Source organism: Callospermophilus lateralis, chromosome 15, assembly GCF_048772815.1.
Source record: "Callospermophilus lateralis isolate mCalLat2 chromosome 15, mCalLat2.hap1, whole genome shotgun sequence".
NCBI lineage: Eukaryota > Metazoa > Chordata > Mammalia > Rodentia > Sciuridae > Callospermophilus > Callospermophilus lateralis.
Window position 1 is genome coordinate 20,111,124 of NC_135319.1, and position 72,089 is coordinate 20,183,212.

General features: G+C 44.2%; 1 protein-coding gene across 1 annotated transcript; it reads left to right on the forward strand.

Annotated features, from left to right (window-relative positions):
• Positions 1 to 9,437: 9,437 nt before the first annotated feature.
• On the forward strand, positions 9,438 to 47,181 carry Antxrl (ANTXR like). Its single transcript, XM_076835199.1, has 17 exons — positions 9,438 to 9,685; positions 24,289 to 24,360; positions 25,701 to 25,772; positions 27,731 to 27,812; positions 27,923 to 27,956; positions 28,898 to 28,977; positions 29,052 to 29,120; positions 29,485 to 29,565; positions 29,659 to 29,719; positions 33,021 to 33,123; positions 35,356 to 35,437; positions 42,248 to 42,388; positions 43,803 to 43,829; positions 44,933 to 45,037; positions 46,087 to 46,093; positions 46,296 to 46,388; positions 47,099 to 47,181. Exons 1-17 carry the CDS (start codon positions 9,438 to 9,440, stop codon positions 47,179 to 47,181), a joined length of 1,440 nt encoding a protein of 479 aa, XP_076691314.1.
• Positions 47,182 to 72,089: the final 24,908 nt, after the last annotated feature.

Below are 72,089 nucleotides of genomic sequence, written 5' to 3' on the forward strand. Positions count from 1 at the left end.
CAAGCTCTCAAACCCAAGCAGGGTGGGAAAAGCTCTGCCACATTAAAAGTGACTGCCTCACACCCAGCCCGGGAGGAAACTCAGTTACTGGCAAGGATGGTCTCCTACAATGGAAGGTTTCTATTTCATCATCAAATCTAAAGCTTAGTTTTGGTGGACACAAGATTCTTGGTTGGCATCCATTTTTTTCAGAAATTGGTATATGTTGTTCCATGATCTCCTGGCTTTGAGGTCCTGGGTTGGAAAAAGCTACTGATATGAATTAGTCTACCCCTATATGTGAGCCGATCCCTCTTCTCATGGCTATTAAGATTCTATCCTTATTCTGTATGCTAGGCATTTTCATTTTAATGTGCGTTGGTGTAGATCTGCCTTAATTTTGAACATTTGGCGTCCTGTAAGCCTCTTGTATTTGGTTTTCCAATTCACTCTTCATGATTGGGAAATTTTCTGATATTATCTCATTGAGGAGATTGTGCATTCCATTGGTTTGAAACTCTGTGCCTTCCTCTATCCCAATAACTCCTTCAATTTGGTCTTTTGATGCTGTCCCATAATTCTTAGATGTTCTGTTTATGGTTTCTTACTATCTTTACTGTGTGATCAATTTTATTTTCCAGATTGTATACTTTGTCTTCATTACCTGACGTTCTTTCTTGCATGTGATCTATTTGGTTGGTTATGCTTTCTATACATTTTTTAATTTATTTTATTTATTTTTTATTTATTTTATTTGTCTTTCATTTCAAGGATTCTTGACTGGTGTTTTTTCAGAGTCTCTATCTCTCTCAAAGTAATCTTTTGCTACCTGTATTTGCTCTCTTATCTCTTTGTTGGAGTGATCAAATTTTGCCTGTATTTGTTCATTTATGCCACTCTTTAATTTACAGATCATTTTAATTATGAACCTTCTGAACTCCTTCTCTGATATTTCATCAACTTTGCTATCCATGGGTTCTGTTATTATAGAGTCCTGGTTTGTTTGGGGCACTTTCCTCCCTTGTTTTTTCAGTTGTCTATGTGTCTTCCTTTCTTGTAGAATGGATCTATGTTATTACATTTTTTTACCCTATATTATTGTAGTATCTGTGCAGATTGTCTGTACCTCACCTTGATGTTGGGCTTCCAGACCCTGCTGGTGTCCCTCAATGTATGCTACTGCATATAAAGATGGTTGCAGCAATAGACAAGGTAACTCAAGACAGTTAAGGTGCCCCAAGATGGAAGCAATGTCTTTCAGAGATGGTGCTGAAAGGGTGGGCCTCACACTCTCTTTGGGATGTCTGCTCTGAGATACAGCTGTTTCTAGACTCTATTTTCAAAAAAAAAAAAAAAAAAAAATAAGGGGTATTATGTGGGGAAGGCTATAGTGATGACTGCAGTGTCCCAAAATGGAAGTGGATTAGGCTTAGGGTCCCAGGTCGGGGGGAGGTGAACTGCAACCTACCCTTGACCTAGGTCCTACACAAGTGGTTGTGGGCAGATCTAGGCCAAGGCTCCCTGTTTCCTCTGCAACAGGAATGCCTGTTAGCATCCCTTATAGAGATACCTGTGGAGTAACCAGGCCCTTATTGGCCTTGGTGACGTTATACCAGGTCCTGATTATTGTCCCTAGATAGAAGCGGCAATGTCCCACTTTATTGGTGACAACAGCATCAAACCTATAGGTACCTTGATGTTGGGCTACAGAGCCACACTTTGATGAATAACAAACCGCCTGGCAGGTGTGGTGTGCCTCTCCAGAGTGGGCATGGTGTGCAGAGGGGCTCTGTCCAGGGCAGCAGGCCACAGTGTGATCTTCACAATAAATCTTCATGGCACAAAGTGGTGTCATTTTTAACTGATAAGAAAGGAGAGCCACAAATAGGCTAGCCAAGTACTCAGGGAAGTCACACTAATAAGTCTTAGGTTCTGAGATAAGGCAGTGAAAAAATCACAAAATCCTACACATGGAAAATTGGTGTGTGGTGTGTGTGTGTGTGTGTGTGTGTGTGTGTGTGTGTGTGTTTATGATTAGGAATAGGTTAAGTTGTAGTTTAAAGCAGGGAATCCAAGACAGGCCCTAATTTACTATTCATGAATGACCCAGGATACCCCATGACTATGTTGGGAATGGGATCTGAGAGTTAGGGGTCAAGGAGTTTGATCTAGAAACATTCATTCTGAGAAATGGTTTTAGAAAAACCACAAACCTGTCTAAACTAAGCTCCTTCTGCAGATAGATGAAAATTAAGTATTTATATCCCGTAGTCCTGTTGGAATAAAATGATTGACGAATGTGAAGTGCCTAGTGTGGACCTCACAATGAGGCCCCTTTGTTGGTCTTTCCTGCCCCACCCAGGGATCACGGGGTAGGACAGATCCTATAGCATCAGTCACCTTCTGCACAAGATCTTTCTGTGGGCAGCTTCTGCCCTAGGCAGCACCCAAAGTGGCTGGAGATGCTGAGCCTCAATGGAATCATCAATGAGCAAGGGGCCTTGGGAATATCATTTTGGGAATGGAGGGGATACATTGACCCTTCAGGAGCATCCAGGCATGGATGATTTGTGAGGGTTTAGTCTGCATTGCTAGGATGAAGAGACAAGAACTAAGCTGCGTCCCTGCTGGCTCTCCCAACAGAGCATCCAACTCCCCACATCCCTGATTTCCCTCTGTAGGCTGGAAAGAGTGAGCTCCAAGTATCTCAAAGGTCTCACCATCTATGCTTCTTAGAGGAGAGTAGGTGTCCTGGCTTTCTGGATGATTCCAGCTTCCCGAGGCCTGGAGAACTGAGTTTCCCCTTCCCAAAGGGCAGAACCACAGCTCAATACTTGTTGATTTCCTCATCATGGATGTGAACCACAGGCTGGGTCAGAGGGCTGGAATGGTGCTCTGCCATCTCCAGCAGAGGAACCATGCCCACTGAAGCTCCATGCTCAGAGACACTTTCAAGAGACATTTTTCTAATGATAGAACTAAGTTTAATGCTTGCTCTTCAATTTTTATAACAGGCTTGTTGTCTGTTTAGAAATGCTCTGTAGTTTTTAAAGGAGAGGCAGCTATATGTCATTCCTGGGACACTTCAACTCTAGAGCTCTCAGATCCAAAAATCAAGAAGCAGTCTTCAGTCCATCTCTAATCTCTCAGTATCTCTATAGTCTCCTTGATATGTGAGGGCACCTTCTTGGAACTAATGTGTCTCATGAAGGAGCACTTCTATGAAAACCAACAATTTCTTTACCCTAGTTTAGCTGCTCTTTCTGACCATACCATTTAAGTAAAATTAAACTTATTATGAACTCTTTCTTTTTGAGTTTAGGCATGATGCTCATGTTCTGTACCATCTTTGCTTTCTATGTCAGTAAAAACATGCAAATTCAAAATAAATGAAATAAAAACAAAAGAATATTTTACTGTTTCAATTTTATTTCTTATGTAGAAGAAATTTCTATTACTGTGCTGTTTTCACACCTCAGAAATCTTTGCCAACCCCAGACATAGGTCCCCAGGACAGAATCATCCATAGTGCCCAGAGGTAGAGATTTAACTCTTCTTTCCTCAGCAGTAAAATGAGTACATGTGATCTTCTAGCAGGAGGAAATATTGGGTGTCAGGATGCTTATGATATTAAGATAATAATCCACATAAGAAAATAATTTATTCACAACTTAATGTATTTCAGAGGCTTAACAGACTTGATTTCAAAACAATGACATGAGGGAAGCTGTGTATCTAGAATCAAGTGCATTTTCAACTTGCCACCTTCCTTCTTGCTAAACCAGCACAACATACCAGCTTTCTGAGACCTTGGACACCATCAAATTTGAAGATAGATATCCTTCCCAAGTTCATGCTCCATCAATGACAGCTTCTATGCTTTAATAAGATGAAAGAGGACAGATTGGAAAAAGGAGACACAGATAAAATAATAAGGAGAAAGAGGTGGAAGTGGGGGAAACAAAGATAAAATACCAATAATGGGAAGGAAGAAGGAGGAAAAAAGTCAAGAAGAACTAATAATAATGAAGAGGAAGAGGAAGAAAAGGGGAAGAACATATAGACTCGCCCAAAATGTTTGCATGTCATTCAGAACCTCCCCAAGGGTCTCCTCTGTCACATGGATCAGGTAAAAATCACAGAGTAACTTCAAAGGATGTCCTCCAAACTCTATCTACTCTGACAAACTGCAAGTAGAAAACCCCTCAAATTAGAAATTGATGTGAGTCTAATGTGGCGTGTTTGCAGGGAGCACCTGATGCCTCCTAATGCTCATCTATTCCTTGTGTAGAGACTCTTGGTCCTTTTATCCCCCTAGAGATCAATATTAGACTTTTGTGTGTCTTCTATCTAGAAACTTCATCTAGATCTTCCTTGATACCTGTGGCCTCTCCCATGACCACTGTAGACACCTGTGGCCTCTCCCATGACCAGTCATGCCACCTACTGTCAATGTGTTGTCTGGTTCAGGAGCCCTGACTACTCATACAGTGCTCTTCCTTTCCCGAACAGCCACCACCCTAACCATCTTCAGGGTCTTTCTCTTAGCAGAGTGAAGGTGCTCCCTCCTCCTCACCCCAGACAAAACACCCTCTCTAGTCATGACTGGTACCAAGAACTGGCAGCTCATGCTTCTAGCACTGTTAGTGAAGAAAAGTAGATCTCAAGTCAATGGTCACAGCTCTGTTTGCCAAGTACCTGGGAAAAGACCTTGGGTTATACTTCAGACTGCTTGTTCAGAATCTCACCTCTGGCAGCAATAGTGTCATTGAAGAATAGAAGGACAATAGCATTCTTCCAGAGGTTTAGACTACTTAAGGAAAATTAATTTCAAAGCATTGAAGCTGAAGAATTACTTCTTTTTAAAATATATTGTGGTTACGTGTTTTAAGTAAATGTCGTCATCTACTGAATTTCTGAAAAAGAAATCTGTGGTAAGCAAAGCAGAAATGTGAATCTAAATCATTGAAAATCATCTCTTACACTGTCCCCTTGGGAATTCTGTCTCACTGGAGGTTGCTGGTTAGATAACATAAAGACTCTAGAACTTTTCAATTTAGAAAATAGTCTCTCAAATCAAAGTTCCCCGTACATACCTAGGAATATGTCCACGATTCTTTGAACTAACTGAGCAAAATTTTCATTAAACTCATTGCAAGTGACCTCTATCCTATTTAATTTCTGCTCAGTTTGTATAGTTTACTGATTGCTGAATTTCCCTAACTGTATTAAATGAAAAATTAAATTCGCTGAATTATTGTTAAAGTCACAATAAACTACAAGATAATGTTAAATTATTTCCAAAAAACAAAAGCATTATGCCTCAGCTGGTAAGGAACCTCTTCAAAAACAATCAACTTACCTACATGTTTGAGTGTGTTTTAATATATACAAGATATATATCATAAAATATCACAAAATTATCATGAAAAATAAAATTGTGTCTCTCTGACAAGATTAAAGTTTTAACAAGGAATGAAATATGGCCTCATATCCATTCCTTCTTTATTTCTCAAAAATTCAACAAACTTGCTTTTCTGGATTTCTTCACTTAGGATTTGATTGGACAATCTTTCATATTAACATGAAATATTTCCACATTGATCCTCCTACTGAATGTATACAAAATATTAATTTCAATTGCCACATTTATTGCTATGAAATATCTGAAGTCTAATTCAATAGTAATTATGTCACTTAATGTCTGTACATTGGTGGCACTGACAGGCATTTATTTTAAAAATTTTTTAGTGTTATTTTCTTCCTACTCATACCAAGGCTTCAAGTGCATAGCCCCAGACTCCCAGTGCCTTCCCACAACCCATCTGTGAACCCTGCTCCCTCAGGGCCCCATAACATGGTACTGCGCAGCTGTCCCAGGAGGCAGGAGTGGGTGCCAGTGTCTCCTAACTGTTCCTGTAAGGATCAGCTTACTGGTGCCCTGAGGGTGCCTAGAAGGCAAAAAGTTAAAACAAACACACAAAAAATTCTATCAACATTTTTTCTCCAAAACTGGGTTTCCTTGTTCCTTTTATCTTTATAACTCAGATTTATCATTTATACATTTTTCCCATGAGAGGCATTGGACAGATCTTTAGAAATAATTTAGCTTCATCTAGATCTTGGAAATAATCTGTTGACAAAAGGATCTTGGTCAGGTGTGGTGTTCTCTTCCTAGCACCCACACAAGTCCTGGCTGATAATGGGGAGCGTGCACCATGAGTAGAGGGATGCCTACCTGGATGGCTGGATGCAAGAAATATAGACCAGAAAGTCAACATAGGAGGGAGAAAAAAAGATTTGTGTGAAAATAAGTGACAGGAGAAAAGGAAAGAGAGGGGGAAAGAAGCGAGATGTATTCCTCTGCCCACACCCCTCTATTGGCTCTGACAGGCAGCACCCAAAGGCACATCTTACTTGGCTGCTCAGCCAACATTTTCAAGGACAGAAAGGAGACTCTGAGCACACAATTCTGCATTTGGCCCAGGAGCATTCTCTCAGGTTGGCCAGGACCTTCCTTTCTGGCTCTTCCCACCTCCAGGGTGGTGTTTCTGAGCAGCCCATTGGTCTGCAGTCTTTGCATCAGGACTGACTTGTGAGCAGAACTGGGCAGAGAGGGACCCCAGGATCTGGGAACCCAAAACTCCCCCTCAATGTGGTGCAGGGCTCCCTTGGCTGCTGATCTAGCTTGCCACAAGACACAATTCTTGTGACCCATGTCAGCCACCCCCAGCAGGCTGAAATCATTGTCAGAACCAGATATCAGTGGCACACTCAGGTGCATGTGAATTCAGTTCACAGCTGTGGGACCTGAAGACCACATATCTTTTCTCTTGACCAGTACACCTTGACCCTAGGCTCATAATACTATGGTGCCCCTGAGCACCATTGGCAACCACTTTGTGGTGCAGGCTGACCCCTACATGCCTCCCAAGGGCAGCAGCAGTTCTTTATCCTCCCACCCAGACTGAGAACAGCCAGGGGAGCTGGGTACAGGTCTTCACTGAGAGGTCGCACTATTTCTCAGCCTCTTCGCAGTCCCATTCCTGCCCCACAGTTGTGGTATGGAAGCACTTTGCCAGACTGGGGCAAGTTCCATAACCTAGGATAATCTGAAGATGTCCAGAGCATAAATGCCTAGGGCAGGTGGTATGGGGTCAGGATGGAAAATAATAATTTATTGCAAATTATTATTTTGTATTACTTTCTTGTTACTGTAACAATATAGCCTTAAGAGGACAATAAGGTTCATTTGGGATCACTGTTCTGGAAATTCCCATCTGTGATCAGGTGGCCCAAAGATATGTGTAGTATTGGGAAATGATAGTATCTGGTGGAATGGCTTATATCATGAGCCAGCAAAAGTAAGGAAAGTATGGGGGTCCCACAGTCCCCTAAAATGGTCTGTCCACAGTGATCTAGTGACTCCTACTAGACCCAATCACCTGGAGGTCCCACCATCTCTCAATAGGGCCATTTTATAGGCTAATCTTTTAACACTTGAACTTTTGGGGGACACTCATCCCAACACAAGCATTCTGCAATCAATTAAGAGTCTGTGCTCTATTTCAAAATTGTAAAGTGAAAAATAGCCACACACTGGTAGAAGATAACTGCAACAGTTGATAATTAGTTACAAGAATGCAGATGTTAATGACCAATATGAAAAGGATAAACGCCCCAGTCAGAGAAGGGACATGAATATGTGGATAAGCTTTGCAATAAAGGGGGAAACATGAATGACCAAGTGTCATGCAGTAGACCATCAGGAAGTAGGAAAGGCAAATTCAGTCCACAGTGAGATGTCTAATCAAAAGCACAATGGATGAAACCATGACAGCATCAAGGCTCATTACGTGTGAAAAGTAAGGGGACCCTGAGATGCTGTTGGGGGAGTATACCAGATTTCATCAACTCTAAAATATTATTTTTTCAAGATAGTTTGTTCTTTTAAAGTTAACACAAAAGGAATAAACAAAAAATCTCAGAACTCAATACTTTTATCACTTATTAATTTTATGTTATACACATTGAGGTCTCTTTTACAGCTATTAAGGAAGCGTTTTTAAGCATACAAAACCTTTATGAATATAAACTCAAAGAAAATAAAATTGATCAAGGTATTTCTAAAGCTGTTTCCCTTCACGATCTGCGGTTTCAGAATTCCTTTTCAATGCGAGCACTGCACCCCTGTTTCCCCACACTGTGCCTCACTCCAGGGTCCAAGTGCTGCGCTGCCTTAGGGTCAAAGCACTGGGTGTGTCCTTCCACCCACACGCCTCCTGTGAAGGAAGTCTGTGTGGCAGGGGTCTGTGTGGCTCCATCTGAACCTTGACAGGTCAGTGACTGCTTTGACCAGAATACAGTGGAAGTGACAGTATGTGACTTCTGAGGTGATGTCATAGAGGGAGCTACAATTTCTATCTTGCTCACTACAAATATTTTGAGCTCTGAGTTCAGACCTCTGGGCTACCATAAAAACAGTGCACCCACCTTGAAAGCTCGTGCCAAGAGGAAAATTGAGTCATAATCAAAGGCCACACTTAGGGTCTCTGGGGATGGTAGAGACCTGATTTGGAGTCACCCTACCCAGGTGTCATATAGGAGAGTGGGAAAGCCAATACTGACCTCCAGTCACCAGTCACCCAAATCTTTCCCTGATGCTCAAATCTCCCCATAAGGTACCTCTTGGGGACCCCTCTCTAATTTGCCATCCCCACCTGTCTGATTCACAGAAACTGTGAGCACAACAAAATTGTTCTTGTCACTGAGTTTATGTGCTTGTTACCAGGCAGTGGATAATGGGACTGACCTATTCTAAGAGGACTTAGGCAAGAGCACACAGTGTTCATCGCCTTCTAGATCCTGCCATCTCATGGCTGACTTCAGGGTTCACACAAATGGCCCCTCCATTTCCAACCCACTGGCCTCCCAGTTCCTGACTCCTCACCCACAGTGATGTCTTGATCTTCAGCTATCCTCTTTGGTTAACTAAATCCTGATTTCCTTTAGGTGACCCCTTAAGGACCAGCTGTAAGGAGATGGGTTGTGGGACAAGGAGATTTTTATCTTACACACCCTTCAAGGATCCAGTGACTGCTATTTGGTATGGTCTATATGAAGGGTATTGAGCAGAGTTCAGGTCACAAAGTCACCATGTCAACCTTCCTGTCAATCATAAGCACAGAAAATTCTGTCCCAGAGTGGGGGAAGGGCTGTGCAGGCAGCTGGTAGCAGAATACTCAGAGCTGCTGCTTCCCCAGTCCCTGTGCTCTGAGTAGGTACCTGGTAGAGTTCTGTAGTGATCATTGGTGATAGAGCAATGGTCCATAGGGGCTATGATCCCTGGGTACAGGTGGAGGTGGCAGAAAAGGAAGCCAGAGGTGGATAGTGCCCAGCGTACCTGTAAACCTGTACAGAGAGCTAAATGCAATTAAGTTCACAGGGACATCAAGAAAATGGTGATCCACAATTCCTGGCTGCCTTGCACTGCACTCTTTCTGCTACTGCTGCTTCTGCCACCATCCCTTTTGAGAGCAGGGAGCCTACAGCATCATGGCGCTGGCTGGAGAATATTTCACCATGTGGGCAAGGGCTCAAGAAGCTACCACCACCGCCAAAGTCCTGGTGGATGGCAACGATGGCCACAGAGGAAAACAAAAAATGAATGCCAGGGTGTGTTTGACCTCTACTTCATCTTGGACAAGTGAGTGGCCCTCTGGTTCTGTCCCCAGATACCCCAGGGGGGTTTGCTTTTAGGTTCCAGTCACTATGGTCAGAACATGGCCTTAAAAATTGCAGACTCTGGAAGAGGACAAGCAGGGTCGTCTGTGGTCAGACCCCAGGCATGATCCTCAGCATCTTACTTACTGCCTATAAGGAGGGTCCTGGATGGCTCTGCCCCTCCAGCAGATCTCACTGGCCCAGATCTTGCTCCTACGTGCCTCTCAGTCAGGTGATGGCTAGGATTCACCCTCAGCCATGTGTAGGGCTCACTGCTGATTATTCTGGAGAGAGTGCACTGTGGCTTCTGCTGGGCACTCTCCCAGTGCCACTATTCAGAATGTCCTGAGCTTTTCTGCCTCTCATGTTTGCTTCTTCCTTCCCCCATGTTACCATCCAAGGCACCTGCACTGACAAGAGCAGGTGACTCTATCTCAGTATTGTCCTGGGGAAGCTAGATGGTGCCTTAGGCACCTGTTGGCTGTCTAGAAAGGTAAGGGTGAGTGGTTGTTTGGTTCTGGAGAAGTGGTTTGGACCAGTCCTTTCAGAGAGTAGCTGTGATTCTTTGGGTTTCTCAGCTGCCCTGTGGTAAGTGCCTTATCCACTTCTCTAAGATTGTTGTGAGGATAGTGGGGGTTCGGCCCAGCCTTGAGTTGTATGGAAGGGCCATCGGCATAAGTGCTGGTGTTAAATAACCTTAATGAAGTACTTGCTTATGGCAGAGAAAGTACTAAAAATTGATACTCTAACAGTTTGAGGAGGCATGTCAATCCCCACATTTTAGGAGGGTTATATTGAGAATGGAAGTGGTTCAGTGATTTGCTTAAGGTCAACCATAGCTGCTTTGCTGCAGAACATCAGAAAATTAGAGATTCTCCCCTTACCTTTCTGCAAAAATATATGAATAAGGTAGGGTCCTAGAGAGGGCCAGAGAAATGGTTTCCCGAGTAAAGAAGGTCCTCACTTGCAACCTCAGGCATTGCCTCACACGGATCCCACAAGGCATCCTCAATGCCAGAAGACGTGCCCAGGTAATCAGGCCACACTTGGCTGGGGTTGGAACATGAGCTGAAGGGTCTGAACATTATCCAGATTGGGAAGCCAGGAAAGAAAGGAAGAAGCTTAAGTCCCCTGTGTATACCAGGTCAGCCTCCAGGATTGAGGAGATCTGCTGGATCTCCCTCAGTTCCTAATGTCTGAATTTCCAATTGTCACTCCTACAAGCCTCAACAGAATCCTGTCTGAGGAGGAGCCCCTGCTCGTCCATTTCCTACCCATGCTTTCAGAGGTGGCAGCCTTGATTCTGGTCACCGTGAGCCAGGGAGGAGTCCCTCAGCCTGAGGGAAATAGCACACCCTTTCCCCGTGAGCCATCTCTGTTGGAAGGGGCTTGGTACCTTGCAGGGCCAGCATGGTGACAAGGACTTGGAGGGTGAGGACATCTTTCTCCCAGGGCTACCTGGATGAGGACCTCATGTGTGGGGGCTCTGTGGCTCTTTGAGAAAAGCAGCCCAGCCATGGAGTCACTCATTACCTATGGAGTCCTGGGAAATCAGCCTCATCCTTTTGTGATTCAGAATCTCTCACTGTAACATGATTGTCTTTGTACCCCCCTTGCCAGGTGAGATGAGGATGAAGGGAAAGTTGGTCGACTAGATGCAACAACAGAGGATGAGTATGATGTGCATTTCCAGGCTAAGCAGAGACATAGCTAAAGTGCTCCCAGCGCTCTCAGGGCTCTTGATGGAGTCCTGGCTCCTTCAAGCTATAGCTCTCTTCCTACATCCCTCCTGCAAAGGCTGGGGGTGGGCTTCAGAGCACCTCTGCTGATCTAGCAGGGAAAAAGACCAGGGTTCAGGCCAAGCCAGGTTGTCTGAGACCCTTCACCGACAGGGAAAGCCTATTTTGATCATTCATTTCCCCCACCCCCATTAGTTAGCTTTCCATTGTAACAAAATACCTGAGATAATCAACTTAAATGAAGAAAAGTTTATTTTGGTTCATGTTTTCAGAGGTTCAGTCTCTTGGCCCTATTGCTTTGGGTCTGTGGCAGTGTAGCATATCATCAGGAGTGCACAGCACAAAGAACCCACTCACCTCATGCCAACCAGCAAGCAAAGGGCAAAATGGGGAGTGGCTGGGGTCCCAACATCCCTGTCCTTACACAGCCCCAGGGACCAAACTTTCTTCCCCTGGACCCCACATCCTCAATGGTCCACCACCTTCCAATAGCACCACAGAATGAGAAATAGCTCTTCAGCACATGGCCTTTGGGGGACATTCAAGATTTAGACTATAACACCTTGATTACCTCCACTCTATAATTTGCATCTATAATTGTCCCATTTTAGATATTGTATAAGTGGGTCTTTTGGCTTTTATGTCTAGCATATTTCACTAAGTACAATGTTTTCAAGGTTCCTGCAGTATAGCATCCATCAGAATGTCATCCATGGTTATGGCTGAATAATATCCCATTGTATGTTCATGTTGTTGACCCGTCATCTCAAGATGGATAATTGAGTTTTTTCTACACTTGGCTATTGTGAATAATGCTGAAATGAAAAATCGTATATGGGTCTATGTGAGTCTGATCTCACTTCTTTTGGGGATAGTCCAAGAGTCATATTGCTGGATCATATGGTGATTCTGCGTTTAGCCTTTTCAGGAAATGTCAAATTGTTTCCACCATGGTTGTATTATTTTACATTCCTTCCCCAAACCCACTGTCTTTGTTTTCTTTTGTTGTATTTATTTATTTGCTTTTTATAATAGCCTTTCCAATGGATATGGAATTATATATCTCATTGTGATTTTCCTTGGCATTTGTCTAATAAATATGTATATTATCTTTTTATGTGTTTCTTAGCTATTTATGTATCTCCTTCAGAGAAATGTCTATGCAAGTCTTTTGTTCATTTCTTTCTTGTTCTTTATTGATTGTTGTTTGCTTTTTATTGCTGAGTTGTGGGACTTTATATTTTCTGGATTCTTACCCCATATGAGTTATAGGATTTGCAAATATTCTCTTACAATTTGTGGGTTTTCTTTCTCATACTTTTTATTTTCTTTCTGAAATATGGTCATTTGTTGGTACATATTTATACAAGCACACTATACACAATATAAGGATGTAATTTGGCCAATATCACTAACCAGCACATGCCCCTCCCCGCCTCAACTCCTACCCATTGGACCATTTTCTCATCTGATCTCCCTTTGACTTTTATAAAATCTGTTCCCACCTTTCTCTTCCTTTCTCCTCTCTAGGTTCCTCATATTTCAGAAAACATATGACCCTTAACTTTCTGAGTTTGACTTATTTTACTTGGCACAACAGTCTCTAATTTCATCTATTTTCTTGCAAATGCCATAGTTTCATTTTCTTTATGGCTGAATAAAACTCCATTGGGTATATATGCCACGTTTTCTTAACCCATTCACCTAGGCTAGTTCAATAACTTGACTAATGTGTATTGTGCTGCCGTAAACATGGGCATGCATGCATCACTATGGCATGAGGACTCTAATTCTTCAAGATAAAATATAGAGGAAATGTATAGTTGGAACATATGGTGGTTCTTTGTATGTTCTAGATATTAATCTCTGTTAGAAGAGTAGCTAGCAAACATTTTCTCCAATTTTATATAGGTTCTGTCTTCACATTCTTATTTGATTTTCCATGGAGAAGCTTTTTAATTCGATGCCATCCCATTTATTAACTCTTGGCATTACTTCTTGAGTTTTGGGGGTCCCATTGAGAAAGTTGTTGCCTGTGCCTATAAGCTGGAATGTTGACCCCAAATTTTCTTCTAGGAGATGCATAGTTTCTGGTCTAATTCCTAGGACTTTGATCCATTTTGAATTGATTTTTGTGCAGGATGAGAGATAAGTGTCTAGTTTCATTCTACACATAATCAATTTACCCAGCACCATTTGTTATAAACGCTGTCTTTTGGCACCTTTGTGAAGGATCAGATGACTGCCAATGTGTAGGTTTGTCTCTGTGTCTTCTATTCTGTACCATCGGACTGTATGTCTGTTTTTATTTCAGTACCATTCAATTCCTGTTGTATAATTTCAGATCAGGTATATGATGCCTCCTGCTTCACTTTTCTTGCTTATTATTTCTTTGGCTATTCTGGGTCTCTTATTCTCCCAATGAATTTAAAAATTATTTTTCTAATTCTGTGAAGAATTTTATTGTTATTTTGATGGGACTTGCATTGAATCTATATATTGCTTTTGGTAGTATGGCCATTTTTTCAATATTAATTCTGCCTATCCAAGAAATGGGCTATCTTTAACAATTCTAAGGTCTCCTTCAATTCCTTTCTTCTGGTTTCTATAATTTTCACTGTAGATATCTTCTACCCCCTTCATTAAATTAATTAACAAGCATATATGCATATTTTTTGAGGTTATTGTGAATAGAATGGTTTTCCTGATTTCTTCCTTGGCTGAATTACTGTTGGAGTAGGAAAGCTGTCCTTTTATGGATGCTAATCTTCTATCCTGCTACATTGCTGAACTCATTTATAAGCTCTAAAAGTTTTCTAGTGGAGTTTTGAGGGTCTTCTAGATGGAGGATCATCTCTTTGGTAAGAAGAGATAGTTTAATTTCTTTTCCTATTTTTATCCTTTTGTTTTTCTTTTCTTGCCTGATCCCTCTGGATAATGTTTTATTGTATTATATTTAATAGGAGTGCTGAGAATAGACAGTTCATCTTGTTCCTGGTTTTTGAGGAAACAGTTTTAGTTTTTCTCCATTTAATATGTTGTTAGCTTTGAGTTTGTAATAAATCACCTTTATAATATTAAGGAAAGTTCTTTCAATCCCTAGCTTTACCATTAATGAGTGCTGAAGGCCTTTTCTGTGTTTTTTGAGATGATCATAAAATTCTTGTGCTTAATTCTGCTTAAGTGTTCAATTATATTTAATGTTTTGAATATGTTGAACCAATCTTTCATTCCTGGAATGAAACCAACTTGATCAAGGTGTATTTTTTTATGTGTTTAGAATGCAGTTTACTAATATTTTATTAATGATTTTTATACCTATATTCATTAGGCATATTTGTAGTTTTCTTCCTTGATGCACCTTCATCTGGTTTTGGTATCTGAGTGGTACTGGCTTCATAAAAAAGCATTTGGGGGTGTTCTCTTCATTTCAATTTTATGGAATGCTTTAAGAAAGAATGGTTTTAATTCCTCTATGAAGGTCTAGTAGAATCTGGCTGAGAATCCATCAGGTCCTGGTCTTTTCTTTTTGGAAGGCTTTTAATTTCTGCTTCAATTTCATGACTTGATATTGATATGCCTAGATTTTCTAGATCTTCACAATTAAATGTGGGTAGGCCATATGTGTCTAAAAAAATGGTCAATGTCTTCAGATTTTCCAGTTCATGAAGTATAAATTTTCTAAATAGGTTCTGATAAAATATGGATTTCGGAAGAGTCTGTGATGATATCTTCTTTTTCATCTCTGATTTTGTTTATTTGGGTCTTCTCACTTTCTTTTGAGTAGTTTGGCTGAAGTTTTGCCAGTCTTATTTATCTTTTCAAAGAACAAACTCTTTGTTGTATTGATTCTGTGTAATTATTTCTTATCAATTTTAATTTCTTCTCTGATCTTAATTATTTTCTGACTTCTACTGCTATTGGAGTTAGTTTTTTCTTCTTTTTCTAAGGCCTTAAGGTAGAACATAGGGTTATTTACTTGGAATCTCAATAATTTTTTTTTTTAATGTAGGCACTCGATTCTATAAAGTTTCCCCTTAGAACCACTTTCATGTAGGCATGATGGTGCATGCCTGTAATCTCAGCAATTTGGTAGTCTAGGGTTGGAGGATCACAATTTTGAAGACAGCTCCAGCAACTTAGCAAGACACACACTCAAAACTAACAAGGGCTGGATATTTGACTCAGGTATTAAATGTCCTGGATTCAATCTCCACTACAAAAAAAAAAAAATGCTTTGGTACTTTCCCAGAGATTTTGATAGGTACTGTCGCAGAGATTTTGATCTGTATCTCTGTTCTCCATTCATTTCTAAGAGTATTGTTCAATATCCATGTGTTTATATGGATTTTATTACTTTTTGTTGTCAATTTCTAGTTTCATTCCATTTTGATCTGAGAAGATACATGGGATTCTATAGATTATTTTTGTATTTGATAAGATTTGGCTTCTCCCAAATAAAACCAGGTTTGAGGAGAGTATTCTTTTCCTTGCCTGCCGTGCCTCCTTTGTGGGAGCTGGGTCAGAGGAGCCATCACAAAACCCAAAGAAAAACATTAATAATAATAATAATAATAATAATAATAATAATAAAATATTTGAATGAGAAAAAGGAAAAGATTTGCTTTTTGGCCTAGAAAATGGTTTGTTTTGTAAAAAGTTCTATTATGACTGAGAAGAAGGTAAATTCAGCTGTTTTGGCATAGAATATTTGGTAGATGTTCATTAGGTTGGTTGATTTGATTAATGCTTTTTATCTAGATTGAGATCTTTATTGAGTTTATATGTTGTTGACCTATCTATTGATGATAAGGGCGTATTAAAATTATTTGTCATTATTATGTTGTGGCCTCTGTGGGGTTTATGTCATGGAGCATTTTTATTTATGTAATTGGGTATGTTGACATTTGGGGAATAAATGTTTAGTATTGCTCTATCTTCCTGTTGAATTGTTCCCTTAACCAGAATGTAGTGGCCTTCCTTGTCTCTTCTTTGCTTGAAATCATCTTTGACAGATATGAGAATAGTTACTCTTGCTTGTGGTTTGTTGCATGAAATATTTTTTCTATCCTTTTCCCTAAGCTTGTAGATGCCTTTGCCTTTAAGATGATTCTCTTATGAATAGTAAGTATATAGTTGAATATTGATTTTTAAATTTTTGTTTGTTTAAGTAGTTTTACATTACAGTAAAATGCATGTATGTACTTTGATATATCATACATAAATCGAGTATAATTTCTCATTTTTCTGACTGTACATGCTGTCCATTCTGTTAACCTGTATATTTTAATTGTGGAGTTGAAACTATTAACATTCAGTGTTAATATTAATATATGCATGTGGTTTCCTGCCATTTTGATTTTTTGCTATATTTTATCCTGTCTTGATTCACATTTAATGTGTTATTCTTCTATTGACCTTCCTCTGTTTGAGAACTTTGGGAATTGTTTTTTATTTCCTTTGTGTGCACACAGTATTCTTTAACAGTGCCAGCTCAGTGTTCATGAATTCCTTTAGTTCTTTTCATAGAAAGATGACTTTTCCCCCTCAAATTTGAAACTGAGTTTTTCTGGATATAATAATCTTGGCTGATACTTGTTGTCTTTTAGGGGTTTGAATATCTCATTCCCAGCCCTATTTTGTATTTTATTTAGAGATGGGGTCTCACTGAGTTGCTTAGTGCCTCATTTTTGCTGAAGCTGGTTTAGAACTCAGCATCCTCCTGCCTCAGCCTCCTAAGCCTCTGAGATTACAGGCATGCACTTAGTTAACTGAACATCTTAATAAGCAGATTTTTACAGTCTTTCTCTGGGATTTCATCCACCTTTCAATCAGTGGGATTCTTTGTTGAGCAATTTGGATTTTTTGGGGAGATTTGTTTGTCTGTTCCTGAGGCTGGGGATGCGGCTCACTAGTCTAGTGTCCCTAAATTCAATCCCTGGTAACCCCCTGCAAAAAAAAAAAAAAAAAAGTTCAATTAATGAAAATTAAATCTAAGGAAGAAATTAAAGAGCAGTTACAGGATATTAATACTAAAGAAATAGAAATAGTTAAAAAAAACACCTAGAAGAAATACACAATCAATTAAATTAAAAATTCACTTGAAGGCACCACTAACAATTAGAATGCATAGAAAATAAAGCCTCAGCCCTTGAAGGCAGAACTTCAAGCCTTGAAGACATGGTATATGATTCTGAGTATACAAAATGCAATAAAAGGGGTAAAACACAACCAGAATATACAAGAACTGTAGGACAACTTTAAAAGGCCAAAACTGAGAATCATTGGGATAGAAAGAGAACATGGAGATAAAGACTAGAAGCATAAAGAGCATTTTTCATGAGATAGTTACAGAAAACTTTTCCCACTCCAAAATGAGATAGATATCCACATACAGGAGGCTTATAGGACCTCACTTATACCCATTAAAATGAGAAGCTTTCCAAGACACATCATAATAAAATGAAAAATATATAATTATTTATTATTATATAAATATTTCTGGGCTTTCTATTTTGATCATTGGTCTGCATGACTATTTTCATGCAAATTACTACAGTGTTTTGATTAATTTTGTAATAAATTTTGAATCAGAAAATGTGCATACTCCAATTAGTACTGGTCTTTTAAAGTATATTATAGCACTTTGATATTCTATATAAATTTCTGGATGAGTATTTCTACTTCTGAAAAAAAAATACCATTGGGATTTTAATGAAGATGCATTAAACCTTTAGATAGTTTTGACTGGTGTTGTCATCTTGACAAATTTGTCTTCTAATCCCTAAAATGTGATATTTTCCCATTACTTTATGTCTAAATTATTTCAGCAATGTATTATTAGTTTTCCATCTACATGTCTTTTATTTATTTATTTACTCATAAATTCATTTATTTATTTATTTATTCATAAGTATTTTTCCCAGCTGGATGTATTTATAAATGAAATAGTTTTCTTAATTTTCTTTTTGGATGCTTCATTGTTAAGATTTGGAAATGTAACTGGTTTGTGTATTTTAAATTTGTGTCCTGTTAGTTTGCTGAATTTGTTTATTAGATTCAAAAGACTGTTTAGTGAAATTTTCAGATTTTCACTTATAAGAATATCATCCACAAAGAGTAATAACCTTATTCTGCCTTTATAATTTGAATTTATCTTATTTTGTTTTCTTCCTTACTTTCTTTGGTTTGAGCTATCAATATTATGTTGAAGAAAAGTGATAGTGGCAGGCAACATTGAGGTTATCTGGATCTTAGGAGAAAGGCTTTCACCATTTTTTAGTCTTTCACCATTGAGCATGCTAGCTGAATGTCTTTCATATCTAGCCTTCGATATGGAAAATATCTTTCTTTAGTCATAACCGTTTTTTACAAAGAAATGTGCGGGATTTTTTTCCACATGTTTTTCTCCTTCATCAATTGGTATAGGTTTTTTTTTTCCTTCATTTCAATAATGAGGTGCATACACTATTTTTTTTTTTTTGTAGAACCATCTTTGCATTGTGAAAATAAATCCCACAATGTATAAGCCTTTTAGTGTGCTTCTGAATTAATTTCATACATTCCACCTGGTATTTTGTTAAAGTTATTATATCTATGTTCAGAGGGACTGTTGGTCTGTACATTCCTCAAATGTCTTTATTTGACTCTGGTGTTAGGGTGAGACTGCCTCATAGAATGAGTCTGAGATTTTTCTCCTCATCTTCAATTTTTGGAAAAGTTTAGGAAAAAAAAATGTTGAAATTTCTTCCTGAATGTTTTCTAGAATTTATCAGTCAATCCAGGTAGCCTTTTTTTTGGGGGGGGGGGTTGAAATGTAGATTTTTATTATAATCTTTTAAAAGTTACAGGTCTATTCACATTTTCTATTTGTTTTCATGACTTACTTTAGGTAGATTTGGTGTTTTTAGAAAAAATACCATTTCATCTAGGCATACAATTTGTTAGCCTAGATATCCATTGTATGCTGTTAATTTCTATAAAATTGGCAATAATGCTGTTATAATGTTGATTCTCTATTTTATTTATCTCTTCTCTAAAATCTTTTCTACTTCATTTTTTTCACTAGCTTTGAATTTAATTTTATTTTTCCATAAATAGTAAAGTTAATTTATGGATAAATCTTTTTACTTTTAAATGTATTTGTTTATAGCTATAGATTGTCATCTTAGAACTGCTTTAGCTTCATTCCATGTTTTCCTACGTTATGTTTTTATTTTTATTTATTTATCTCAGGTACTTTCCAATCTCTTTTTTGATTTATTCTTTGAGACATTGACTATTTAATAGTACACAGTTCAATTGTTTAATTTCTGCCTGCTTATGAATTTTCAAGGTCTCTTTTTGGTTGTTTTGAGGGTTTTTTTTTCATTATGATAAGGAAATATACTTCAGGTGACTGAATGACTATCCTCATGCCAATTACTTGTGCGTGTGTGTGTGTGTGTGTGTGTGTATGTGTGTGTGTTTCTGTTTTGTGGCTTAACATGTGATCTACTAAGATGAATCTTCCATGTGAATTTGAAAAAAAAATGCATTCTGCTGTTGTCAGGTAGGGTGTTCAGTAAATATCTGTTTGTTACAGGGTTTTTTCTTTTTTGTCTTTCTTATTGGTGCCTTATAATTATCCCCAATACTGAGATTCAACATGCCACAATAATACATTGACATAATATAATTTGATCAGTCTCATGTTCCAGTATGGGTACAGTTTTTAAATAATGATATTCAAATCTTCTCTTTTGTCTTTTCTCTATTTTCTTTGTTTTATATGGTCCTATTCATGATTGAAAAGAGCATCTCAAAATCTCAAACTTGAGTTTAGCACTATTTCTTTATTTAATTCTGTTCAATTTTGTTTCATGAGTTTGGGACTATGATTTTTTGTAGAGGTCTGTTTCTAATTATAGTATCCTTTTTGTGAATACACTTTTATGACCATGACCTTATGAGTTTCACTTTAAATTATTTGCACCTTTAGGTCTAAAATGAGTCTCTTGTAAACAGCATAAAATTAGATCATGGGTTTTTATTTGTTTTCATTATTTAAACCCATTCTGACAATCTATGTCTTTATATTTTCATCTGCTTATAATTGAAGTAATTTCTAAAAGGGAAGGAATTTGGCATTATATGGTTGTTTCCTGTATTTTTTCAGCCTTTTTTGTTCTTCCTTTTCTTCCTGTCTCTCTTATTTTGTGCTTAGTTGATACTTTTGAAATGAGACATTTTATTATTTCATTTGCTTTCTCATTTCTTTTTGTGTATATTCTATTTTGGATATTTTCTTTATTATTACATGCAGATTACCTGTAGCCTTCTAATGTTATATATAGCAAGCCAATTTGAAATTCTGCCAACTTAACTTTAATTATATACAAAAATTCTACTATAGTCTGAAATCATGTAACATTTTGTTACCAATGCCACAAATTACATCTTTACATGTTGTGGGCTCAATAACATATATTCATAATGATTTTGTGCATTTGTCTTATAAATGCTGCAGAAAAGAAAAAATAAAGTTACAAAACAAGATTATAATAAAAAAATGGGTCACATATTTGCTCTTTTATTTATCTTTCTATGTTCATATGGCTGTGAGTTATTGTCTGGTGTCTTTCACTTTTTACTTGAAGGACTTTATTTAGTATTTCCTAGAATGCAGTTGTAGAGCTTCTCTTCTGGATCTTCAATAATCTATTGTATGACTCCACCCAAAATTTTTGGCCCAGGGTATCTATGATTTGTTGTCTCCTAAAGGTTTGTGGTTGTTATTAAGTAGGGTGCCGGTTCCTTTTTTATCCATGTTTCAAGTTAGGCAAAGGAAAGTTGAGGGAATCAGTCCATGAAGTGTCCCCAAGACAAGTAAAAATATATGGACACAGTAATTAGCAACTGCTCCCTCTGATTGAAGGAGAATAATTTTAAACTGGGTCCACTGCTCAAAACCAAAACTGTTTCCATACTGGGAATAGAGTAGGGGAAGTGTAATAAAACACTACATACACATTTCTGTGACTTTGAAGATGGCTTTTTCTCCATTGAACACTTATATTATTGCTATCAAAGTTTCATTTCTTTCCAGAGATTCTGCAAAGTTGGCCTGGAAGCATTCAGGTCTTCTGTTGCTTTTGTTTGATTGTATGTTTGTTTGTTTTGTGGGTGCTCTGTGTGTGTGTGTGTATGTATGTGTATGTGTGTCTGACTGTTTTGGAATGCTTCCATGGTTAGTAGGGCATTGAGATTCAAAGACACAATTTCTCTGAACAGCATTTATGCTACTAGTTTGTTACTATAATTCCATTTTTAGATTCATCCCCAAACATTTGAAGATCCATTGAAATTTCAATTATAGAATGAGGCTCACAACAATTTTTAAAAAATTAATTAATAAATACTCCTGCCCAACTCTGTGAGACTCCAGATCCCACTCCCCCAAGGCAACCACTTGCAAACCTACTAGCTTTCATTTATGATATTATGCCCTTCTTTCTAATTATAAGTTTGTTCTGGCTGGTGTTTCTTTTTGTTTCTCTCTTTACAATGGAGATAAAGCGTTGGCTTCTTCATAACTGGCTCCCCTGCATGCTTCTGTACGTCCTCTTTCATCCTGCCTACATGATCAAATCACCATGATGTTTTGAACTCAAACTTTAACATCAGAAGTGTCCTCAGTATCCAGTGGTCTTGCCTCTCTTGGGTACTAGCATGACTGGAGCCTTGTGTGTGGGAATTTCTAACAGTTTTCTAGGGAGTGGTTTGTCTCTGTATTCCTTTACTCTTTCCATAAACACTATCTTTCTTCTTACTTTTTTTTTTGTTTTGAGATTTTTTTTTAAACATCATCTATTGGTTCTTTATTTTTATGTATATATCTATCTATCTATTTCGTGTAGTGTTGTGGATCAAACCTAGTGCATCACATGAGCTAGGCAAGCATTCTACCACTGAGCTACAAACCCAGACCCCTTTCTTCTATGTTTTAGAATACACAGCATCTTTGGAAATCATCTCAAACTGAAACTTTTGCAGAGCATATGAAGAGGTTGATGACTCTGGCTCCCCATAAGTCTTCAGTGGACAATACTCCTGGCTACAGAGTCAGGGTTGGGGAACAGGAGAACAATAAGAAGAGTAAGAAAGAAAGCAAACAGTGTTACCCTCAGTTAGGAGAAGGAGTTGTCTTGCACATTAGCCTGGGTGGTGTGGAGAGCAAAAGTTTGTGTTATGGATGGGCTTGATATCTAGCACTTAGTCAGCCAGACATTGTTGGATACCACATCATCATCCAGGTATGCCAAATGAAGTGGGCAGTGTGTGGGATTTGGAGAAAGATCTGGTTTCAGATCCATGATAGATATGAATACAGTCAAGAATTTCAGAGCCTCAGTTTTCTCAGTTGTGAAAGGGGAATAAGTTCATATTAAAAGGAATGCATGCACATCAGTTTCCTGGCATACGTGCTCAGTGAATGATAAACCTGATATTGTTAGGGTTATATAGATTTTATTTCCTCATCGGCTACATGCAGTTGTATATGAAGCCTAGAGGAGGTAGTGGATGGTAGAGAGAAGGTTGCTATTGGTAAGTGACAATCAGCACATATAAGCATGACCTTCCAGACACTCAAATTTAAGGACACAGTGATAAATGGAAAGAAGAAATGGTGACTCCTGGTAGGGATTATGACTCTCATAACATATCAATCACATTAACCACCATGGATCCAGGAAAAATGTCCAGACAAGGGCACCAGCCTCAGTTTCACCATAGACCATCTCTCAGAACTTGGACAAAGAGAATAGACATTAAGCTTGACATTTCTCTTCCATTTCTCTTCCATACCTGGAATCTACTTTCTGTTCCTTCATGCAATGCAGACTGACAGCTGTAGAATTGCAAACACCTTTGTCCCTAGGATGTAGCCCAGATGGAAGTGATTCCCACAATGTGGAAGATCAGGAGGACCCAATTTCTTTTACCTCCTTCCCGACAACCCAGGGACTAAATGTGAGACAAAGAGAGGAGGGACCTGAGAGTCAGGATGGGAAGAGCCTGTGGGTCTCCCTCCTAGTTGGAAATGATGACAGCTGGACATGCTGCTTCCCTGGCAGTGCATACTGGAAAAGGCCTTCTGTGCTCAGAGTAGCTGAGAACTGCAAGCTGGTGAGAAACCTAGGTATAAAGTAAGCTCATGTTTCCATCTGTACTTGCTGAGGTTTAGGTTCCTATTGAAAATCCCTGCACTTGCTGCTGTGAGTGTTGGGAAATGTGGGACAGTGAGAGCAATCTGGCAATGTCATGGGGTTACAGGTCAGACATAGGTCTGCAAAAGAATCCCCACCCTGAGGGATGGGGGACTTACAGGCCAGGACTGGTCACACCCTGGGCCTGGACTATGGCTGTCCAGGTAGGTTTGATGGCAGTGATGCCAAGGACCCTTATCTAGGTACCCACAGAGAGAATAGGAAATGGTTTAAACAAGGACAAATTGAGGGGAAAAAGAGACCTTGCATATTAGACCATATGGAGGTGATGGACCTTTCCATCCAAGATACCTTACCCATTTAGAGTCTACACAGACCCCATGTAGCACGACCAGCCACACTGGTAAATTATCAAAGTTCCCTCATTTGGGGATGCCCCACAGTCCCAGGTTGGTGGGGTTGCTTGGCCACTCTCTTCTACTCCTGGCCCTGACTAATGCCACCTCTAAGTATGATCCACTCTCGTTCTTGGTTCTGGGGTGCACTTATTAAAGAGCCTGCTGGACAGTGGGGCAAGGCAGAAACTGCCCACTTGTTGAATATGCCATATCCCCAACTCGTGTTTCCTTTGCTTTTAGGTCCAGCAGCGTGCATGGCGACTGGATTCACATTTATTCCTTTGTGGAGCATTTGGTGCATAAATTCAAAAAGTATGACTTCTCTACACTGCAGGCTCCTCTATGCTGCAGGGAGCACTACTCTGGCAGGCAGAGGGCATGGCAAATACATTTTGTGGGTGTCAGAGCACCCTCATGTAGGGAGCACAGAGCCCAGGGTGCTGGTTCACAAAAGAACAAACCACACTAGATATGTGGGGTCTCAGCAACATTGGACAAAGAGCATATATGTTAAGCCTGACATTTCTGGGGGACAGGGCATAGTGCAGAGACACGGTCTTGTCTCCAGGACCTCTCAGGCTGGGAAGAAGTCAAGACAGACAAAACAGTAAATCAGTAACTGGCCCCAGGGTTTCAAGGTTCTCAGAATCTAAAGAAAGGTACAGAGAACTAGATTTGCCATGGAAATTTAAAGGAAAAAGCAAGAATCCAGAAATCAAAAGTAGTTTTCCCCAAAGAAGGTAGAAATGTTAACTTGATCTTTGAGGATAGAGAAAAGTTAGGGTCACAGCAACCATCAAGGTGACCTCTAATGGTGGGGTTCTGGAGACCTCTAATGATGGTGATACTGAACATGCAGGGGAGTGAGGGAAATTCAGAGCCAGGCTCAAAAATGAGGCTGTACTGATCAGCTTGGGGCCCAGTCAAGTGACTCATCATATCAGGTCAAGGGACGTAGAATTCACCCTGTGAGCCATAAGGAAGTCACGGAAGATTCATGGATTGGGGAGGACAAGATCAAGATTGTGCCTTGGGAAGAAAATTCCAATAGCTATGAGTGAAGTGATTTTGGAAAAAACAAGATACTAGGAGTTCAGCCAGGGAGGCCTGTAGAAATCTTACTATGGGGTCTGAGGGCTTGGGTTGTAGGGCACTGAAGAGAGAGAGAGAAAGGGGAGGCAGGTATGTAAATGGCTGCCAAAAAGAAGATGAACTCTTTGAGCCAGAGTAAAGTGGGCTCAAAGATACAGACAAGGTGACAGTAGAAGACAGTCCAGGTTGATGGGCTCATGGAGGAGTGTAGATGTATCTCTCCATGAGTGTGGGTTGTGTGTATGTGTGTGTGTGTGTGTGTGTATGTGTGTGTTTATGCACATGCATGTGAGTATGTGTGTGTTAGAGAGAGTTGGGGTGTTGGGAATATAAAGCTGAAGCAGGAAACCTTCAGCATCCTCTTTTTCCTTGGACACTTCATCTCCATAGTCTTCAGAATCCTTCACCAAATGCTTCTGACAACCACCCCCATGTGAAATGACCCCAGTGCAGAAGAGATGGGATGGGGATCAGGGAAATATGCACCTCCTCCCTGGCTGCTCACTGATATCCGGTAGAACCAGTGCATTGACTTCTCATGAACTGTGCTTCCTCCTCAGTCCAAATATGCGGATGTCCTTTGTTCTCTACTCAGAAGGTGCAGAAATTCTCATGCCGCTCACTGGAGACAGGTAGGTGCTGCTGTGAAGTCCAAGGGAGGCCTGATGAGCCTGGCCACTTGGAGCTCCAAGGATCTGAGAGGCTCACTGAGAGCAAGGTGGGCTGGTCCTGACAACCTTAAATACCACATTGACCTCCAGCCCTGGCTTGCCAGTGCCCCTCTGACGACTGCTTCATTGATACCTGCAGATTCTGTGCTTTCAGAAGTTTGTCTACCCTGCCCTTTATCAGTCTTGAATTCTTCCCTGGAGGCTGGCTGTGTCAACCTTCCCCATCCCTATTCTAAAAGCTCATGGGGCAGATAGGTAGGTCCCACCAGAACTCTGTCCTGGGACCTTCCATGGCAGGTAAATGTCTGCCCAGGCCAATGAGGCAGGGAGACAGCCTGGGAACCAGGGGAAGTGCTTTGTAGAGGGTCTAGGCCAGGAGAGGCCCTGAGTCCAAGGCAGGGATGGGTGCTGCAGGGAGGCATGAGGAGCAAGCATCCAGGGTGTGGAGGTGGGGCACCTGTGCCAAGGGGCCCAGAGGTGGGAAGTTGTGGAGCTTCTGACTGACTGGGAGGTGAGGGAGAGCTTGGGATGCAATGTCCAGTGCTCTGCACAGAGTAGGACAGGCGCAGAAGAGAGGGAGACACTGAAGATGTCTGGATGTTTGGAGTTGTGGGGGAATTTTTGTTCAGGGACACCCTTCTCCCCCCCCCCCCAAAAAAAGCCAGAAGCAGGGAATGAAGAGGGACAAGCCAGCCCCAGGCAAGGGGAAGGAGTTTCAGGGCATATGGACAGGTTGACACCCAGGTATATCGTCAAGGAGATAGGGAGGGGCTGACTCTGTGGACACAGGGAAGGCCTGGGTTGGTGTGTCCTGTGGTGTGGGTTTGGGAGAGATCTGAGTGGGTGTGAGGTGGTAGAGAGGAAGGATGTGGGAAGGAGGCTGGCAGGGGTCCCTGAGGGGCAGTGCTGCCAACGGCTGGCAGCAGGAGGTGCTGGGCTGGGCTGGGCAGCCCCTGGTTTGGCCTTCCCTGGGCATGGCTGGATGTGGCCTCCTCACCCCCCGCCCTCAGGGAAGAGCCAGGCAGGGCCAGGTTCAGGGCCCTCAGTTTTCACCTAGGGGAGCTTCTTTCTGCCTGCGGTGGAAAGCCACCCTCAGGGTCTATTTTCTAGGTCCTTTTGCTGACTCAGCCTATCACATGTACTCAACCCAGGCCTCAGTATGCCCCTTCCTGTACCATTATTGCCAGTAGAGCCCATCTGGCCTGCCCTAATCCTGTCTGTCTGCTTTAACAGCATCTGACAGGCCAAATCTCCCAGCCAGTCCACAGAGCACTGCTGGGCACCCTCACGGCCAGCCTTGGGTCTTTGTTCCAGGAGCACACGAGGTCCTGGAGCCCCAGCTCTCTAATTAAGCAGACGAGCTACTACCTTTGGCAGGGGAAAGGGAGGAAGAGGATGGGGCCAGGGGATCTGTGGCAGTGGGGGATGGAAACTGGCAGAGGTCAGCCACATGACCTTTTCTCAACCCAGCCTTCCCTAGGGAAAGACAGAGTGTTCAGGAGGACAGGGTTCTAAGATTCAGAGACAGAGGCAGGAATGATGAACCTCCATGGTGTCTCTCACACACAACCACGTGCCTGTGCTAGGCCTCCTTGTGTAGGCCCGTGGAGAGCTCCCGAGGCTAAATACTCTCAGGAAGGCATGAGCTCAGAAAAAGGCAGACAGTACATGGGACCCTCTGAGCAGGCCCCCACCCTCGCCTGACCTGCCACAGGGCTCATGGAATCATGGACAAAGAGGGCTGCAAACCTCCTGTCCAAGTCCCAGAGCCGAATGGGGGTCAAGGTGCTGCTTGCCTCGTGTCCTCTCCTGTCCAAGCAGTTCCACAGTAGACAAGGCTGTGGGGTAGTATATGAGCTGGTTTGTAATAGTCAGTCTTCCTAAGTTAACCTTCATTTTCACCTTTTTTTTTTTTCCAGAAAAAAGATTCATGAGGGTCTTCGACAACTTCTGAGAGTGGTACCTAGAGGACAGAAACATATGCAAGAAGGATTTAAATTGGTATGTAGGGCTGGAGTCTGGAGTCGAGGTTGCTGGCTCACTGCTCTTAGAATATTACTGAGGAATCTCGCTCCCTGCCCCCCACCAAATGTTTCTTCATTTCCTTGCAGGTTAATGAGCAAATGGCAAAAGTCAGCTCCACAGGTAAGTTGCCCTGCCATCTTCATGGTAGGTGGGGCACACAGCTGGTGCCCTGGGAGAGGTGTGTGCAGATTCCTAGCTCCTAGTGCCTCTTCCTAGCCCTTGCTCTTGGAGTCAGTACCTCACCTTTCAGAGCATAGGATTTTTGCATCAGGTAGGCTCTGCTGTCCCATGTTTCAATGCAAGGATCTTGGTCACTCTATGATTTTTGACCTAGGGTTGTTCCCAGTGAGCAAAAGGAAAAAGAAAAATATTGTAGGAACCTTAAGCAGACTGAGGCCTCTTTTCTGTGGAATCCACATCTTGTTTTCCCCTACCTGGCCTTACCTTCCTCTTCCTGCTCCCATCCATTTCTTCCTTCTCTTGAGTTGTCTCCGGGGCATACGGCTCGGACAGTGCAACTATCTCTTTTGCTTAGCATGCATGAGGCCCTGGGTTTGATCCCCTGCTCCCCCCACAAGATATATATATATTGCACACCCTGAATAGAAGTCTCTCTGAACTGTGAGCTTGTAACTTCCATCAGGAATAGGTGGGACTTGTTGGGGAACAACAGTGAGGGGTTGTAGGGTCCCCTTCTAAATCCCTATAACTACAAGACTTGAACTTCTAGACACACAGATGCCAAGAGTTTCTACAAGCTGTACCTGAATCGGGTGTCTGGCCTCCACCATCTTCACAGGGCTCTGCAGGAGGGTCTGATTGCTCCTTCCTTCATACAGCTAATAGGCTGGCCCTTGTAGACAAATGGCTGGGCTTCCTCAGGGGAAAGGGAGTTAATGAGAATTCAAAGCACCTGTCTCAGAATGCTGAGGTGAGGGGAGCCCCAGACCTGCCTGCAATAGTCACTGCAGGGCTCTGGAGACCTGCGGCAGTGTCACAGCTTCTTTAGCTACACATGGACACTTGCTAACTAGCCCCCCCCCTTCTTAATTATTCTGTAGGCAACAACGTTGCCAGCATAATTATTGCTCTGATGGGTGGACTACTAGAAGAAATGACATTTAAGGAGACCAAGGAAGAGGTGAGTCCAGTCCATGTTTCCCTGCACTGTGCCCCACATAGACTGATGATTTACTCTTGACACCTTTTTTTTAGGCTGACAAGTGTCGGAGTCGAGGGGCAGTCATCTACACTGTGGGTGTGCTGGGATACAATAAACACCAGGTACTTCAGAGCAGGCGCCCAGGTGGCCCTCTGCAGCCTAGTTGGGGAAGGTCTCACGGGTGGCTTCCCAGGGCCTGGAAGAAGCTGGTCTTCTCTCCTGCCTCAGGGAACTTGCACAACAGGTGGCTGAGGTGAAAGGACAACCAAAGGGTGTGAGTCACCAGCACCACCTGTGCTGGGTGGGTGGGGGGAACTTCCTGCTCCCTAAGCCTGGGCTGTGGGCAGAAGCCAACGTCTGTCCCTGAGCTCCTGACACTCACTGGCTCCACTGCAAGAGGACAAGACACTCTGCCCTGGGTCTGGGGACCTGCTGCTTTCTCAGTACCCTGGCTGAGGGGCTCAAGTCACCTCTTTTCCTTTGTAGATGACAGCCATTGCAGACTCCCCAGATTACATATTTGGGGTGGACACAGGATTCAAGGATCTGAAAAACACTGTTGAATCGGTGAGTCTGGCTGAATGTGAGCAGAGGTGATCGGCATGTCTCTGGATCCTGAGGGTCACACTCCTAGCCCCCTTCCTCCCCTCTCTCTTCCAGCTTGCTTCCAAGACCTGCATTGAAATCACATCTGTAGAGGCTTCCACTCTGTGTGCAGGAGGTAAGAGCTGAGGGGCCCCGGGGTGGACAGATGGTTTAATTGATGAGTGTTCACATTGCATGAGTATGCGTGAATCTGTGTGTGGTGTTTTGTGTGGGAGGTGAGACTGCATGGTGTGTGTTGTGTATATGGTAATAGTGGTGGGGGTTTGTGTGTGGTGTGTGTGTGATGGGTGTTTCAGTGTTGTGGTGTGTTGTCTACTGTGTAGGGGGATATGAAGTTTATATGCACTGTGTGATGTTTATGTGATGTGTGGTGCATCTCAGAATTTGTATGTGGTGTGTGGCATGTGTGACTTGTAGAATAGCTTTGTGGTGTTTACAGTCTCTAAGAGTAGTATATGCTGTGTTTATCATTTGCACGAGTCCATGTATTGGTGTGTGTGTTTCTGTGTGTGTGATTTACGTGTGGTGTTTTGTAGTGTGTATGGTGTTTGTGTGGAGTTCTTTATTGAGGTGTATGTGTTGTGGGCCCAAGTGTGGGTGTGAACTGTATGAATTATGTGTGTTTGGTATAGCTTTGTGGTATATGTATTCAATATGTATGTGGTGTGTGTCATGCATGTTTGTAATTTATGGGTGGCATGAGTGGTATTACAACAGGGAGTTTGGTGTTTGTGTATATTTATGGTTTCTGCCTATATAGGTCATGGGGAATATACATGAGTGCACAGTGTTGTGTGGTATGTGTGCCAGAGAATATGTTGTATGTGAGCACAGTGGTATTGTGTGGGGTATGTACTTATGTTGTGGGTGTGTGGAATCTGTGTGCAGGGTATTTGTGGTATATGCAGTGTTCAGGGACTGGTTTGTGGTGTGTCAGGAGTATGGTATGTTGCATATTATGTTTTTTTGTATGTGTGTGGTGTGTAATTTAGTATCTGTAGGTGGAGTGTTTTTCCATGGTATATGAAGGGGTAAGTGTGCATGGGGTATATGGTATATGCATGTGTATATGTGTGCCAAGGTGTGGTTTGTGTGTGTGTGTGTGTGTGTGTGTGTGTGTGGTGGAGTGTTTGGGGGTGGGTGGATGTTGGGGTGTGCATGGGTACATGTGTATATATATATATGGTGTATATGAAATGTACATTGTGGGGGTATGTGTGTTAGAAAGCACAGTGTGGTTATATGCCCAAATATTATTTACCTAACACAAAATGTTTAATTGCAAAAGTAGAAAAAAACATATTTTTAAAAATTCTCAAGGAAACACTAGAAAATCAATGGAATAACATTTAAACAGGCCAGTAGGTCAAGAGAAATCAGGGCTCATTCCAGGAGGACCAGGCTGATGGGGGATTTGAAAAATCTGTAGTTTGTACATCCACAAAAAGTGTGAAAACAGAGATATCAACGAATAAAGAAAAATAACTGAACAAAAGTCAGCTTCCAGTGTCCTGATGGGAACAAAGGAAACCTTCCTGCCTGACAAAGGTGTCCACCCTGACAGTCACCCAGTGGGGAAAGGGCCACTTCTGTTCCTTGTCCCCAAGGACTAGACCTGACCAGGATGCCTCTGACCACCCTGCATTCCTGCCTCAGTGTGCTGAGGACACAATTGTATGGTCTTGGGGGATGGCCACCTCTCCTTGTCACAAACCCTGTATGTAGCCTTGGTACCACATGGTTGGTGTTCTCACACTGTGGTTGATGGAGACAGAACCCACAACCTCCTTTTACCCCTGGTGACAGCTCAGCTGCTACGGTGAACTCTGGCCCAGGTAGCTGGGTCCTGGCCTCCCTGCTCTCGACAAGGAGTCTCCATGGCCACAGGCTGTTGGCAGCCGAACCGTGTGTTCATCCATGCTCTGCTACCTGTGGCGCCAGGCCTGTGCAAAGTGTGGCCTAATATGGATAGAAATAGCACTTCCAGGACCGTTGGAAGACACAGAGGTGGTGACTGGATTAGCACTTGGAAGCTGATGGGTCCTAGGGACAGTGGCAGGTCCTGATATTTCCACTTTGGTTCTTGGTTTAACATTCCCCCTGCTCTTGCTTGTGCTGGGCAAGTACTAAGGGGTGGGGGTGGACTCAAGGATCCCCAGTCCCCCGTATGGTCCCTTCTGCTTCTGGTTTAAAGCAGCCCAGGTGGCTGGTGCCTGTGTGTCATTATGTGCCCTGGTCACACAGGCCTTGGCATCTGAACAGTTAGGACAAACCCCATGTGGGGATGTGAGATGTCACTCCTTCTAGCAGCTGAACCAGTGTGACAGATGTGTCCAAATACAAGCTCAGCCAGTGACCTGTTCACTTACTGGCCATCTTGTGCAAGTTGCCACATACAGAGGGACAGTCACTCAGATGGGAATCCCAAGGCAGAATCCTTAGAGCCAAATGAAACAGATCAGTCCTCAGTTTATCCTATGAGAATCAATACATTTGTCAGAGAGTCTAATGAAGGAGGTCAGGTGAAGAATAAAGTCCTTGCTCAACTGACCTGGGGCATCTCAAGTGTCATTTTAGTCTGGAATGAGTCAGACATGGGTCAGGAGGTGCCGTGCAGGTGAATAGGCCTGGAATCCTGACTCCTTTGCAGCTGGCCATGCTGCTCTCCTCTCTGTTCCCTGTATTGGCCTCAGGAGAAGGAGGCTACACACTGGTAGAAGGAAGTGCTCTATGCTATACAGGGCAGGTGGTTGTGCTCCTAGGTATTTCAGGAAGAGACAGGGATGAGGCATGATGTGCTGGTCTCAGGACCCACAGTTCGGAATGGACACATCCTATGAGGAGACCTCCTGGGCAGGGTAGGGGCCTCTCCTGTCCCACACCTGTGTTCCTGCCCTGCTTCTAGGGTCTCCACCACCACAGGCACAGAAACACAGGAAGGAGCAGGAGAGAGAGTCCCCACATTCAGGAGCCCCACAGGCATAAGGCAGGGCTTCTTCAGCCTGTGCATCAGAGCTCCTCTCTGCCTTCCATACGGGAGGGCCGGCTCAGTGCACAGCCTGGGGCCCTGCAGCTAGGAAGCACTGGAGATTTCAGGGTGTGAAGACTTCCTCTGAGTTGGACCTTATGCATGTACTGTCTTGGGCTATAATCATGAACTTTTTGGATCAACTGATGGGAGGAGGACCACCAAGTGTCCAAGGCCCAACTCAGCCACTTCTGCCACACCAGAGGAGGATGTGTCCAGAGGGACCCATGGATGCTGGTTCAGACGCAGCTGTTGCCTCATTAGAGCCCCTTGGGAATCATACCTTGTGTGGAGTGGACCCCCATGAACAGTGAGCGGAGGGAATGCAGCCCTCAGCTCTTCCTCACTTAGACATTTTAAGGTTTTGTTTGTTTGTTTGCTTTTCCAGAAATCTATGAAGTAATTGTTACTGGACAAGGTTTTCATAATGCAAAAAGTAGGGACCAGGTTATTTGTAGATTCCTGTTCTCAGACAACATTCACGTGGGTAAGTAATGCCTCATACCACCAGGTTACACATTTATTTTACAACAGAGCCCCATCCCTCAACCAGCCAGTTCCCAGGCCCTGCTGACCATTCTCAGTGGGTATTGTGTGGTTAGAGGCAGTGTGGACAAGTGGAAGGAGAGACCTGCTGGGATGCACGGCCACCTCTCCTTTCATCTAAACATGGGAAGTAATAAATCCTCAGCAGCCCAAGAGTGTCTTGGAGTAGGGATTCACACCTCCATAAGGATGAGTTTGTGCTGGGTGCCCTCACAGCAGCATTTGCCCCACCGTGTCCTCAGCTTCCTTCCCTGATTGCCGATGACCTGAGCTCAGGAGACTTATGGAGGGGAAATGTAGCAGCACCTAGTCTCTGGACCTAGTCAGGTGCAGTGAGCCTCCCTGGGCCTTCAATCATTCCTTCAATCAGAGAATAAATCAAAGACACTGAAACCTTAAGACGGCAGGTACAGAGCTGGCTGCCCATCTTGGCTCTCATACTTGGCCACAGCTAAGGAGGTGTAAAGAGGATTTGGGCTCAGGGCAGAGAAGGTTCCATGACTACAAGTTATAAAGCTCTTCCCAGGCTCCCAAGGAAGGAAGGGAGGAAGGAAGGAAGGAAGGAAAGAAGGAAGGAAACCCTATTTCTTCTTCAGGTTTCCCCATCTCAGATGACACCACCATCCACCTTGTTCCTCTGGTCAAAAATCCCAGTGCATTTTGATTTCTCATAGCTCTATCCTCACACCTAAAAAGTCCTGCAATATTTATGGCTGAACAATATCAAGAATCTGTACATTCTCCTGAAAGATCCATCAGATGTGAAATAAAGCACAATTGTTTTTCCAGGTCCATGAAAACCACCCCACTCTTGGCTCACTCCTTCCCAACTCAACAAGCTCAGTAGTTCATGACCTCAGGGCCCTGGCAAATGTCACTCCCACAGCCCAGACACTCTTTCCTCCCTCTGTTCACTGGGTGTTCTTTGTCTGGTTGGTATGTGCTCCTCAGAGAGCACTTGCCTACGTAAGTACCAAGAATTGTATATGAATTTAAAGCACCTACCACCTACTCTCATCATTCCCATCACACACTATCTGAATTCCCTCATACCATCAAAAGTGTTTTTCATCATGTTTCAGATATTGCATCAATTCATGTGTGAATATTTTAGTTTTTTAAAGGACAAATTGTACCTACAAAAGGGAACAGGTCAGGCATAATTAAGCAGCCATCCTCCCCCTGCATGCCCTGTCCTTTCCTCTGCTTATCAATGGCACAACACTTTGCACTATTTCCCATTAATGTTCCCTTACTCTCATTTTGTTCAATGTCCCTTGCAGTTCCTAACAGGAGAGTCCTTGAGAGTAGGGGCTCTTGCTGCCTGTTCCTGTTATAGAAATGAGTTCTGCTCAGTGCTGGACAAAGAATGTGCTCAGCAGATGTCTTTAAAAAGAAGATAGGCAGAGGGGAGAGGCTGGGACATGGTCAAAGTATCAGCTCTGCTTGCTCAGGGCAGGCAGAGCATGCCAGGGTAGATGAACAGGTCTGTTGACATTCTCATGTCATTGTTTTTTAGATAACAACCCCACCAGTATGAGCAAAACTTCCATAATTTGTCCTGGACCAATGATAACACAACCTAATCAGTAAGTGCCCTGCTTGGAGGTCTTAGGGTGGGAGATCAGGTGCTCAGCATTTACCACCACTATGTGTAGAGAATTTGGAATGCCCCCCTCTGCCAGGAAGCATGCCTATCTCTGAGTGGGATAAGGGCATCTTCCCCACCTTTCCTTCTTGCCTGCAAGGGGTTTAGGAATCCACAGTGGCCCAGGATCTGCAGAGGGCAGGATGCATGAGATGATGTGCCCTAAGACTGGTACCTTTGTTCCAATTTGACTTGCAGAAATAAGATGACATATTCTGTAATAAAATTAAGGATGGTGACACATTGCAGAACTTTTTGGTCACTTAGTCAATGGCCATGGTCCATAGACTCAGATGCTATGAGGAAGAATCGTGGTCTGACCCATAGTCCTCTTGAAATCATTGTTGAGGTCTTTCTCCTCATGCTTTGGTCAATGAGCTCTCAATATCCACCTCTATATTCCTGGAGATCTTAAATGCTGGGATTTCAGAGTCATTATCATGAGGATTTCTGTGGGCTATGGTTCCCCAAGGGCCTGAACTGAGTCTCTCTGGGCTGGTTCTCAACATCTGTCCTTTCTGTGCATTAGGGAGGTATTTGTTGAAGTCAGCTTGAACAATGGTCTCAGCTTCATTGGGAACCAACACAACATAACCAGCTCTAACTGTATTGTAAGTACCTGGGTGGGGATGCAGCCCCCCCTGTGCTGTCCATGCCCCTGTTCTAGATGCCAATGCACCCTGGGCAGAGGGTACCAGATAGGCCCAGAAAGCAGCTTGGGCAGACAGGTTCCTCCAAATTTCAGGTGGGCCAGTGTGGGAGCCTGGAAGGTTGCCTGTTACATGCTAGAGTCTATGACATCTAGGGTGCCCACCCATTCCACGTGGGAATGCCTAGGCACAGGGATCTGTGTGGTTCTGCCAGCTGAGGTAGGATGTGTGTGTGCACTGAATTGGTGCCTCAGTCATGGATGTGATACCAAATTCATTCTGGACCCAGCCTTGAGGCCTGCTCAATAGCCCTTCAGGCATGCCTGAGTCCTCAGTCTGCTCTCTGCCCCAGCTGTCTCCCTCTGTGGGCTCCCTCTCACCTGCAATGCATGCTCCCCACCCTGCCACCTTACCCCACTGTGGTTGGAAAACAGCTACCAGTTGTGTGTGGCCTTCTCAGCTCAGCAAGAGCAATCTGAAAATGAGGGTGTTACCCACCCAGTGTAGATTTTCTGAGCTTCATACCATGCCAGCAATTTAACCAAATGTAGGATAATAGGAGTCCTGGAAAGGGGAGACATGTGCCACTTGTTGTTCACCTGTAGGTACAGTCTGAGTTTGTTGGGACCCTACAGGTTTGACAACCCTCCTCAAGGTCTGTCTTGGCTTGTTCCTGCACATCTATGCACAGATCATCAGGTTGCATGCACACATGTGCTCATCAGGAGACCACCTGTTCATAGTCCTTCCTGAAACAGGCACAGACAGGAAAGAGCACAGGCACAGCCCAAGTGACCCCAGCCTAGCCAGTGCCCATCACTGTCACTCTGCATGTTGCTTCTCCTTTCAGCCACCTGTTTTCTAGCCGCAGGCTCCTCCCCCTGTCACCCCTCTGTAGCCTTCTCTCTAAGCAATCACTTGACTCTGGACAGTGGAGCAGGCTGTGTGCCCACAGGGTAGCCTGGGATCCCTGAACCAGAATGATCAGCCCCCATTCCTTAAGCCCCATGTGGACCTTAGTCTGAGCAAGGACATTCTAAACTCTCTGAATTCACAATTACCCCTGGAGGAGGGCTGCTTCTTCCCTTGGTTAAGGATGTGCTAGCTGAACCTCTGAGAAAGGAATTGGTTAAATGAGTCCGTAAGTGTGGAGAGGCCATGGGTTGACAGACAGCTGTTGCCTGTTCCTGCTCTTGGGCCTATATCTTTCTGGGAACCCCTTTAAGGGCATCTGTACTTATTGTGGTGTTTACAAAGTACTTTTTAAAAATTTATATATGACAGCAGAATATATGACAATTCTTACTATACATATAGAGCATAATTTTCCTATCTTTGGTTGTATACAAAGTTATATTCGCACCAATTCATGTCTTCATACCTGTACTTTGAATGATAATGATCATCACATTCCACCATCATTATTTACTCCTGTCCCCTCCCTTCCCCCTCCCACCCCTCTGCCCTATCTAGAGTTCGTCTATTCCTCCCATGCTCCCCTATTCCTATCTCACTATGAATCAGCCTCCTTATATCAAAGAAAACATTCAGCATTTGGTTTTTTGGGATTGGCTAACTTCACTAAGCATTTTCTTCTCTAACTCCAACCATTTTCCTGCAAATGCCATGATTTTATTCTCTTTGTAGCTGAGTAATATTCCATTGTGTATACATGCCACATTTTTTTATTCATTCGTCCACTGAAGGGCATCTAGGTTGGCTCCACAGTTTAGCTATTGTGAATTGTGCTACTATAAACACTGATGGGGCTGTTTCCCTGTAGTATGCTGTTTTTAAGTCCGTTGGGTATAGACTGAGGAGAGGGATAGCTTGGTCAAACGGTGGTTTCATTCCCATATTTCCAAGCAGTCTCCATACTGCTTTCCATTTTGGCTGAACCAATTTGTAGTTCCACCAGCAATATATGATTTTTCCCCTTATCCTCGCCAACACTTATTGTTGTTTGTCTTCATAATAGCTGCCATTCTGACTGGAGTGAGATGATATCTTAGAGTAGTTTTAATTTGCATTTCTCTAATTGCTAGAGATGATGAACATTGTTTCATATATTTGTTGATTGATTGTATATCCTCTTCTGAGAAGTGTCTGTTCAGGTCCTTAGCCCGTTTGTTGATTGGGTCATTTGGGTTTTTTTGGTGTTTAGCTTTTTGAGTTCTTTATATACCCTAGAAATTAGTGCTCTGTCTGATGTGTGAGGGGTAAAAATTTGCTCCCGGGCTGGGGATGTGGCTCAAGTGGTAGCGTGCTCACCTGGCATGCATGCGGCCCGGGTTCGATCCTCAGCACCACATACCAACAAAGATGTTGTGTCCGCCGATAACTAAAAATAAATATTAAAAGATTCTCTCTCTCTCTCTCTCTCTCTCTCTCTCTCTCTCTCTCTCTCTTAAAAAAAAAATAAATAAAAATAAAAATTTGCTCCCAGGATGTAGGCTCTCTGTTCATCTCACAGATTGTTTCTTTTGCTGAGAAGAAACTTTTTAGTTTGAATCCATCCCATTTATTGATTCTTGGTTTTAATTCTTGTGTCTTATTAAGGAAGTCAGGGCCTAATCCCACATGATGAAGATTAGGGCCTACTTTTTCTTCTATTAGACACAGAGTCTCTGGTTTAATTCCTAGGTCCTTGATCCACTTTGAGTTGAGTTTTTTGCATGGTGAGAGATAGGGGTTTAATTTCATTTTGTTGCATATGGATTTCCAGTTTTCCCAGCACCTTTTGTTGAAGAGGCTTTATTTTCTCCAATGCATGTTTCTGGCAACTTTGTCTAAGATAATTGTAACTTTGTGGTTAGTCTCTGTGTTGTGTACCATTGGTCTACCAGTCTGTTTTGGTGCCAATACTATGCTGATTCTGTTACTTTTGCTCTATAGTATATTTTAAGGTCTGGTATAGTGATGCCACCAGCTTCACTCTTCCTGATTTAGCTATTCTGAGTCTTTTTTTTCCAGATGAATTTTATGATTGCTTTTTCTATTTCTATGAAGAATGTCATTGGAATTTTGATCAGAATTGTATTAAATCTATATAGTGCTTTTGGGAGTATGGTCATTTTGATAATATTAATTCTGCCTATCCAAGAGCAAAGTAGATCTTTCCATCTTCTAAGGTCTTCTTTGATTTCTTTCTTTAGGGTTCTGTAGTTTTCATTGTATAGGTCTTTCACCTTTTTCATTAAGTTGATTCCCAGGTATTTTTTTAGGCTATTGAGAATAGGGTAGTTTTCCTTTCTGAGGATTTGTCACTGATATACAGGAATGCCTTTGATTTATGGGTGTTGATTTTATATCCTGCTACTTTGCTAAATTAATTTACTAGTTCTAGGAGTTTTCTGGTGGAATTTTTAGGATCTTCTAGGTATAGAATCATATCATCAGCAAATAGTGCAAATTTAAGTTCTTCTTTTCCTATGTGTAGCCTTTTAATTTCTTTCATTTATTTAATTGCTCTGGCCAGCATTTCGAGAACTATGTTGAATAGAAGTGGTGAAAGAGGGCACCCCTGTCTTGTTCCAGTTTTTGGAGGGAATGCCTTCAATTTTTCTCCATTTAGAATGATGTTGGCCTGAGGCTTAGCATAGATAGCCTTTACAATGTTGAGATATGTTCCTGTTATTTGTAGTTTTTCTAGTGTTTTGAACATAAAGAGTGCTATATTTTGTCAAATGTTTTTTCTGTGTCTATTGAGATGATCACATGATTTCTATCTTTAAGTCTATTGATGTGATGAATTACATTTATTGATTTCCGTATGTTGAAACAAACTTGCATCCCTGGGGTGAATCCCACTTGATCATGGTGCAAGATCTTTTTTATACATTTTTTAATTCAATTTGCCAGTTTTATACTGAGAATTTTTGCATCTATATTCATTAGAAATATTGGTCTGACATTTTCTTTCTTTGATGTGTTTTTGCCTGATTTTTGATTCAGAGTGATATTGGCATCATAGAATGAGTTTGAAAGTGCTGCCTCTTTTTCTATTTCCTGAAATAAATTGAAGAATATTGGTATTAGTTCTTCTTTAAAGGTCTTGTAGAACTCAGCTGTGTATTCAGCCGGTCCTGGGCTTTTTGATGGTATCTGCTATTTTGTCACTTGAAATTGATCTGTTTAAATTGTTGTATATCATCCTGATTCAATTTGGGCAAATTATATGACTATAGAAATTTGTTGATGCCTTCGATATTTTCTATTTTATTGATATTTTCTATTTTATTGGAGTACAAGTTTTCAAAATAATTTCTAATTATCTTCTGTATTTCTGTAGTGTCTGTTGTGATATTTCCTTTTTCATCACATATGTTAGTGATTTGAGTTTTCTCTCTCCCTCTGTTCATCAGCATGGGTAAGGGTTTGTAAATTGTATTTATATTTTTAATGAACAACTTTTTGTTCTGTCAAGTTTTTCAGTTGTTTCTTTTATATCAATTTCATTTATTTCAGCTCTGATTTTAATCATATTCTGTCTTCTGCTGCTTTTGGTATTGATTTGTTCTTTTTTTCTAGGATTTTGAGACATAATATTTGTCATTTATTTATTAGCTTTTTCTTCTTTTAAGAAATGAACTCCATGCAAGGAACTTTTCTCTTAGAACTGCCTTCATAGTGTCCCAGAGATTTCAATATGTTGTGTTCTCATTTACCTCTAAAAAATTTTAATCTCCTCCTTGATGTGTTCTGTAACCCATTGTTCATTCAGTACAATATTATTTAGTCTCCAGGTGTTGGAGTGGATTTTATTTATAATTTTATCATTGATTTCTAATTTCATTCCATTATGATCTGATAGAATGTAGGGTAGTATCTATACTTTTTTATATTTGATAAGAGTTGCTTAGTGGCATAGTATATGGTCTATTTTAGAAAAGGATCCATGTGTTGCTGAGAAGAAAGTGTATTCTCTCATTGAAGGATGAAATGTTCTATATATGTCAGTTAAGTCTGAGTTATTGATTCTATTATTGAGTTCTATAGTTTCTTTGTTTAGCTTTTGTTTGGAAGATCTATCTAGTGATGAAAAAGGTGTGTTAAGTCACACCAAATTATTGTGTTGAGGTCTATTTGACTCTTGAACTTAAGAAGAGTTTTTTTTGATGAACGTAGATGCTCCATTTTGGGAGGCATATATATTTATAATTGTTAAGTCTCGTTGGGCAGTATGTAGTATCCTCCTTTATCCTTTTTGATTGACTTTAGTTTGAATTCTACTTTATTTGATATGAAGAAGGAAACCTGTGCTTGCTTCCGCAGTCTATGTGAGTGGTATGATTTTTCCCAACCCTTCACCTTCAGTCTGTGGGTGTTTTTGTTTGTTTGTTTGTTTGTTTGTTTTCTATGAGTTGAGTCTTTTGGAGACAGTGTATTGTTGGGTCTTTTATTTTTTTTTCATCCAATCTGCTAATCTATGTCTTTTGATTGATAAGTTTAGGCCATTAACATTCAGGGTTATTATTGAGACATGATTTGTATTCCAAGTCATTTTTGTTTATTTTTGCTATTTAATGTGACTTGGTTTCTTCTCTGATTAGATTTTCCTTTAGTGTAATCCCTCTGCTGATTTTCATCATTGTTTTTCAGTTCCTCTTCATGAAATATTTTGCTGAGGATGTTCTGTAGTGCAGGCTTTCTACTTGTAAATTCTTTTAACTTTTGTTTATCATGGAAGATTTTTATTTCATCATCAAATCTAAAGCTTAGTTCTGATGGATGTAAGATTCTTGGTTGGCATCCATTTTCTTTCAGAGCTTGGTATATGTTGTTCCATGATCTCCTGGCATTAAGGATCTGGGTTGAAAATCTGCAGAAATACGAATTTGTCTCCCCCTATATGTGATCAGATTCCTCTCTCTTGTGGCTATTAAGATCCTATCTTTATTCTGTATGCCAGGCATTTTTATTATAATGTGCCTTGGTGTAGATCTGTTGTAATTTTGTACATTTGGTGTCCTGAAGATTCTTATATTTGGTTTTCCAATTCGTTCTTCATGCTTGGGAATTTTTTTGATATTATGTCATTAAAGAGATTGTACATTCCATTGGTTTGAAACTCTCTGCCTTCCTCTATCCCAATAACTCTTAGATTTGGTCTTTTGATTCGGTTTCATAATTCTTGGATGTTCTCTTCATGGTTTCTAGCTATCTTCACTGTGTGGTCATCTTTATTTTCCAGCTTGTTTACTTTGTTTTTATTATCTGATGTTTTTTCTTCCAGGTGATCTAGTCTTTTGGTAATGCTTCCTACTGAGATTTTTATTTGATTTATTGGATCCATCATTTCAAGTATTTCTGTTTTTTTTTCCAGAGTCTCTATCTCAAGAGAGATCGAAGTACTCTTTTGCTGCCTGAATTTGCTTTCTTACCTCTTTGTTGGAGTGATCAATATTTGCCTGTATTTGCTCATTCCGGGTCATTCTTTAATTCACTGCCCTGAGGACTGATGTGGGCAGGACAAAGTACTTTATTGTCAGCCGCGGTGAGCAGTGAGGGCCAGATTCATCAGACATGAGGCTTTAGGGACTTGTTTTTCTGGGCTCAGGGCATTCTATCCTCAGGACCAGAGGCAGCAGGGTCAGCAGCTCTCTCTGTACCCACTTATACCTTATCCCATATGCTCCCTGAAGGTCAGGCAACCTGAGAACTAAAAGTGGGACAGATAGGAAGCAGGGGGTGGGCCGTCAGGTGGAAGCCAATCAAGTCTTTCCCAGGGCCTGTGGCAATAGTGCTGTCAGGTCCATTCTTCTCTTACAGGGTACACTGGGCAACTTTGGAGTTCCTGTCCCCACCACTGTCAGCACCACTGTCAGCACCACTGTCAGCAGCACTGTCAGCAGCACTGTCAGCAGCACTGTCAGCAGCACTAACACTGCTGTCACAGGCATGAACGCTGCTGTAAGAAGCGATGTTATAACCACTGTCAGCAGCTCTGCCAGATTCTTTGTCAGACATTCTGTCACTGGCACTTACAGAATGATTTCAAAAGTGCCCTTCGACAAGCGCTTGCTTGCCTTGCTGCCACTTTTGCTACTGATCCCACTGTTGGTGTACTGTTGCTGGAGATACTTCTTCAGAGTGAGTATGTCCACCCACACAGCCCTGGGCTCAGGCAGAGGTCCGGCATCCAAAGCAGTTGCCCATGAGCTCTGAAGCTATCACAAGATCCAGTGAAGGCACAAACTGACCTCACATTCCCAGACTCTAGACACAGCTGGTTCATAGAGTGTCTCCTTCTGAGGCTATTAGAGTTGGCCTGGGAACCCTAGATACTGGTTTCAGGCCTGCCCTGAGACCTTGAGAGAGGACACTCAGAACCTCTGAGACCAGGAGGAACTCTTAGCAACTGATCAGGCCTTGGATGAACAAAGACCTGGGGCTGGCCTCTGTGTCAGAGGAAGAGGAGGAGAGGGACCCTGTGAAATGCACATGGCTCCAAATGCAGAGTGATGCTGGCGAGGAAGTTGTAGCAACCTCTGGGCCAGAGGAGCTGTTAAACCAACATGGATCTCTGCACCTTTGTAGTGCTTTCTGCCACTTCTTCATCTCCCATGGCTGAGTGCCAATGACTAGAGGCCCATGATGGGCTCCAGAGGTAGAGAAAGGAAGCAGGTACCCTCCTGGCCATGGGGAGCTCCCAGACCTGAGTTCATTCAGGGCATGAGAGTGAGATGTCACTGTGAGTAGGATGCAGTCAGTGTCCTGAGTACAGCAAAACAATAGCAAAGGACTGAGACTGGCACCTGGGGGCATTAGGGAAGGCAGAGGCTCTGGAGAACAGGGTTGGAAGGAACATCACAGAGAACTAGAGAATGGAAGCAGAAAGAGCTGATGTGGGAAGGACAACAGCCAGCACAGGGCAGGAGGGTCCTCATTGTGCACAGTGGGAGCAGTGAGCAGAGAAAGCCTATGACTGTCCCAAGGTGGGGAGGCAAGTGAGGGCACCAGAGACAGGATCTCCAGAGGAAGAGAGGCCAGAGTGTGTTCTGGCTCCAGGTAGGTTCTGGTTAGATGTGCAGCACTCCAGCAGCTGAGCCTCTCTAGGGGTAGCTTCTTGGCCTGGCTCATCTTCCATAACCCTTCTAGGAAGCATGAGACACCCGTTGGGTCAGGTGGAGCCTGCTAGACTGAGCACCATAGGCACAGGGAACCCCTGCCCCCCACCACACACACACACGCTCGCACACACACAACCAAAGCCAAGCCATGTTCCATTTCTTTGCTCCATCCCAGTGTCCCCTCTGACTGCAGAGCCCAGGCAGAATCCATGACACCCCTCCAGTTCCTGATTTTTGTCTGTTTAACATTCCAGGATATCTTGAAGCCACCACCAGAAAAGGTACGTGCAGGTTTGAATCATGACTTTGTTACTTACCTGAGAACACCACTGACCTTCAAAGAGGCATCATGAAGCCTGTGCCCTGGAGCTCAACCTACCTGGGGAAAGACAGTGGGAACAGAGGGTCAAAGAGGGCTCTGGGGAGGGCATTGACTAGGTTGATATCACCCAAACAACACCCCTCCAGGCACCCAGAAATTCTTAACCATGAATCTGTGCTACAAAAATAGTGCCTTGAAGGCATGTTCAGAAAATGTGATGATTTCTACTAAAATAAGTGGGCTTTTTGTGGGACTCAAAGGACTTACTGTAGAATGCTGAGCAATCAGGGAGCCTTTTGCAATAGGAACCTCAAGTTTCAGGTGCTCGTTCCCATCTCCAGACTCTGGAGGTTGGTTTGGCTCCTTTGAATGTGTCTTCATCCCTGTCTCCTGGCAGGGCTGGGGGTGGGTCTGGGTCAGGGGCACCTGGGACTGGAATGTGGAAGGAAGCTGGCCTCCCTGCCCAGGTGGAATCTGTGCTGGCTTCAAATTGGCCTGGGAAGGCTGCATCTGCACCTGCCATAGCCAGCTGGAGTGACAGGCATCTGCAGAGGCAGGGCCACTGAACAACACCCTCCAGCAAGGGAGTATCTGAGAGCTAAGAACACAGAAGTGAGGTCTTTGGCAGTTTGGGGAACAGTCAGATGTGCAAACAGGGGGACTTTTTACTGTTCTCCTGTGGCATATACTCCCCTTGGTGTGGGATGCTACTCACTTGTCTTTTCTCTTTTGGGGAGGGTACCAGGGATTGAACCAGGGTACTCAACCACTGAGCCATATCCCCCAGCCCTATATTCTATTTTTTTCAGAGACATGGTCTTACTGAGTTTCTTAGTGCCTTATTGTTAACGGAGGCTAGCTTTGAAATCTTGATCCTCCTGCCTCAGCTGCCCAAACTGCTGGGATTATAGGTGTGCACCACCATGCCTGGCTCATTGTTCTTTTCATGTAACCCAAAACATTATCCAAGCAGCCCCAAAGTGCAGGGTCCCCGTGCCAACAACCACATGTCCAGCTCCCCAGCACCCAGACTATGATGCAGAAAGGTATTTTCCTTCCTAGGACCCAGAAGAAGACAAACCACCTCCTCCACCACCTCCACCACCTATAAATACATGCCCCACAGTGATCGTCTCCTGTTGTGGGTGTGGACCCAGAGCAGTAGAGGTAAGAGGGGCCCATCAGTGGAAGTGCTGTGTCCCCCAGATTAGGAAGGACTTGAATTTGTGGAACTGTTCATTTCATGCCACAGAATAACCAGAGGCCCAAAACGTATGGCTAAGGAAGGCAGTAAAAATGAGGGTTCACCCCACACCAGCTTACTGTTCCATCAACAAGGGCTCTGTTATTAAAATCTGGAATTCTGGACTATGCAAATAGCTAACTTCTGGCCAGTCTCTATCTTCAAGAGACTTAACCCTGGAGAAGTGGGTTTTGTTTCAGGTTCCTGGTCCATGGTAGGTAAGACAAGAAAGTGACAAAGAGACTTTAAGTTTAAGGACAATACAAACAAAAAGGACCAGTGCTGAGCCACCTTCTTCCCACCATGAAAACCCCAGAAATGTCATTGCCCCCAGACAGGCCTGACTCCAGGCTATTTGTACAGGGCAAAGGAAAAGCACAACCCAGGACTCTACAGCTCACAAAGATAGAATGACAAGAGTCACAACAGGAAGAGGCACAGATACAGACCCTGAATTACATCACAAGTTGCCTGTGCAGGGGTTGAGCCCTAGGATATAATGTCAAAGCCTGAGAAGCCCTCCTTAGCTCAGAAGTGCCAGGGCCCATCTCGGTGAGGGAGAAGCAGGCCAGGCAACAAGCCTTGGGCCTGGACAAAGGTGCACAGGCTCCTACAAAATATGGTATTGAAGAAGGAAGAGCACCCAATTACCACCAGCTTTGTGCTCCTCCTCCCTGGTTCTGCCTGTCTTGATTGGATACATTACTCCTGCTGGGAGCTTCTAGCCCCTCTAAAGCCTCACAGACAGCTGAGAGGCCAGGCCAGCAACTCCCCTGATAATGGGCCACAAAGAAGACAAACATGCTCTCCAGAGGACAAGGCCACTACCGATGGTCTGTTCCAGTCTCAAGGCCTGGGCCTATCCACTCAGGGCCAGAGAGGCCTGAACTCCAGAGGCCATGTGCTTGAGGGCCTTCCATAGGTCAAGGTCTCCTCCTGGCCTCCTCACTGCCTTCCTCTTCTCTCTGTCCAGGTCTCAGGTACCTGCTCATAAGAAGGGCATTGATACCACTTTTCTACCCTCTCCCTGTGTGCCCCCCAAATTCAAATCCCCTCCTCTTCCTGGAACTCCTGCTCAAGACCCAAGGCCCACCACATGTTCCCTTTTGAGGACATCTGCTTGTCCACGACATATCCCTCTCTACATTTGTTTTTCAGGGCGATCCTGACTCCTGTTGCCAGTATGTCTACCCAAGCTGCCGCCCAATGCCAAGCTGCCGCCCAATGCCAAGCTGCCGCCCAATGCCATTGACTTGGTATCATCCCAGGGACCAGGTGAGCCAAACACGGGGATGCTCCCAATGGGAAGAATGGCCACCGTTGTGGCCCTTGAACAGTTGCCCTTTGGTACTGTGCCTCATAGCCTCAGAGCCATGACTGGGCCTATGCTAGAAGGAATGCCTAAGACATGGGACAGGTCATGTCCCTCATGAGTTTCCCTGACAGTGTATGTGCATGGCCCCTGTGCAGTCCTCCTGCTATTTACTGGAGACCAGCAGGGCTGGTGTATGTGGTTGATAGTTCTGTAGGGACAACACTGACCCTTTTACCAGGTGTTAAATCTCTGGTCTTCTTTTATCATCTGTGACATAGGGAAAAAAACACATCACTTAGTTGTCTTCCTTGGAATGTCACAATACGGATGGCTGTTATTTAGTGAGTCATCTGGTGGGCCAAAGGTGAGCCTCAGAACCTTCCCTGTTTTCATCGTCCTAGTAACTGTACAGAAGGTGCTAGTAGATTCCCAGTTTGCCTTGAGGGGCAAATCAAAGAAAAACTGAGTGACCTGTTCCATGTTCAAAGTCTAGGACTCAGAGAGTTGGACTTGAATTTGGGCCTGGTTCACTTCCTTCATTCACCCAGTTCCCTATGAGGTCAGCTTTATGACCTTGTGATGGTTATTCTCAAGTCACTGGAAGGCTGCCTTGATGAGGCCAGACCCTTGAGAGTTCTCTTCTGACTTTCCTTGGGGCTCATGTGCCCAGACCCTTCCCCCCATTCTCGAGCCTTCTACAAAGAGAAAGTGAAGGGCCTGGAGGATGACAGTCAGTGCCCAGGAACTCTGTGACTGCAGCTCAGGTAATACCACCTGAATGGAGTCAAACCCAGCCCTCATGGGCTGGGCGTGTGCATATTTAGTATGTCCATGCTGGCCGAAAGCCTCTGGATACTATTGATAAGAAGCGAATGAGAAGGCCTCTGTTGCTGGCTGACATGCAACAGGGCATAACTCGGTGATGGAGGCTCTGGGGCTCCCCAAGAGATTGTTCCACTCAGTGTCTTCATAAAGGCCATCAGGCCAAGCCAAGGTTGGCACAGATGACCATTCTCCATGTGCTTTCTCATGGAGCCTCTCCACCTTGCAATTGCCCCCATGCCCACACCGACACTCACCAGTCTTGTGCTCTGAACAAGAGGAGACACCCACCCCGAGAAGTTCCCTCAGGTAGTATGGACAGAACCAGATGGACAGCTGTGAAAATGTGGCACCTCAAGAAGAGGGAAAGCCAGAGGCCAAAAGTGGACATAGGAAAGAAGCCAGAAATGTCCTCCTGTCCAACAAGGTGTGAGTATGAGCAATTCCAGTGATCAGTCCTGTGAAACAAAAATTTGGAGGACAGTGGTCAAGTGATTGTATATAGAGAGTTTCCCATCTCTGCCCGGCCTCTCCATTGTCATCTCAGCATGTCCAACCTGAAATCTTATGGGCAGGAGTGTCCATCTCATGACACTAAGGTCAAAAATGTACACAGCCCATAGAAGGCCAGAAAGTTTCCCACAGCCACCCAAACAGTCAGTAGAAGCATCTAGAGTTACATGAAATCAACCCCATCTCTCACCTAAACCCAAGGAGACCCATAGCTATGCCTTACAGAAACCCCCTTATGGCTCTCTGCCACTGTCCATTTTGACATAGCCCCTCCCAACCACAGACCCACTGAGTGCCATGTAAGGCTTCTGTTGGGTTCCACGTAGTTAGGGATGCTGGGAGGAGTTCCAGGTCTCTCCTTTTAAGCTCTCAGTATACTGGTCCCAGGGCTTAAAGTGAGCCAGCCAATGAAGTGGATGAGTGGGTGTCAGGTGGGATCTACAGTCCTCTACAGGGCACAGGCAGCCTTCAACCCCCAGTCCTGCATATACATGGCCCAGCCTGCTTGGCAGGGCCAACCAGGTTCCTCCTTGAAGTCACTTGGCAATGTATTATCAGGACATGGCCTTCTTGTATAAACAGAAAGAGAGCCCTTGTTGTTGGGAACCTGAGAGACCAGGTTCCTCCTAACTGACTTTTCAGGTAGGATAAGTGATAAAGTTAGGATAAATGATTTATCCCTATCTTAGGAGCTCGAGCCTAGGTGTGATGTATGGCAGTATCAGTCAAGGAGCCTGCCCAGGATAAGTGCCAGCTATCTGTCATTGCAGGCCATCTCTGTCCCTTCATCTCTCTTCCTGATGTTCCTCTCCGGGCTTCACAAATGCCCTCTTGCAAGGTTTGGCAGGAAGTGGAATCAGCAGGGTTAGAGTCCTGACAGAACTGGCGGTGCCCTCCCTCCACCCACATTCCACCCAGAGGGAAGGCCGCTTCGAATCTCCTCTTCCTGACATGGAAAAGCAAACAGGCCTGGGGAGATGAATGAGCTCAGCAAGTTAATGAATCTGTTCAGATGGAGCTGGTCTTGAACTCACAGGAACTGCTATCTCCTAAAGTCTCATTTAGTTGCTTTTTTCAACAAATCCAGACATTTTTGCGCTTCGGCACATCATAACCCAAGAAATTCTAAAATGGCTCAATTTGCCCTAAAATTTGGCATTTTCGTAGCGAAAGCAGTCCATCTTGTTTACTTTCCACTTTTGTAAAATAAATGTGTTCCTCTGCCCCAGAGGAACTTTTCTAATGTGACCCCTTTGAGATCAACTCACACATGCATACAAAATGAAGCAGAAAGATTCAGTCCCGTTTGTTAATCTTAAGCCAAATCCTGCATCCCTTTAAGGGTAGGATTCTCTTCCTTCTTTGCCTTAGGTGGCAGTCATTACACAGGTAGAAAGTGTACCTCCTAAATCAGGAAAATCAGGCCAATGTGAAATCTCACTCTCGCTCCCTGAATAGTATACCTACAATAATGGCACAGGCTTTCCAATGAACACCTGTCCTGTGCCTGTCACTGAAGGAGGCCTGTCAGGATCTGGATCTCATCTCATTCTCACAGCAGCCCTGGAGGGATAGGAGCTGTATTGACATAGGCTCTGTTCTAAGTACTCTCCACAAACTGAGGCTTAACCAAACCAGCCACTCTATTGTTGGAAGGAAGCTACAGGCCCTACAAAGCCAAGTAACCGGGTCACAGCCACGCAACCATGAGGCAACAGGGCCAACATCCAATGGCCTGACTCCAATCTATTGGCCATATACGTGACTCCATCTTTGTCCTTGGAAATGGTTACTAGTCTGCATTTTTCAATGGTGGAAACCACAGTTGTGATATTTAGTGATGGGCTCAGCATGGCAGGGTTGCTAAATGGTATGACTGGGTTGTGAAGTGACTCCAGGGTAGGCTCACTTTCAAGTCCTGGCTCCTCTCCAATGTCATGTTATCAGGGTGATCTATGGAGGCATCTAGAAAATGGATCTTTTTACAGTACTAAATGTGATAGATGCAAATCATTTATGAATATTCATATCTTGATTTTTTTAAGGTCAGTTGCTGAGCTCCTTATAAATTTGAACTCATCTGTTTGTGGATAAAGCTGTTGTTCTGGATAGCAGTGTAACTTGATAATGAATGGGCCACAAGATGCATTCATGACCAAGGGATTACTGCATTTTCCTTCTTATTTTACCTATGGATTGAGGTATACCAATGGAGTGATGAAGCTGGGATTGGGCTTTAACTGCCCAAGATTCATACATAACTTATTGTTGTCCTGTAAGTCAGTGCTTTGTAGAATTCTCACATTCTAATAATGCCTCACCACCCTTATACATACTTGTTACTCCCTAGAAATACCAGGAAATCTAGAAATATTACAAAAATTCTAAAGCACTGACAGTGAGTGCTGTTAACCAAATATTTGCCAAACACTTTGTGGAATGTCCCATTACTGTGGAGTGGCTGAGTCAATGTGAGCAATATTATATTGCTGTCTTGGGTCTCTGCAATCAACAGCCAGAGAGGGAGACTTCTCGATTCTAGACACCTCTCTCCTCTCATTAAGTCTTCCTCATCAATTCACGGACAGTCTCTGCAAATAACTAGACTCCAGACTCTGCTGTTTGGAGACCCCTGTCTCCTCTTCATCAGTACACCTGCTGATCCGTACCTCTGCACTAGTGACCCGGGAGCCTGCTCTTGAAAAAGTCAGTCTTCCCACAGAAGGTGTTGAACACCAGGCCTATAGTGATTGTTCATCCTCTGGAGTAAATAGAGAGAAAAAAAAAAGAGCTATAAACAAACATAAAGGAATCTCTTATATTCATAGGAGAAAAAATACCTATGCGTAAGTATAACAAAAATGTACTTACCTATCATGAAAAAAAAATCAAAAAACTAGGCTGTTTGCAAAAGTAGATTTGAAAATATAAAAACTTGAACCGCAATGCTGACTTTTCCTCAAGGATTTCATGAACATAATACTACTGTACTGAAAATTGGAAGGAAACACTCTTAAGTAATTTGATCAAAATGATTCTAAAATTTACCTGAAATTCTACATAATTAAGAATAGCTAAGGAATTTTTGAAAAACAACACTGGGGAGAGAATATTTGCCTTGATCCTACCCTAAAACTTTAAGCTCCAGCAATTAAAATAACTAAAACAATCTCCAAGCAAAGTTATTCCAGGACCAAAAACAGGTGTGGCACCAACACAAGGTTAAACGATTGTCCTTGCACAGAAGTATTTATTGTGTAAAGGATTTAAAAATGTATGAGATGTTAGGCATCTAGGCCATTGATTGCTATGAAGCTGCTATATTTGTGAAGTCATTAATTTTAAAGCTTTGTTGCAGGCTTTACACAAAGTTGTGATTCTGGCAGTTTTTAGTGATAGCTCTTGTTAATCAGGCACATGTACATGAAATCTCCTCCTCCATAAACTCTCATCTTCTTGTATCATATCTTTCATTTTTGTTAGAGGTTGACCCAAGTGACTCCATTTTGAATATGATTTGATTTGATTAACAGAGAGCATCAACAAGACTACTCTGTCAGTCCTGACGGGTCCTGACTCCACTGCCTTAATCCAGGCAACTGAAGTCTTCTGGCCCAATTCCAGAAGCATCTCAGTGACTTCTCTTTCTTTTCTTCCCTACAGAGGTGCAACAACATTGTCTTGATGAAACCTCGTGTTGGACGGGTCCCCTGCAACTCAAAGATCGTCCTGCCACCCCTTAGGGAATACTGTCAGTTCACACAGGCACCCTGCTCCCCAAAGATCTGTCTTGCACCAAGCAGGGAATATTTCCCTGCCCCACAGGAACTGTGTACCTCAGGGGTCTGTCTTCAACCAGCTCGAGAGTGCTGCTCCATGCCACATACACCGTGCACCCCAAGGTTATGCATGCCACCCAGCAGGGATTGCATTTCCCTCAACAGCTACCCTCAGTGCCAGCAGCCCCCACCTAAGTACTCCCAGTCTTGCTTCAGAATACTGCCCCTGCTCCCTCCCTCTGCCCGGAAATCTATAGACTCCCTAGGTCACCCTCAGAACCCTCGCCCTACTTCTAAAGGACCCAAAACCTAAGATTAAGAGGTCTTTGTTGCTGAATTAGACACCTGTATTGAGTCTTGGTTTATAGTGCAAAGGTGCTGGGGTTTGCTGCTGATCAGTATAGGTGTGTCACCTGGAGAGATGCTCTAGTGTCTAAGATAAATTTATGCTTCACCAGCCAGAACAAAGTACTCTGGTATGTGGATAACACCAGGCATGGATGATGCCACTTCCAGCAGCCCTCTCACCAAGAGCTGAGAAGAAAAGGGCTTATGCCAAGTTCTCTATAAAAACAAAAGCCCCCAAAGTCTTTAAACACAAATACTCTCCTCAGTATCCTTCCTTCATTTGTTGCAAAAATAAGTACTTGTGTTTCTCATCCCTTGCCCTGCACATCTCTGGTTTCTATTTCTTGACTCCCAGAATTCTGAATGTGTTCTAGAAGGAGGCAACATTTCTTCTAGAAGTGAGACTTCTCCTTTCAGATACCTCACACTGTCTGACAGCACAGGGGATTTCAAAACTCCGAATTTCAGTGAAGGAGGTAAACCTCCCTTGTGTGCTCTTCAACACCAGAGAAGAAAACTAGTCCCACATCTGAGTTCACCTGCAGCATCCTGCCACCCAGAGTGTGCACCAGTGTCAGCATGGCCTCCCAGAACCCCCCCCCCCCCCACAGGCATGAGAGCCCTAAGGGGCCTTGATGTCCTCAGGAGGGTGGGAAACCATGGCCCAGGTGGCCAAGTCACTTCTAATTCATCTTGATAGTCGATTTAGTGGTAGCCTTGCAACCTTCCCCATAAAGTACATATATCTAATATTTTTCAGATGGGCTTTTGTAAGGCATTCTCAGGGGAAAATGTGCCAAGCTTTCGGTTATAAGTGGTATTGATTGATTTGGATGAATAGTAAAAACCATACTGTCTCTCCTATTTCCAAAGAAACAGGGTGTGCTGGAATGGCTTGTGTTATGTATGTAGGGGGTATTTGCAGACTTTCAAAATATCCTTTCCAGAAGTTACTATGTTTCGTCCTTCTCCAACTTGTCTGTCCTCCACTCTCTTGAGCTAACTACAGTCTGTGCCCCACATCTGAGTCCTATCAGCTGATGGGAACTGATCATCTTCCAACCTTCCAGGCCTGTCCCATCTGTGACAGCACATTTGCCTCCCAGCTGGGTATAGGAGGCATTCACACACTCTGGGAAAATAAGTCAAGTCAAAGCAAAGAAATGGACAAAGAAGCTCCAAACCTGGGATTGTGGACTCAGTGGTTTGGTTTGGTCCCATTTGGAGACCTATTCCCAGAGCAACCATGGATGGCTCAGAGCATAAGCAGCCGTTCCACATCTCACTTCCTGAGAATTGTCATGGGATATGAGCCCTAATTGGGTCAGCTTTTGAATGTTATTCTGTTTTTCTGTTTTTTTTGTTTTTGTCTGTTTTTGTTTTGTTTTGTTTTACAAAGAATAAAAACCTCTGATTTTGTATCTACATACAGAAAGACCAGAGTGGAATGTTCCCACTTTACTGCTGGTCAGGTAGAAGCGTTTTGGCCAAGGGTACCTGGAGACTGACTGGTAATTGGCACAGGGTCCAGAGAAGAGAGTCACAGACACACATGCCGGGGTAGGGTGGGATGCACATTTCACAGCAGCACACCCACTGTCTCTTCATCCAATCACCTTATAAACTCCAGGTTGCAGCTCCATTGTCATTCAGGGAACCCAATGTGAAGGGGGTCACTCCACCATGTGGGAACCTTCTGCGATGGCTTTCTGGTTAGCCAGAAGGAAAGGGCAGGCTTGACAAGGGGGCACCCATGTCCATGTGGCCCTGACTCCAGTGAGCTCAGACAAGCTCACCTAGGAGCTGGAGAGTTGATAATTACATCCAGCTGTGGCCCACCAATGAGCTTATGGGGATTTGTGGGCAGTTCTTAATCTGTGCCAGGCCCTAGTCACTGAGGATAATAATTCTGGGGCTTCATATCTCCTGGTGAATTCCTTCTTACATTGGCCCAAAACCTCAGTCATTCCAACCCTAGAAATAGACATCAGTGGAAGATTTGCATATAAGAGGCCAATTAATTCAGATCTTCCCCTGAGTAAGAGAGAGAATGAACCAAACCTACACAGAGAGGTGGACTTATGATATGCTATAGTGAACATTGCAGATCCACTAGAAAAGAAATCAGTGGGGATGAAGGGCTGTTCGCTGGAAGGAAAATGCAATTTAAGGTACTTTTCCTGAAAGTACTGAAATATCTTGAAACGTTAATGCTCGACCAAGCAGACCCTATGGGGGCAGTGGATGTGAAGAGGGACAGGGGTTGCCAGTGATGTGGTGGGCAGTCAGATCCTTGCCTTCTGCCAGGATCCTGAGACACAGTGAGAAGGTACACATGCTGTCAGAGTGTGGAGGACCAGGTCAGGTTGAGTGGCCAAGTCTTCTGCTCATAGCCCAGGTCCCTGTGTGCTTCCCATCAGGTTGCCCACCCTCTGCAGTTCGCCCCCCACCCTGATGGTTGCTCCGTGATGCAGCTACTTTTTTGCAGTGCATGATCACTATTCAGAGTGGCCCATTCAGAGCTTCCCTAGTGCAGGTGGGGCCTTTAGGTGTGATGCCCCTCCTCCACCCTTGGCCTGGGAGCTAGAGGATGTCCCAACAGAACACTGGAGTGTTTTGTAAACCTTGCTTTACCCTCATAGGTATCTGCTTCTGTGGCCCCACGAGTGAGTCCTTATATCCTCACCAACATTTTGTGAGCTTGCTTTTTTTTCCTTCCCATTTGATGGATCAGGAAACATTTCTGGGAACTTAATGAGAACTTCAGATCCCACAGCTTTTAAGTGGAAGAAACAGGAGTCTAAGCACAGATGCTGTCTGAAGAGACATCCTGGGAATTTCATCCTTGTCTCTTGGGTGACAGGGTGGAAACTGAAGGCCTCCCATAGAGGGTCACAGCCTAGAACATGTCACAGCCCTCTGCCAAGTCATTACTGGACTCCAAAAGAACTCCCAACATAGCTGGATGTAGGCCATGGCACTGAACTGGGGAGAGCCTCCCTCAGCACCGACAGTAGAGTGGCCTGTCCCCCTGGCTGATAAGTATCCTCCTGAAGGGCAATGCTCGTCCTCTCCCTTTATCCCTCAGTGCGACCTCTAAGACTGAATGGGTGCCTGAGCTCCTTGAAGCTAGGAGCCTCCCTCGGACACTCGGAGTTGGGGAGAGCTACAGGCCTCTTCTAGGAGCACCAGTGCCCAGCACACACCTCCACACCCCAGCTGGAGCATGTGCCTATACAAGCTGTGGCCTTAAAGGTCTCCCAATCCTCTGCCTGTGCACCAGGGCACCAGAGTAGGCTCAGAATGTAGAGGAAGTCAAGGTTGAAGGGAAACCCATTTCCCACTCTAGCGTTTGCAACTGTGCTGTGCCAGGCACTTGGCATAGCTGATAAGCAATCTATCAACCCATTCAGTATTGTGTTCTTTCTCTCTCTCCTCTCTGTTGTCCTGTTCACATTTAAGTAAGCAGGTAGCTGGCCCTTGTTAGTGTCACATGGTTAGGATAAGTTTGGGTTTACATAGGAGGATATTTATTACAGATTCACATGGAGACAGAGAAGTCCCACAATCTGCCATCTGGGGAGGGTGGGGGCAGTGTAAGTCCAGATGCTAAGGTCTGAAAGTGTTTGCATCCCCTTAAAATTCCTGTGTGTGGAGATCCCTATGCCCAGGGAGATGGTATTGTGTGTGGAACTCTAGAGAGGGGGATTAGGCCATGAGACTGGTGCCCCATCATTAGGATTCATGCCTTATAAACGAGGCCCTGGGGCACTGCTTTGCCCCTTCCACCATGGGATGACAAAGCCAAAAAGACCCACAATGAACCAGCCACTAACCAGACTCCTAATCTGATTTGTTCTTGGACATCCCAAACTCCAGAACTATGAGAAATAAATTGCTGCTGTCCATTGGCCACTTGGTCTATGGTGGCTTGCTGCAGCCCTATGAAATAACACCCTGTGGGACACAAAAGGCCTGAAATCACCTCCCTCCAGCTTGTGTCAGGACTGAAAGTCCTGAGTGGTGACACTCAGTCTCTCTGAATGAGGGGGTAGAGTGAGGACAGAGGCAGGAAGAGAGGACAGGGATTAGGCAGGTCACCTGCACATCAGCAGACACCAGAAGGGTGGTAGGGTGATGACTAGGGCCAAGCACCCAGCTTCAACATAGTTGCAAGGACTGGGGGCCCATGCAAGCTGCATATTGGGTGACTTGGGCAACCATGAGAACTGCTAACCAGGGTCCTTCTGGCCACAGGACTTTAGCACAACCTTGAAGAAGAAGGAGCCCCATCAAGAACATATGAAATTTATTCCAAAATATAAGTCCATTTCTAAATCATAATTCTCTTAGATGAACCACAAAGCTTGCAGAAACTTCACAGACCACTTCAGAATGTGACTGCAGCTTGTAGACATATGCTCACTTCTTATGTCAGCTGGGGAATTTCCAGGAAACTAAATTAAAGAAACCCCATGGGAGGCCTGTACAAGGTATGCAAAGGCAGGACCCAAGAGGAGACAAAAGGATAAAGTGGCTGCAAACTCCTGGCTTGTCATCATGAGGGCATCCAGGCTTCAGTGGGTCCACACCCTGGAAATCCCACAGGAACCACCCTTGGCCTTCCCCTTGAAATCTTCCTGGTCTCTGGGCCATGGAGCCTCCGAGCTAGGACAGTTTCCCCTCTCTGCACCAGGTTCCTACTCCCACCATCTCTCTTTATGCACATGGCTGTCCATAGTCCTCCAGTCCCTGGTTGTTCATCCTCTGAATAGACAACGTTCAGAGTTTAATTAGATGCTCCCCAGGAACACATTTCTGGATGAACTATTCTCATTGGTCCAGCCTGAGTCAAGGTGTCTGTCTTAGTCAACTTTGCATTAGTTCAATAAAATACCTGGAACATCTAACTAATAAAGAAAAATGACGTTTTTAGCTCATGGTTCTAGAGGTTGCAGTCCAAGATCAGGCTGCCCATTCTTTGGTCTCTGGTGAAGGCAGTACATCATGGTAGGAGCATGTGGCACAGCAAACTGCTTGTAGCATGAGCCAAGGAAACAGAGAAACAAGAAAAGCTGGGGTCTTACAATTTCTTTTCAGGACATGCCCTCAATGACCAAAGGACCTCTCACTAGGTCCACAGAACCTCCCAAAAGCACCACCCTAGAGACCAAACCCATAGACCCCTGAGGGACACTGTCCAAACTGTAGCCGTGCCCAGCTATTAGAATTGTACTATACAACATAGCTGCTGTTGGGTCAAGCAGGAGGCTTTGGGGGCAGTATTGAGGATGTGAAAAATGGGTTGAAAAGGTGATTCCAAAACTCCATTGTTTGGGATGAGCCGGGTGCCTATAGGCATGTTCCCTCAGAGCTGCAATGAAGATTGAATGACTTTATGTATACCCCATGCCTGGAACAACATGCCCGGAACAACATGGGGTCCTGTTGGCAGCTCCTACGTGGTGGGCTCAGGCATTTGTTGCCATCCCAGCTCAGGACCCAGTGGCTCAGGCCAGTCTGCAAGATCATGAAGGGGGCTCCTTGGAGACATGTTGAGAAGCCCACGCATCTGTTTCTCCTCTCCCCATGAGTGGCCCCTCTCATTCCAGGCCTTTCACTTCTGCTTATTTCTTCCACCTACCTCTCCTTATGGTGTCCCCCAGAAAGCTAAGCCACATGAGCAGGCATGAACTCCTTGGCATCTACTCTCAGCTGCCTAGCACCAGCCTCTTTGGTCAGAGTACAACATCTGCCTGATGCCTTCCACCTACAAACAGGGCTTTTAGCCTCTAGGAGAATATGGCTGGCCATGGGCAGTGAGGAGATGAGGAAGTTCCATCCCTTAAGTGCAAGGAAAGTTGTCAGAGCTATTAATGGAAAAGCCTTTGTATTGGTTTACTAGGGTTGCCAAAATAAAAGATCACAGACTAGGTGAAGTAAAAAATCAGAAATTTATTTTCTCACAATTTTTCAGGCAAGCAGAAAAGATCAATGTGTCAGTTTTCCATTACTGTAACAAAATACCTATGATAATCAACTTAAAAAGAGGAAAGTTTTTCTTCAGTTCACAGTTTTGAAGGTTTCAGCCCATGGTGATCGGTCTTTTGCTTTTGGGTGTTCAGTGAAGCAGAACATCATGGCAGAGAGTATGTATTGAAGCAAAATACTCATTTCATGGTGCCTGAGAAGGAGAGAGAGAAATGGAAGATACTGGCATCTTCATAACTCTTTCAAGGGCACACTTTCAATGACCTAAGACCTCCCCTAAATCCCAGGTTATAAATGTTTCTAGTGCTTCCTAATACTAGGAAGTACTAGACATCCAGGCCAGATGGCAAGGCAGGAATAAACCCTGAACTGTTGAGATTTTTTAGGGAATATTTGAGGCAAAAGTATAGCACAAAATGTACAGGTAAGAACAGGGTTATTTCCTTCTGAGTCTCAAAGAAGCTTGACTCACAGGTGACTGTCTTCTCACTGTCTGCCCGTGGTCTTCCCTCTGTTATGTATCTGTTTTAATTTTTTTAAAAGGACCCCAGTTGTATGATTCTACCCTAATGACCACATTTAATACACTCACCTCGTAGAGACTTCCCTCCCAATACAGTGACATTTAAGGTAGAAGGTTTAGGATTCCATATATGAATTTGAGGAGGATAGAGTTCAGTGCACAATCGCCTTTATCAGTGATGCCATTGGGAGCTCCTCTTCAAATAGTGGATTCCAAGAATCAAAGGGACCCAATGGAAACTCTCCAACATGTTTTGGAGGCAAAAAGGCCATAGTCCTTGATGGACTCCATTGTTTTGGAAGCTTTGGGTGTTCATAGGCAGGTTCCTTCAGAGCTGCAATGAAGGTTGAGTGACTTTATTATGTACCCAACGCCCAGCACAACATGGGGTCCTGTTGGCAGCTCCGGCGTGATGGGCTCAGGCATTTGTTGCCATCCCGGCTCAGGACCCAGTGGCTCAGGCCAGGCTGCAAGATCATGAAGGGGGGTCCTTGGAGACATATCATCTCCTTTAATTTATAAGGAATCAAGGCAGAAAGTGTTAGTGTCCTTGACATTCTGGGGGTGGTAGCACCAAGTGCATGATTCCTTGTGGAAATTCTGGGGCTCTAAGGACATCCAGGCCAGATGGCCAGCAGTCAAGCTCAGGAGCCCAAAGGTGATGTGGGAGTCTAAAACTCAGGGATGTAATTCCTGGTAGCCAGAAATCCTATGGCCCTGCTCCCCGTGGGTGAGAAGAGGAATCCCAGGGAGAAAACTCAGGTTGAGAGAACAAAGGGCCCTGGAGGTACTTGTGGGCAATAGGGTGGCCTTGGAGAGGTGGGAGGCCAGGACTTAGGATTCCAGAGATGGAAAGGGACTAAGTCTGCAGGAGCTGTATCCTGGTCCCAGGGGGAACCAGGATACATTGGTTCTGTCTTGCACTTTAGCTAGATTTACACCCTATATATGCCCTTTTCTGCTATGTTGCCAGCTGTTAGAACTATTCTCCCCTTTCCAGAGCCTTGGGTATTTCTTCAAAAGATGTGCAACCAGGAGATGTCCGGTAGGGGCACTGTACACTCAGGAGCCCATGGCACAACCCCGTCCCCATGGCTTCCACTCAACACGCAGCCTCCAGTTCTGAATAGCAGAAGCATGGCTGGGTCTGCCAGGCCTGGGCAGTCAGGCCACCTGCAGCAGGGCCTGGAACCTGCAAATCTCTTGGCCCCACCCATTTGGACACCATGGAAGAATCTTTCTTCTCAGTTGCGCCACCCCTTCCCCTTTTCCCCCTCATCATCCATCTCTTCCTTACTTACTGCAGACTTGGTCATCTGGATGACATGCCCCACAGCCCAAGGCCAGCTATTATCCAGGGAGCCACAATATTCACGTAATATCCCATCCATTGGTTGCCCTGACCTCTTCCTTCAGTTATTTCCCTCCTCCCAGATTCATCTGGGAATTCTCAGATTAAACAGTCATCTGCCAAACCCTCAATTCAGACATCTCTCTCTCGCCCACTCCTGACGACGCTTCAAATTCATAGACGTTTCTACCATCCAACTATTTGCTTACCCTCAGTTTAACCTCCAGCCCACCCACATCTCCATTTTCTATCCAGTGCCAGGCATGTGGACCAACCACTGTCATTCTAATTGCTGCATGTCCTTGCTCCTTTTCCTTGTCCCATGTTTAGGGTAAAACTTCCAACTAACATGGATGAAGCCTTCTGTATTCATTCTGTGCTGCTGAAGGCTATTTGGGGAAATTACTCCTTTCATCATATTGGTGACCACATAGGTAACTGTCTCCCATGCTCAGCTGACACCTCACTGCTGAGCACAACTTTTTAATGCAAACTTCAACCAAAAGAAAGAAAATAAATTTTCTAAGTGCCAGGAAAAAAAAAGTTGTAGAAACCTTTTTAATGGAAAACAGTCTATATTTATTTATTTTTTAATTTTTTAAATTTTTAATTTGTTATATATGACAGCAGAATGCACTGCAATTCATATTACACATATAGAGCACAATTTTTCATATCTCTGGTTGCACACAACGTAGAGTCACACCATTTGCGTTCCTACATGTGCTTAGAGCCTTGAAGGTATAGGAACAGGGCTTATGCCTAAAGGATTAAGATGCTTTGTTCCAGGCAGGGTTAGGAGGCAAGGCCTCAGCCCTGAGACTCCAGCACTTGGAATGTGTTTCCCATAACCCAGGAGTTACAGAGGGCTAACACCTCCCAACCCCAAACTCATAAACAGAATGAGAAAACTTCTCCCCAGCCCAGAATTCAGCACAGAAGAGGACCACCTGCCCAAAGTATGTGTGAAAGGTCACTGCCTCAGATCTGCAGAGAGTTGGTGCAGATACTAAGACACTAACATGATCATCCAACAACATCTGATAGAATCTGACAACTTCAACAAGCAAACCTGAACACAGAGCTCTCCATTTGGAGACATCTTCTATCCAAAGTACCAGGACAAACCAATTCCTGCTCAAGGAGAGTTGGCAAGAGAAATCCTAGGTATCTAACCAGAGTCAAGAAACAAGATCTAGGATATAAGGAGATTCAGAGCCAAGAAAGTAGAGAGAATGGTGCAGGCCAAGAGGAACACTAAAAGGACTGGGTGTGAAAGGTTCAAAATAATAATATCAGAGGAAGGAAATAAAACTGAGAGGCAAGACCAGCAACTAGGAAAAAGGCAGAGTTTGCAAAGGACCAAAGCAAGGTTCTATAAGGGCACAAGAATTTAGTGTGACGAGGCAGAGTTGAGGAAAGTCTACGGTACACACGTAGAAGTGACAGGAACCATGGGGAAGAGTGGTGCCCGAGGAGCAGGAGAGGGGCTGCAGGCATGGCAGTCTTCTTTCCCATTCTCCATGGTCAAGGCTGACAGGCGGCCACTGGGGCTCAGGCAAACAGATACACAAGCTGGAGCATGACTTGTCAGGAAAGAGGCAAACCCAGAGGAGAGACCCACAAGGTGTCTGTTGTTAAGGTGGCAGCTTGGGTTCCAGGAGAGCTGGTGGGGATTCCTGGTAAGCAGGCTGATCAAGGGTGCAGAACTGGCCCCCTGATGGGGCAGACCCAGGTTCTTCTGGTCTGCGTATGGGTCATTAAAATAGGTCCTCTGCTGAGGGATCAGGGAAGGCTTCAATCAGCTCTCTTGCCCCAGGTGGCTCATTTTCTCACCAGCATTAGGATAAACAACCTGTATCAACTGCTACCATCCTTAATTCACTCCACTTCCTGCCTACAATCTTGCCTCACCTTTTCTTACTACATTGACAAAACCAAGTTCATGGTGAAGACCAGTCCCAGAATCACAAAGAGCTGGGGCGCCCTGCTCTGAGTTCTCATGGTACTCTGTGTCACCCACCACTTCATAGGCAGTGGGAAGACACATGGGAGGAACCCCTCAGTTCCTCTTCAATATGCCCAGGTTAATCTCAGAATCTTTTGTCCACCACAAGCTTCACACTGTATCTCCAGCCTCACCTGCTTGTTTCTTTCCTGAGTCCACAGCCATCATCTACTGGAACAGACCACACCCTCTCATGCCATAAGCCTGTGCTTCCATCTCCCTTCTTCTGTCTGAAACTTTTATGGCTTGGAGGGAGCTGAGCATCTACAAGTGAGGCACAAACTGGGTGCCATGCACAGGCTCCAGCTCCATGCACACACACTCTGTCACTTTGCACACTTCATCTGTGCAAAAAACACTACACCAAAGCTCCCTGCCTCTCTTTCACCTTGCTGCCTCTCTGCCCCTCCTTAGCTAGCTCTTGTAATGAGGATAGAAAACAGGGAGATTGCTTTCTCACAGCAGCCTTCCCCAGCACCCCAGGTTCAAGAATAGAGCAGCCCCCTACCCTTTGCTCAAAAAGCATCCGGTCCTTCCCTCTGCACAGGCAGCACTGCACATGCAGTTCAGCATCTGGAATGCAGCACAGCCCTACACACTTTGGAATGTGAATGACATGTATAGTGGAATCTGGGAACCCATTGGAGCTCATTCAGGCCGGGTACTAAGCACCACCTGGCACTGAGCCAGCTTCTAATATCCTAATTGTGTGTGTGTGTGTGTGTGTGTTTTAAGTGTGGAAATCAGAATGCAATGAATTCTGCCTTGTGGACCCAAAACTGCTTAGAAAGTCTCCCAATTTCTGCGTGACTCCAGGGTTAGATCTCACCCAGAAGGACATAGAGAAGGATTGGTAAGGTTTCAGCACCTTCTCCTGGTCTAACTCAGTGATGTCACCTGGGGAAGAGGATCACTCTAGATGGCAAAGAGACAGACATTCATACCTGCCAAGTGCCCCAGTGCCCATGCAGAAGAGAGGAAAGGCTAATCAGGAGAGGGGGGGACAGGCACAAGGCAAAATGTGGCACAAACATGTGGCAAGGAGTTCCAAGGTGGATGTGCAGAGGATACACCATGTCAGAGACTGTTGGTGTCAGGGAACTTGATAGCTGATACCCGTAGTTGAGCTCAGAGGTCTCTACAGGAGTGGAGGATTAAAGGACCTCTGGTCTCTGAGATTGGAGATTAGAAATTGTGCCCAAGTGATCCCAAAGAGCCACCAGGGTCTGATCCCCAGACATAAAGGAGAAGAAGGGCTGGCTGAGAAAGGTGTCCTGGGGACACCAATGAGGTTGGCAGAAGACAGACTGGAAGGAAGGATGATGGATTCTGGGCCTCCCACAGCCAGGTAAGGGAGAAGAAGGGGGAGTTCCTAACTGTAGGTGCTGATCAGGATGGGGCCTGAGAAGAGGATGTGAGTACTGGTGGGGAGAAGGCCACACAGGCCTGGCACTCTCCTGTGTCAGTGGTCCCAGTGAACCTCAGAGGGCAGGGCCATCTGGCATTTTTCCAACATCCTGACCTGGAGCCTGTCCAAGACTCAAGGGTTGGCATTTCTCTCTGGGCTCAGCGTAGGACTTTCCACACAGTTGATCCTCAAGGGGACCCATCTTAGTCATCAGCATGACTGGACTTTGGTCAGACTCTCCCAGAGGAGACACACCCCAGAGTAACTGGCCCCAAACACCCACACTCATGGCCCTGTGGGCATGCCGGCAGAGTGGCTGAGTCCTGGGAATGACAGCCAGGGTCCTGGGTCCCAGCCCCCAGGGCTCCCAAGCAGGCAGGGGAGTCTGGGCACTTAAAGGCCTGGAATGAGTCCTCTATCAATCCACAGGGCTAGAGGCAGCTGCGGTCTTCCTCTTTTGATGACATCTCACAGCACTGTGCACCTGATGATACCCCAGTTTCACTGGCAGCTCTGGAGGGGCATGGTTGCCCCCCTCTAGTCTGCTTGCTGACCCAGCTCCGTCTCCATTCACACCACCAAAAGAAACAGGCTGAGAAATCCATGTGTGCGGAACAAAGAGCACTGGACCTCAGGTCATGTACCTGGCACTTTGCATTAAAGGCCAATTCTTAACTGTTACATGGGAGGATTCACTGAATTTAAAAAATTCAACATTAAGCTGGATTTTACTCAGGTTTGGTTGGAGCTGTAGGGATTCTGGCATCTCTATGAGAGCCATCCTGGTTTGCAGAATTGGTCCCCAAGGCAGGGTGTTTATGCTAAAGGGTGAGTAGGATCTAGCTAAGTTAAAGGATGGTAAGAGCAGAGAGGTATGGGGGAACGTTCTAGGTAGAATTCCAGGTGGGAAAACCCCAGAGATGCAAAGCAAACCTCTCCTAGAAAGATTTCTCCTTGTCTTGGCAGTCAGTACTCTAGGGGTCCCAGCAAAGAACAGGACCCCATAAGCCCAAGAAGCCTGGTGATTATGACTGTCTCTCACAGATGTACCATTTGAACAAATTATTAGCAACCAGAAGTTATACCTACTTCTTAGGACTAAGACAATAATCAGAGTGATTAAAGGGTGTCTAGACAAAGCAACACCCAATGAATGAAGGCTGCTGTGTCCTTTTTGTTTGCTGAGCTGCATAAGTTAAAACTGTCCAGTAAGTGGGGGACTCAAGGTGTTATTTTTGCTTTTTTCTTTTGATTGGTTTTATTTAAATACGATCTAAGTTTAGCAAAACCTGGAGAAAGCTACAGCTGTGTTTAACAAGTAGACTTTCAAAGGCTGGCTCAGATTCTCCAGGGCAAACCTGGGCAGTGCCTGGGTGGGGCCTGGGAGCCACAGGAAGGGCCCAGAGCCAAGCAGAGCACAGAGGCAGGGGTGGAGCTGGGCGGAGCCTGCTTACACCACCACACCCATCATCAGAGCTGACAGAGGGGCAGTGTGTAGCTGTGTAGCGGGAGACAGACGTGTCCAGTCTGAGTGCAGCCTGAGCAGTGTCTCTTCTCTCCCTGGGGAAGGGGAGCAAGATGGCCTGGTGGAAAGCTTGGGTAAGTGGGGTTGAGCAGGGCAAGTGGTTTCCTGCATGGTGTTGAGTGTTGGGGGTATGAGACTACATAAAGGTGGAACCTCTGATTCTGAGGTCAGCTCAGACTACATTTGGTTACCTGTTGTGTCAAGCCCTGGGAGGAAGCTGAGAACCAACTGCCCAACTCTAGAGGATCCACCACAGGGACAGGAACAGAGTGGGGGAGATGGACAGATAAAGACACCTTGAAATACAATAGGGAAGTAGAGGTGGGCAGAGTTCAGAGAAAGAACCCCTGCTAGGGTGGGGGTTCCCTGCTAAGCTTCCTGTGTGAACCTTGCAGGGTGTGCACTTGAGTCTGCCCTGGGGAGAATCCAGCAGACTTTTCTTGGGAAGGAATTAGTATGTAAACTGTATGGGAAAGTAGAGAACTCGGCTTTGAATGAACCGAGGGCCCTGGATGGGTTAGAAATGGACCTGGACCCCATTGCTGTCATGTGAGGCTCCTTAGGATCTGCCCTGCAGGCCTCTCCAGGGTCCATTTTTGGGATGTGGCCCCTGCTTTTGCAATGTGGTCTTTGCCCTCAGGTTGGGGCTCCCTTCTGTGCTTTTCTTGGAAAAACATTTCTGTCTGCCAGGTTCAGTGATCAAGTTTGGCAGCCCTTTTGTGCTCGTCACAGACCACCATACAGATGTGGTCACAGGCATTGAGTCACCTCCTAGAAAGGTGCCTGTGGGCACGCTCGCCCTCTTGGGCTGACTTCAGCAGGAGCTTGACCATCAGCCTAGCTCAGGGGCCCTGAGGTTCTATCCCTTAACCACGTGTTCTTTGCGAACTTGTTCTTCGTGTCATTGGAATGATGAGATGAAATTCATCACCTTCTTGTGCACACCCAGTGCCACTCCACTGATGAGAGGTACAGGGACAGAGGGAGGCAATGCCAGGGCACAGGAGTGCCTGGCTTCAGGGCCTCTCCTCCTGTGGTTCACATCCAGTGTGCAGCCTTGTCAAGCTGTGGGGTTGGGGAGAGAGCAACAGAGTCTTGGCTTCCCTATCAACCAAGAAAGAGGTACCGGGGGTGCGCTTTCTAATGTGTACTCTATAATCTGCGAGTCCCCAAGTAGTTGCTCTCTCTCTCCATAGTCTCCAGGAGTATAAGACAACTGCCACAAGAGCATTGAAGACAGCATCAAGAGCAATATCCATAGGCTGGGGATGTGGCTCAAGTGGTAATGCACTAGCCTGGAATGCGTTGGGTCCCTGGGTTCGATCCTCAGCACCACATAAAAATAAACTAAAGATGTTGTGTCCACTGAAAACTTAAAAAAAATTTAAAAATTCTCTCTCTCTCTCTCTCTCTCTCTCTCTCTCTCTCTCTCTCTCTCTCTCTATCTCTCTTTAAAAAAAAAAAGAACGAGACCTATGGCTCCCTGGAGGAGGCCATGATCACTGTGGGTAAGAACTGGGGCACAGTGCTCAGATGCACATAGGTCCACAGGCTCAGCTGTGGGACAACACCAAAGGGCAAAGGGTAAAGGGCCCAGGGAGGTAACAGCAAGCAACAGGAGCCCATGTTCACCTTCATAGGTCCTCCCCATACCTCCCATGCTCTCAGCCTGTATCCTGGGATTGTTCCAGAGCTAGCGTCTCAGTGTCTCAGTGTGTCCTGCCAAGGAATATGATCAGTGCTGTCTTCATGGCACCCAGTGCCTTATGAGGATGTGTAAATATGTGTAAGTATGTGAATATGTGTCAAAGAAAGAGCATAAGGGTGACTATGTGGGTATAAATGTGTAAGGAGATGCTTAAGTTGTGAGTGGGAGTGTGTGCTTGTTTGTGCATGTATGTGTTTGAAAAATAGTGAATGTGTATGAGCATATGTGAGAAAATGAGTGTATTCATAAGTGTGTGTAGGTGTGTGACAGTGTGTTTGAGAGATTGTGTGTGTGTGTGTGTGTGTGCACGCTCACATGCACATGCAGAGGTTTCTGGTTGAAAAGACTTGAACAAAGCCACCTGTCTTAGTTGCCAATTGCAGAAATGATGGTGTGAGGTTTGAATGCCAGCAAAGGGTTGATATTACAACACCAGGAGCATTGAGCACCTTCCCCCACAATGAGAAGTAAGATCCAATTCACAGGACCCATTCCAGAGCACATCTTAAGGTCCAGAGCTAAGAACACAATAGAAAGTCATTGAAGAGTAGAGATCTGCTGCTGAGGCAGAGGAACATCTCCTCTACACCTCACTCAATGGAGCTGAGGTCAGGACTGCTGGGATGGGACATTAATCTCCACATCAGGTTACCTCTGGAAGGACCTGGGTGCTTCTCTCTCTTCACTGTCTCTCTGGTGAGTGTTGTTTTCTCCCCAGCCAACTTTGACCCTGGTGATAAAATCCAGTCTGTGTTGGAGCATCTAGGCACACCCCCTACCCCAACCTCAGCAACACTGTCATCCCTTCAGTCCTAAATAATGAAACCCCCTAATTAATATCCTCTGGCAGGGAGCAGTGAAGGTGTGCCTGGCTTCACTCTGCTGGGCACTTTCAGTTCATTTGTCCTTGAAACATCACTCACTGTCATGTCACAGATGAGTCAGGGATGTCATGCAATGAAGTTCCACCACACCATCGAGGCAGCGTTTAAACACATGCCTGCGTCCCTCAGAGCCTATCTTCTGCAGCCCTGGCTTAAAATGTTGCTTCCCCATGCAGATGCCAACTCTCTGCAGGAACATTCATGACAGGAGCTTCATGGAAAAGCAAGCATGGGGCCTGCTCTCTCAACCAGGTGTCCCTGGGGCCTTAATCCTCCTGGGCTGAGCCCCACTCATCACATGGGAATTTAAAATGCAGTTCCTCTGAGGCCATGGCCACCATGCTGTGATAACTCTGTGGAGTTGCCTGGCTGGATTCTTGATGGTGCTTCGTTTGGTTGAAAGCCCAGGAACTCTCCAGGTCTAAGCTGAGCACAACTCTTACCAGGACCCAATGGCTGCTGAGCCTGGATACCCAGAGAAGAAGGTAGTATTTCTAAGTATTTGTTTGATGTTCTAAATAATAAACATTTGTACAATCAAAACGTGTCTGTGTTTTTAACAATGACCAGAGTAAGACCAATTTCATTGGTCAGAAATAGATCTTTGGGGAGCAATCAAACTTCAACACCTCTGTAGGCATTTCCCTGAAGGAACACTTCAGGGAAGTGAGGGTGAGCTGTGTCCACAGTTGCCCTGGGGACAAAACCTGTGAATGAGGATACTTTCTAGTTACCCTCTATTTTTTAGCCAATATCTCAGGGTTGAAAACGGCTTTGAAAGTCACCTGGTCCTGTTCCATCCTGCAGCATGATGGCCCTCTCTGTTGTCCTTGTTGTTCCTTGGTATCCTAGAGATAGCTCTAAATAGACTCAATATGTGTACAATGTCCTAAACTATCTCCAAAGATGGAGACTTACTGTCTCTGTGGAATTTCCAATCTTTTTCCAACTGGTGTGATCTGTAAAATTTTTATCTGAGCTCAGACTTGCCCCTTCATGCACACTGCTTTCGACTCTGCCATCTGGAGCCACAACTTTTATTCTTTCCTATTTAAAACATTTTGATATCTGAAGAAGGCCACATATTCCAGTAAACCTCTGGCCAAAGGCAAATGTCCCCATTGTCTCCAGCAGTTTGTTGGAATCTAATTTGAGGCCATGACCTCTGAACATGCTCCAGCTTACAAACTTCAGAGTGTATCTCCAAAGAGTCTGGGCATGCCAGGGAGACAAGAGCAGTGTGGGCTCCAGAGGTGGATTCTGGATTCATGAATCTGACCTACTCACTTTCTCTAAAACTCAGTGTCCTTGTATTTCAGTGCAGGGTGGAGTCCTGGTTAAGATTGCTGCCCTAGAGCTAGTGGTGTAAAATCAACATTTAGTGGTGCTCACAGATTCTGTAGATCAAGAATTCAGTCAGGACACACTGCAGATGGCTTATCTCTACTCCAGAAAATCTGGACACTTTGTTGGGAAGATCTAAAAGTTGGGGTGGTTATAGAGCAGGAGGTCTCCATCACATGCAAGATTCTTAATTCCCGTATTGAGTGCCTGGGTGAGAAGACTAGAAGGCTGGGTTCAGTGGGCCCCATAGAGCCCTGACATGTAGTTTTTCCATCATGGTGGCCTTGGGATGGAAGGGTGCCTCATGTGTCAGCTCGGGACACTGTATTCATCTAGTAGATGAAGAGCAGGAGGCATTGCCCTCTGTGATGTAGACTCAGGAGTCACACTGCCCCTGAGTCCTGTTGGTCCAAAATATCACTAGCCATCCAGCCTCAAGAGATAGGGGCACAGACCTCACTGAAAATGAGAGGAGGGTCAAGGACTTGAGAGACCACCTTTTAACCTGCCACAGGTGGTACTCAGAGTATTCAACAATCAGGGCAACACAGCCCACTCACTCTGTAGGGCTGGAGCAGAACTCCAGAGGCCCCTTCAGGGCAGGCCTTGAGCCTTGGTGCTGAACGGAGGGTTATCTCTGGGGCACCAGGGTGACTCGGAGGGTAGGTGTGAGGAGCAGCAGCTATGTACCAATATGTCTTAGCCTGCTCATAACACACCTTTGATAATTGGGTGGCTTAAGCAACAGAAAAATTTTTTTCGCTCATAGCTCTGGAGATGAGGAATTCTAAGGTCAAGAGTGAGCCTATTCAGTTTCTGGTGAGTGCTCTCTTCCTAGCTTTCAGAAGGCTTCCTTCTGGCTGTGCCTACACATGGCTGTGCTCTAAGTTCACACTCAGACACAGAACTAACTCTCTCTCTCTCCCTCCCCCTCCTCCTCCTCTTTCTCTTCCTTCTCCTCCTCCTCCTCCTCCTCTTTCTTCTTCTTCTCTCATTTCTCTCTCCCTCTCCCCAGGACTGGAGCAGAACATGCTCTTCTCATGTGGTCACTAATCCTATCATGAAGGTCCCACCCCCTTTATAAGATTAGATGAACTCATCTAACCCTAATTATCTCCCCAAAGCCCTATCTCCAAATACCATCACACTAAGAGCTGGGATTCAACAGCAAACATTCAGTCCTTAGCAGAGTAGTGCGAAAGATCCCCGAAGTTTCACACAGCTGTGCCAGGGTGGGGCACCCAAACACTGGCCCTGCCTGATGGTTCCTTTTTTTCCCTCCTTTTGGTTCAAGTCCTGTCCTGGACTTCATCTCAGTGTTGAGTCACTGTCTGACCCATAGCTCTTTTCTGCCAAAGTGCTTTAGGGAGAACTTGGAGGACTCCTCTGCCCTGCCATCCTGTACCCACTGCTTTTAAGGGCTTGGAATTCTTTTGCAGCCTACCTGAGAAAGCCTTCATGTGACCTGATGGGAGCCTTGAGCAAAGCTGAGACTGGCCAGGAAATGACAGCCTGTCCAAGTGGACACTCAGCAGGGTGTCTCTTTTAGCAGAAACAATACTTTTTTATCTTTCCTAATGAATCAGAAGACACTCCTACCCCCAGAAAACATTGGGCAGGGTGGAAACAGGAGGTCTGCTCCGATTAGAGGGTATGTACTCTGTCCTTGGGGGTCAGAGTTAGGCAGACATGCCTGGTGGGTGTGGGTACATTTACACAAGGTGTCTCCAGTGAATGGTATCTATTAAGTGATACTCATGGTGGCTCAGGAAGCAGGACAATCTGATCAGGACAAAAGGTATTTTTTAACACTCCTGTGTTTTCAAAAATAATTCGGGGTCTGTTTTCTGTGATTTGAGCAAAGTGGAAGAATGAGGGACTCATGAAAAAGTTTCTTTGCTTGGCCAAAATTTAGTCAAACTCCTAAAAGGTCTCCAGACCCATAAGTGTACTTCCTTGTAAGTCCAGTTTGAGCAAGTACCCTTTGAAGCCAATGCAGTAAGAACCTCCATGATCACTTTCCTCATCACCCCCTACCCCACCGCAGCTGACGTCTGGTCTGATCAACTCAGCTTGTCTTCAACAAAAATCTTGTTTCATGGCTTCAGACAGAATCTCCCTTACCCTGATGTTTCCTGTTGGTAGTTTTCTATCACTGACCTGCTCATCCTGCTCCTTGGTTCTAAGTCCCCCTATCCTTGCAGTATCCAGAACTGAGTTCTGTTCTACATGAAATCTCTTACCTTGATACAACCATCCTGAATTGAATCCATTTTTACCACTTTAATTATTGCCCAGCTCTGGTCTTTCTTTGGTAGCAGATATTTCCTGCTTATGGCTTTGCCATGGTTCTATAATGACTGTGGTTTGTTGTTGCCTTTTAACCCTCTGGTAGACATTATGTACTTGAACTCCCTCCAATCTCAATCAAGTCTTTTATTCCCCAGGAGATGGATCTGTTTATTTCCATTGCAAAACTAGCTGGCAGACAAAGGATCCAGAGAGTGGAGTCGGAATTTCTGCTACTACATGATCTGAGACAAGGATTTCATCCCACATGGAATGAAATCTGTGAGCTTACGATAGCCTTTCATAAATTTCTTTTCTCTTTAAACTGTCCAGAGTGGCTGCTCTTTTTAGCAACAAGAACTCTCTTTACTACAGAGTTCCTGCCCCGATGGCATCTTATCTGGTTATATGTCTCCTGAAGCAAAGCTCTGAGTCCCATAAAGGCAAGAACGTAGTGTTATTCAGTTTTGAACATTTTTCCTAACACATAGCATGTACTTCGTAGATATTTTTCAATGAACAGCAACAACTAAGAGAATAGAATTTGTAGAGAAAAAATATCTACAAGGCAATGATTTGAGGCCAAATCTTTCTGGTCACTGATTCTATGGGCTCCTTGGACTTCCCTGTGGAAGGAATCCTCAGCCAATGCTAGTGAAAAAAAGATCTGGGAAAGATCTAAGCAGGGAGGAGAACTGCTCTCAATTCTTTTGGCACAAACTTGGCCCTAGCCCTTGTTTTAGATTCTGCCACTTGCCACCCCAGTGCCACCAGTTCAGTGGGGTATGCCTTCAAGTACTGGTTTCATGCCCTTGTGAAGAAAGGGCTGGAATGCTGGGATTGACCTATTTATTCTGTATTCTCGAGCTGGGGAAAGGTTACTTTTCTGTGGGTTGAATACTTGGGCAAAATCTGGATTCATTAGGAAGTAATAAAGCAGACACAATGGATTTGTGATCAGCATCATATACTGTCACCACAACCAAGCATTCTCTCTGCCCCCAGATTGGGGCTGGGCAGATCATTCTTCATAAGGAAGGTGAAGCTTGAACAGTTTTGCAGAATAACTCAGCACTTATTAGGTTGAAGGACAGAGAAGAACATTCCTGACAAAGGGTGGAATGTAAACAGTGGAAGGAATCTGGTCTGTACCAGACACACTAAAGAA

Coding starts and splice junctions, on each gene's coding strand:
- Antxrl (XM_076835199.1), top strand. CDS start 9,438: ATGGTGATCCACAATTCCTGGCTGCCTTGCACTGCACTCTTTCTGCTA. Junction 28,978..29,051: donor TTAAGGAGACCAAGGAAGAG/GTGAGTCCAGTC, acceptor CCTTTTTTTTAG/GCTGACAAGTGTCGGAGTCG. Junction 46,389..47,098: donor GGTATCATCCCAGGGACCAG/GTGAGCCAAACA, acceptor TCATGTGCCCAG/ACCCTTCCCCCCATTCTCGA.